Below are 72,089 nucleotides of genomic sequence, written 5' to 3'. Positions count from 1 at the left end.
TGTGTGCTTTGTGGGAGTTTTTAAAGGTTAAAAACTGCATGAGTCTGCAAAATATCTTCTGTCCACTCCCTTTTTTTACAATCCCAGTGCTTAGTGAAGGAGGTGAAGTCAAATCCCAGATAAGATCCCCCCTGGACTTGAAACTCAGAACAGAAAACAGGAAATGAAGGGTGGTCGTCGGCAGCAGTTTTGGACTTGGCCATGTGCCATCCAAGATCTGCTTAGCTTTGTCTTTGCGTTTTCTCCCAGAGTTGTTACTTCACATGCAAGTCCTAATGATAACATTTGGCTGGAATATCATTAGCGAGATGTCAGGGAGGGAAGACTAATGATCTGTTTCTGGTTGGTTAGCCAAGCTACTTTTCATGTTGGACCTAAGGCCTCCCTTCACCCTGCCTGTTGTGGAATTTTGGACATCTTCCTGTTTTTGGACTTTGGAACGTCTTGAAACCAGCTTCCTGTGCACTTAAAGGCCTACTGAAACCCACTACTACCGACCACGCAGTCTGATAGTTTATATATCAATGATGAAATCTTAACATTGCAACACATGCCAATACGGCCGGGTTAACTTATAAAGTGCAATTTTAAATTTCTCGCTAAACTTCCAGTTGAAAACGTCTATGTATGATGACGTATGCGCGTGACGTCAATCGTTGAACCGGAAGTATTGGTACACCATTGAATCCAATACAAAAAAGCTCTGTATTCATCTCAAAATTCCACAGTATTCTGGACATCTGTGTTGGTGAATCTTTTGCAATTTGTTTAATGAACAATGAAGACTGCAAAGAAGAAAGTTGTAGGTGGGATCGGTGTATTAGCGGCGGACTACAGCAACACAACCAGGAGGACCTTGAGAAGGATAGCAGACGCGCTAGCCGCCGACCTCACCTTGACTTCCTCCGTCTCTGGGCCGCCGACCGCATCTATGATCGTCGCTCCGTCAATCGCTGGAATGCAGGTGAGCACGGGTGTTGATGAGCAGATGAGGGCTGGCTGGCGTAGGTGGATAGCTAATGTTTTTATCATAGCTCTGTGAGGTCCCGTTGCTAAGTTAGCTTCAATGGCGTCGTTAGCAACAGCATTGTTAAGCTTCGCCAAGCTGGAAAGCATTAACCGTGTATTTACATGTCCATGGTTTAATAGTATTGTTGATTTTCTGTCTATCCTTCCAGTCAGGGGTTTATTTATTTTGTTTCTATCTGCATTTAAGCCTGATGTGCTATCACGTTAGCTCCGTAGCTAAAGAGCTTCGCCGATGTATTGTCGTGGAGATAAAAGTCACTGTGAATGTCCATTTCGCATTCTCGACTCTCATTTTCAAGAGGATATAGTATCCGAGGTGGTTTAAAATACAAATCCGTGATCCACAATAGAAAAAGGAGAAAGTGTGGAATCCAATGAACCCTTGTACCTAAGTTACGGTCAGAGCGAAAAAAGATACGTCCTGCACTACACTTTAGTCCTTCACTCTCACGTTACTCATCCACGAATCTTTCATCCTCGCTCAAATTAATGGGATAATCGTCGCTTTCTCGGTCCGAATCGCTCTCGCTGCTGGTGTAAACAATGGGGAAATGTGAGGAGCCTTTCAACCTGTGACGTCACGCTACTTCCGGTACAGGCAAGGCTTTTTTTATCAGCGACCAAAAGTTGCGAACTTTATCGTCGATGTTCTCTACTAAATCCTTTCAGCAAAAATATGGCAATATCGCGAAATGATCAAGTATGACACATAGAACAGATCTGCTATCCCCGTTTAAATAAAAAAAAATCATTTCAGTAGACCTTTAAGATGCAACTTTAAGGTTTTACTACTTAAATATAAAATACTAAACGGTCTAGCTCCATCCCATCTTGCTGATTGTATTGTACCATAGGTGAAATCTGAGTTCAAAGAACTCCGGCTTATTAGTGATTCCCAGAGCCCCAAAAAAGTCTGCGGGTTATAGAGCGGTACTCCAGTACTCTGGAATGCCCTCCTCCGTTTGGAACGTCTTGAAACCGTCCCTTGGGGGGCGGGTTCTGGCCCAATATGTTTCTGGTTGTCCTGTGTTTTTTTTCCCCAAGTGCTTGTTTGTGTCATGAGTTGCACCTGTGTTGTTTCCTATTGTGCCTAGTCCAGGTATATTCATTTGTCTATTTAGTCCGTGTTTGCTGTCTAGTCTTTGTACGGTTGTCAAATGTCGGTTGTGGTGAGTCCTGTGCCATGTTAGTCTTTGTGTATATGCTTTTAGCTTTTTCCTTTGTTTTGCTGTGTTGCTGATTGTATTGTACCATATGTCCCAGCAAGAAGTTTGTGTTCAAAGAACTCCGTCTTAATAGTGATTCCCAGAGCCCCAAAAAAGTCTGCGGGTTATAGAGCGGTACTCCAGTACTCTGGAATGCCCTCCTCCGTTTGGAACGTCTTGAAACCATCCCTTGGGGGACTGGTACTGGCCCAATATGTTTCAGGTTGTTCCTGTGTTTTTTCCCCCATGTGTTCGTTTGTGTTATGAGTTGCACCTGTGTCGTTTCCTAATGTGCCTAGTCCAGGTGTATTCAGTTGTCTAATTAGTCTGTGTTTGCTGGTTTGTTTACAGATGTATTTACAGACAGACATAGTTTTGTATTTCATTATCGTTTCTTTTGTTAATATCAGAGTCCGTTCTGCAAAAAGGTCATCCCTCGAAGCACACAGCTTATGGACAGGGACCCACAGTTAAGATATACATCATCATATAATATACAAAATACAGTATAATACAATACATTTCAAAATCTACCCACCAAATACCCATTTACAAATTGCATTTATTAATAAAAAAAAAGGAATCTTTAAATCCACCAAATCAGTCTCAATATCCTATTCAAATTTGATTAAAAGGTTGCATCTTGAAGATCTGCGATAATCTCATCATACATACAGAGGTCAAGACCAAAATGATGTGTTAAATGTACAAAGCATGACGTTGCAATAAATTTAGATTTAAACGCTTTTTTAAAATGTTAAAAGAATGTGATTCCCTTTTAGAGCTATCAATCTCATTCCGGGCCTCTACATGCTATACTAAAGCTTGTACACTTTAGATCAGGGGTCCCCAAACTACGGCCCGCGGGCCGGATACGGCCCCCCAGCGTCCAAAATCCGGAAGTCCCAAGTTAAAAAAAATAAATAAATAAATAAAAATATATATATATTTTTTTTTAAATTTGTCCTTACTAGTCCTTTTTCTACCGTCTCCTAGCCACTCAGGCAAATCATATTGTCTAAAAATGCATTTTACCATCGATAACGTGACATGCAGCAAGTGCGCTCTTTAGGTCAATTAGTGCGCGAGGAATATATATATATATATATATATATATATATATATATATATATATATATATATATATATATATATATATATATATATATATATATACACACACACATATAGACACATATACACTACCGTTCAAAAGTTTGGGGTCACCCAAACAATTTTGTGGAATAGCCTTCATTTCTAAGAACAAGAATAGACTGTCGAGTTTCAGATGAAAGTTCTCTTTTTCTGGCCATTTTGAGCGTTTAATTGACCCCACAAATGTGATGCTCCAGAAACTCAATCTGCTCAAAGAAAGGTCAGTTTTGTAGCTTCTGTAACGAGCTAAACTGTTTTCAGATGTGTGAACATGATTGCACAAGGGTTTTCTAATCATCCATTAGCCTTCTGAGCCAATGAGCAAACACATTGTACCATTAGAACACTGGAGTGATAGTTGCTGGAAATGGGCCTCTTTACACCTATGTAGATATTGCACCAAAAACCAGACATTTGCAGCTAGAATAGTCATTTACCACATTAGCAATGTATAGAGTGTATTTCTTTAAACTTAAGACTAGTTTAAAGTTATCTTCATTGAAAAGTACAGTGCTTTTCCTTCAAAAATAAGGACATTTCAATGTGACCCTAAACTTTTGAACGGTAGTGTATATATATATATATATATATATATATATATATATATATATATATATATATATATATATATATATATATATATATATATATATATATAGCGCAGCCCCCAGGCAAATTGTTTTACCCCAATGCGGCCCCGGAGTCAAAAAGTTTGGGGACCCCTGCTTTAGATAATGATTTTTCCCTCTTAATAAAGGTTTACTTCTAGTGTTGAGAAGGAGTGGTCACTGGAAGTGGTCTCATGGTTTGTATAATTTTGATCCTGAGTTTTAGAATAAAGCTTTTTAAGCAGCAATGCACTGTTGCTTCTACTTTGTTTAATGCGGCGACAATCCATCAAGCGGTGCGGCTTCATAGCTTACCGAAGTCGTACTAAAACATTTTGACAGATTTTTGAGCGCCGTGTATAATGTTGTATATTTTCAATGGAACATTTAAAGTTTTGGTGTTGTTTACTAGCGTCATCTTGCAGTCTACACGTATCTCTTATGTGTGACTGCCATCTACTGGTCACACTTATCATTACACCATGTACCAAATAAAATTGCTTCAAGGTCAGTAAGCACAACCAGAATTATGCCGTATATTAGGCGCACTGTCGATTTTTGAGAAAATGAAAGGATTTTAAGTGCGCCTTATAGTCTGAAAAATACAGCAGTCTTATTTTGTATATTCGAGGACGGTACAATATTATCACGGTATTAAGGCTGATATAATTGTGATATGATATAATTGTGGTATATGTCCAAAAAAACAGTGTGTACAATGAAGTGGCAGGAATGTTTAGGAAAACACACTTACTGTAATTAAACACAAAAATAATGCTAAAATGTTCTAATCATATTTATTACTACATATACAGTACAGGCCAAAAGTTTGGACACACCTTCTCATTCAATGGGTTTTCTTTATTTTCATGACTATTTACATTGTAGATTGTCACTGAAGGCATCAAAACTATGAATGAACACATGTGGAGTTATGTACTTAACAAAAAAAAGGTGAAATAACTGAAAACGTGTTTTATATTCTAGTTTTTCAAAATAGCCACCCTTTGCTCTGATTACTGTTTTGCACACTCTTGGCATTCTCTCGGTGAGCTTCAAGAGGTAGTCACCTGAAATGGTTTTCCCATCACAGGTGTGCCTTATCAGGGTTGATCAGTGGAATTTATTGCTTTATCAATAGGGTTGGGACCATCAGTTGGGTTGTGAATGAGAAGGTGTGTCCAAACCTTTGGCCTGTACTGTATGTATTTTTAAGTGAAAAGAATATTGCAGGAACATCCACTGTTACAAGCAAATATTAAAAAGGAATTACAGTTGAGTGTCTTTAAAGGGTAAGTGTAGACATCGTGTGCAACAAGTGTGAAACAATAATGTTCAACTTTAGTGTCTTTCAACTTTTACTTTCTGAGAAGCAGTGTCCTCCGCAGTGGACATATTTTTATGTCAGTTTGGAAAAGGCGGTTTCTCAGAAAAGTTAACTCACAATTGAACTTTTGATCATGTAAATAGTAATACCTCACAAATTGATGTTCAGCCTTGCTGGAAGGTTCTCATTCATACAACTCGCTGTCACCTAAGGGCGTTCAATCGTTTGCAACTGGACTGCTTGGTTTGTCTTAGAAGACCGCTCATCCAAATAGGCTTCATCAGTTCATGCTTATAGACTTACCGTATTTTTCGGACTATAAGGCGCACTTAAAATCCTTTCATTTTCTCAAAACTCGACAATGCGCCTTATAACCCGGTGCGCCTAATGTACGGAAATAATTCTGGTTGTGCTTACCGACCTCGAAGCAATTTTATTTGGCACACGGTGTAATGATAAGTGTGACCAGTAGATGGCAGTCACACATAAGAGATACGTGTAGGCTGCAATATGACGCCAGTAAACAACACCAAAACTTCAAATGTTCCATTGAAAATTAATAACATTACACAAGACACTCAAAAATCTGTCAAAATATTTTAGTATGACTTTTAAGCCGCACCGCTTGATGGATTGTCGGCCCATTACGGCTACCGTAGTCTGAGATACAAGTATTGCTATGGTGTGTGTATAAGGACCGCACAATGGCACCCATTAGCAGACATATTATCTGGCGTTTTGTTTCACAATATTATGAAAAAACAACTTTTCTTACCTTCTGGTACCTGTTGTTGTGTATTTGAGATCTGCATAAGTCCTGAAAATTGGCGCAGGTCCGCCATTGTAGTCCGTGATGATGCCGTAGTCGATAAGCTTCTTCTTTTTCACCATATTCTTGTTATGGAGCATTTACCCTCTGCTGTTGCCATTTCTAATATAAAGTAGCTTAAAGTTCTAACTTATATCTGGCTATGAAAGCGCTAAAACATACCGGTGTAGTGAGTTTACATTATTCACCCACTGAACTTTAGTTATTAGAGAGTTCGGTAGATCGGTCAGATCTAGTCCTATCTAAGTCAATGAGCACAAACTGATGAAGCCTACTCAGATGAGCGGCGAAACGTCTTCTAAGACAAACCAAGCCTTCCATTTGGGAACGATTGAACGCCCTGAGATTTATTTAAAAAAGGAATGTTGGTACAAATGATAGTGTTGCTAATACGGCCAGTCGTGGCAACGTATGCGCAGTAATGAGCTGGGCTGGCAATAAGAGAGACAATCTCACAAAAAAGGATTGTGGAAGATATAGTTTATTTTAAGCCCGGCCAACACAAAAGCGCCAGAAAAAAAACTACACTCACCAAGTTTTTGTTTGATACTGTCACACGTCACTGCATTATATTAAGATTTTGAAACCGCAGTAACTTGGTATGTACAATATAGTTTCTTCCCAAATATATTCCAGAGAACCAGCGTCCTCTACAATAGACATTTGAGTTACAGAAGCGCTCTGTTATTCTTAAGGACCTGAGTTTTTTTAACTGAACTTGTTGGCCACCAGTTGAATAGCTCAAATGATGAAAAAGAGAGGACCTAAAATGGAACCTTGAGATAAGCTAGTATAACTAAAGAAGTTGAACAGATGACTACTGACTGCATCTGAAGTAAACAAGCTACAGCAACACAGGGGTCAGCAACCCGCGGCTCTTGAGTGCCGCCCGAGTGGCTCTATGGAGCATTTTTTTAAAAGGATTGAAAAAGATGGGGGGAAAATAATTTTTGGGGTTTTAGTATGTTTTTTGTTTGAGGACAAACATGACACAAACATTCCCACATGTTACAAAGCCCACTGTTTAATATGTTTGTGTGTATGCTTCACTGATGAGACTATTTGGTGGACACCGTTTTGTCCAACTAATTTCGGCGGTTCTTGAACTCACCATAGTGTGGACTGTGACGCAACAGTTTATTTACATGTAAAATCTTCCACTCCTTCTTTGTCTCATTTTGTCCACCAAAAGTTTTATGCTGTGCGCGAATGCACAAAGGTGAGCTTTGTTGATGTTATTGACTTGTTGGAGTGCTAATCAGGCATATTTGGTCAGTGCATGACTGCAAGCTAATCAATGCTAACATGCTATTTAGGCTAGCTGTATGTACATATTGCATCATTATGCCTCATTTGTAGGTATATTTGAGCTCATTTAATATCCTTTACTTTTATCCTATTTGTATGTAATTTTGTTTTGCATGTCCCATGACACATTTCAGATAGTTGTTAGTGTGCCATGTTGTTCCAGACCACAGCAAACATTACCTAGCTTGCCAAAGATTGTAATAAATCTATTAAGAGAAGACAGTATGTCGTGTCCTTTAACTTGAACACACACATCTATAATTTTGGCCATTAAAAGCCAGTAATTTCCAGGAGTTATATCACCTTCCGAGTAGCGTCTGATATACTAATGGTTTCTAATGTGAAAATGTGGAGAATGAATATTAAATTTCAACATTTCTGTCAACAAAAATTTGCTTCAGCCTGCAAAACTTAGTCATTTTGATAGTAGGCTATTATTGCTAATATAGACATTTACATCATGTGTTGCATTCATTATAACACTTACAGTATATACGGCTTTTCATTTTTTGCGGCCCCAGACAGATATGTTTTTTTGTATTTTTGGTCCAATATTGCTCTTTCAACGTTTTGGGTTGCCGACCCCTGCTTTAGTTAAAAAAATAAATAAATAGAAAAATAAAAAAAATATTTGTAACTGCCAAAAAGGAGAGGACTTAAAGGGTGTATACAAAAACGCCTCAGTTATATCAATTACACATTTGGACCCCAATGTTCTATGTTTGCTTGCAAGGTTAAAATATCTATGCAAAGATCTACCAATGTGTTTACAGTGTTACAACACCAGCACTCTAGTGGTTTTAGGAATTTATTTCACAGATTTTTGTCTCTCAAGTTTTGATTTTAACTTGGTGGCCGGTATGGTTGGATTTGGCCAGTTGAATAACACTGTCAAAGAGTTTATTTATCTATTTAGCCATACAAGAAGGGACAATGCCAGGAATTCTAGGCCCCATGAAAAAAAATCAGACCGCCCTCCCCCGTCACCACAGTCCTGTTTTTTGGGGATCTTGGAATTGTCCAGACTTGTCCCCTCTATACAGCGCCCCTGCATACAATTTACTCAGTGCTTAACACGGGGCATTTTTTTACAGTGACTGAAAGGGCGAAAACGTGCAGCAACGTCCCAAGGCACCAAAAACAGAAGTTATCCAAAAGCAAAAACTCACCAACGTAAAAAAAGAGCAATTTATAAATGCTGTAGTCACATAAATCAAAACTAAATGCAAAAGAAAATTACTACGAATGCAAAAACATTCACAAATCCCCCCCAAAACAACGGCGTGACATACATGCTACAAATTTGCTGAATAAACGGGGAACTCGCTAAGCTACTTTGTACTGCGTTACATGAGTGATTACATATATAAACTAGAGATGTCCGATAGGATATTATCGGCCGATAAATGCTTTAAAATGTAATATCGGAAATTATCGGTATCGTTTTTTTAATTATCGGTATCGTTTTTTTAAATTTATTTATTTATTTATTTTTTATTAAATCAACATAAAAAACACAAGATACACTTACAATTAGTGCACCAACCCAAAAAACCTCCCTCCCCCATTTACACTCATTCACACAAAAGGGTTGTTTCTTTCTGTTATTAATATTCTGGTTCCTACATTATATATCAATATATAACAACTGTATTTTTTTTTAATGCTATTTAACAGCATTTTTAAAACCACGTTGAGGTTTTTGACCTGCTCAACGGCCTTGTGGTTAGAGTGTCCGCCCTGAGATCGGTAGGTCCTGAGTTCAAACCCCGGCCGAGTCATACCAAAGACTATGAAAATGGGATCCATTACCTCCCTGTTTGACACTCAGCATCAAGGGTTGGAATTGGGGGTTAAATTACCAAAAATGATTCCCGAGCGCGGCCACCGCTGCTGCTCACTGCTCCCCTCACCTCCCAGGAGGTGGAACAAGGGGATGGGTCAAATGCAGAGGGTCATTTCACCACACTTAATGTGTGCGTGACTATCAGTGGTATTTTAACTTTAACCCAGATTATTGTATACGTTGTGAGCTTTTACAGCCGTACGAGAGGGGAAAAACACAGAGAATTCTTCTCTGTCACATTCAAGTCGTCAAAATGCCAAAACAGTTTCTGCTATTTTTCGTATCCCAGCAACAAGGAGTGTGTCACTACTCATGCTTGAATCACACCTATTGTTTTGTTCTAGTTTCATTCACCTGCTGTCTACTGTGCATTGTTGTGTGTTTGTACTTAATGTGCAGGTACATCAATGAAGAGCTGATTGCAGAACATCCGACATTCACTCATTATTTGGTCCTTTTCACGCATTTTGACACCTAAACACGACGACTGCACCGTGTCACAAACAAAGAAACTAACTTTTGAGTGGCGTGCGGAACATTTCCTGCGCACGAATTCTAACTTCTTAGACTTAGACTTAGACTTAGACTTAGACTTCCTTTTTATTGTCATTCAAATTTGAACTTTACAGTACAAATAAGAACAAAATGTCGTTACATCAGCTCATGGTAGTGCAGAATAAAAAAGCAATAAGGTGCATATATAAATAAATAAATAGATTACTGTACAGATAAATATATTGCCCTTTTGCATATGCATCCATGTTTATGGATGTATGTTATATTGTCTTTTTTATTCCAGCGAGTTAATCCATTTTGGGGGGAGTTGAGGGGATAATTTAATTATGATGCGTTCAAGAGTCTTACGGCCTGAGGGAAGAAGCTGTTACAGAACCTGGAGGTTCTGCTTCGGAGGCTGCGGAACCTCTTTCTAGAGTCCAGCAGTGAAAACAGTCCTTGGTAGGGGTGGGAGGAGTCTTTGCAGATTTTCTGAGCCCTGGTCAGGCAGCGGCTTTTTACTAAATTTTAAAACTGCCATAAATTCATGGCTCAGCTCAACCTTCACCTGATCTGAACCAAAATTGATCCCCAGCAACTCTTCGAAGCATCAAACAGGTGTATATATATTTTGTCATTCTGTTTTGCACACTCTTGGAGTCAACATGTGTATAGTCATGTACATAGTGTCATGTACATAGTGCATATATATTTGTATATATTGTTTTTCAAATCACCTGATAATAATATAATTTATGAACATTTTTACGTAATTTTTTCATATACATGTTACAGGTTATATATATTTTATCATTGAATATATCAAATGTGATGAATATTTAATGGGCCACAGTGGAAACAAGCCTTTTGGCTTTTTGTGCCATCCATTTGCCTTTTTAAAGCATTGCATGGATTCAATTCTTTAAGATGTCAATAAACTTCTCAATCAATCAATCAATCAAACCTCTGTCATCTCCCACTTCGTATCATTTACAATGAAAATGAGTCGCTTAGTTCCAACTGCAATCACATTCCTCTCTTTAATCACCATTGTTTGCTCGCGAGCAAAGAAACAAAAAATCTAAATAATTTTGCCTGCAGCAGTAAAGCAAGTGACACCAGAAATGAATACTTATGAGAACATTCATGAAGTAGAATTCCTGTGATTTGTTGCATGCGCACACATCTTCAACACTTGTTTCCCATGTCGCCAAGTTAGCACATCTCTGTAGGAGAACAGTGAATAACTCCTTGTAGCCTCGTCCAAGTGCACCACACCCCGACATTATCACATCCTGCTCAACTATTCAGACGGCACTTCGCAATTATTTTCCAGTGTGCAATATCTTATGACAAAAGTCCATGACCCAGTGTGTGTGTGTGTGTGTGTGTGTGTGTGTGTGTGTGTGTGTGTGTGTGTGTGTGTGTGTGTGTGCGTGTTTAAACATTCACCAGAATGAGCATACAGACTCTCATAGCCACATACTCGCACAGTACATTTCAAAGAAAAAGTACAGTGCATCCAAATATTATATTTTCTTATGCTGTTATGTGTTATGTTATGCTATGCTAAATTATATCGAGATACACTATATTGCCAAAAGTATTTGGCCACCCATCCAAATGATCAGAATCAGGTGTCCTAATCACTTGGCCCGGCCACAGGTGTATAAAATGAAGCACTTAGGCATGGAGACTGTTTCTACAAACATTTGTGAAAGAATGGGCCGCTCTCAGGAGCTCAGTGGTTTCCAGCGTAGAACTGTCATAGGATGCCACCTGTGCAACAAATCCGGGCGTGAAATTTCCTCGCTCCTAAATATTCCAAAGTCAACTGTCGGCTTTATTATAAGTAAATGGAAGAGTTTGGGAACAACAGCAACTCAGCCACCAAGTGGTAGGCCACGTGAACTGACAGAGAGGTGACTGTGCAAAGACTTTCTGCACAGTCAGTTGCTACAGAGCTCCAAACTTCATGTGACCTTCCAATTAGCCCACGTACAGTACGCAGAGAGCTTCAGGGAATGGGTTTCCATGGCTGAGCAGCTGTATCTAAGCCATACATCACCAAGTCCAATGCAAAGCGTCGGATGCAGTGGTGTAAAGCACGTCGCCACTGGACTCTAGAGCATTGGAGGCGCGTTCTCTGGAGTGATGGATCAGGCTTTTTCACCTGGCAATCTGATGGACCAGTCTGGGTTTGGAGGTTGCCAGGAGAACGGTACATTTCGGACTGCATTGTGCCGAGTGTGAAATTTGGTGGAGAAGGAATTATGGTGTGGGGTTGTTTTTCAGGAGTTGGGCTTGGCCCCTTAGTTCTAGTGAAAGGAACTTTGAATGCGCCAGGAGACCAAAACATTTTGGACAATTCCATCCACCCAACCTTGCGGGAACAGTTTGGAGCGGGTCCCTTCCTCTTCCAACATGGCTGTGCACCAGTGTGCAAAGCAAGGTCCATAAAGACATGGATGACAGAGTCTGGTGTGGATGAACTTGACTGGCCCGCACAGAGTCCTGACCTGAACCTGATAGAACACCTTTGAATGAATTAGAACGGAGACTGAGAGCCAGGCCTTCTCGACCAATGCGCTTTTGGAAGAATGGTGGAAAATTCCTATAAACACACTCCACAACCTTGTGGACAGCCTTCCCAGAAGAGTTGAAGCTGTAATAGCTGCAAAAGGTGGACCGACATCATATTGAACCCTATGGGTTAGGAATGGGATGGCACTTCAAGTTCATATGTGAGTCAAGGCAGGGGGCCAAATACTATTGGCAATATAGTGTATATATATTTTTTTAGTTTATTAAGGATCCCCATTAGTCTACACCACAGTGGAAACTATTCTTCCTGGGGTCCAGAAAAAAAAACATCACACAATCACAAAACAAAATACTAAAATGCAGTACAACATGATCAAATAATAAAATGTTGTAATACAAAAATAGCAACAACAAAGAACCAAAAAAAGTAATAATAACTTCGAGTTTATATAATAATGTTCATACCAAAGATAAAAAGAGCAATATAAAAATATATATATATATTTTTGCAAAAATAAAACAAAGAACCAATGGCCTAAAATATACACATTAGTGTACCAAAGACAAACAATAAGTGACAAAAAAATACCATCCATCCATTTTCTACTGCTTGTCCCACAATCAATAAGATAGTCAGTAGTCAATAAAAACAGTCATGACATTAGGTACAATCTAGAATAATCTCTTTCCGCAATACTTCTCCTCTTAGTCTATTCTTATATCGAGATATATATTGAATATTGAGTTTAAGTAAAAATATATCGAGATATACTTATTCGTCCATATCGCCCGGCCCTAATATTGACCTGACACAGACAAATATGACAGACAGTTCTGCTGCCACACCCTCCTTGTGATCACATGCCTCAACAACCTGAGGAGTTTTACTGTCGCACAACGCCCTCTCGCGGTAGTAGACTGCAGCCAGAAGGACGTCAAACCTCCTGCTTGGAGGCCCTTAAGTAACTTTTACACGCATTAAAATTATAATTTTTTCTCTCTTCCTGCGATACACACAGACTCCGAAGGTATGCGCTTTTACACACGGCGTGCACAGCGAGAAGCTGCAAGAGTTAGGAGCTGAGAAGGGGGAAGAGGCCCTTTTTTGTCTTAGGTTCTTGTGAGAAGTCATTCTCTGTCTTTGTCCAAAGGAGGAAGAGTGGGCGTGGAAGGTGCTGAAGCGTGCTTCCTCTGGATTGGTCAGCGCACCTTCATTCTTTCAGCCAAGCATGACTTTTAGACGCTGGTGTGTGAATTAAAGCCAAGTTTGTGATCAATCTCACACTGAGTGAATGGAATCTTAACAGCCCATTATTTCTTCATAGAAGTTTATTACTGACACTGACTGAACAAGGGAGGCTTTGTGGATTCTAATTGTAAACTTGGGACTTGAAACTAAAGACTCCAATGGGCTGAACCTGAACCGGAGTCACAATTACATGGTAAAGTCACACCTGCTGCCAACATGTCCCCATCCTTAGTCATCAGTGTCATCCTACGTTTAAAACTATGTGGCAAAATGAGAAGCAGGGCGAGGCCTTTTTGTCATTTTGGGGTCAGGAAGGACAACAACCCAGCAGATGGTGCTGTGGTCGGCAATGAGGCGACTAAATCCTGAAAATTGGTGTGAATCAGTAACCTGATTCTCGTCAGGCCCTTGTAGTTCGCTGAGCTCCGCACAAGGATCTGGGCTCCAAGGCATGGCAAACTCCTTCCAGATAGCAAAAAATAATGAACCAATCAGGATCGCCGGGTGGGGTTTCATAGATGTGACGTAGCGGCGAAGGGACTGTTTGATTCAAACAACAATGGTGAATCTATCGAATATTAATTATTAATTATCATGAACAGAGAAATTTTCGGTCGTTATCGGTCTGTTTTGGATTTCGCAGCATCACGGGTTGATTTGGATGTGAGTGGTTGAAGTAGCATGTCATTCAAGATAACAGACAAGTTTATCCAATCAAATACAAATATTTTTTTACAAGGCCCCGCCTTCTGAAATACATCTCCTATTGAGAACTCCCAGATCCTTGTGTGGAGCTCAAGGATCTGGCGAGAGTCAGGTTAGTAAATCAGTGGTTCTCAAACTTTTTTTTTTTCACAAAGTACCACCTCAGAAAAAACATGGCTCTCCAAGGACCACCGTAATGTCCAGCACCAAAATACAGTAACATAGTAGGCCTAAGTATTCATTAGAACAGGCCTGGGCAATTACTTTGACTCGGGGGGGCCAAATTTAGAGAAGAAAAGAAGGCCGGTAAATCTATTTTTAGGAACACTAATACAAAACCTCACAATAATGTCTGATTGAAAGCTAAAAACGTTATGACAGACCGCCTTGAAAACGGAATGGAATTTTAATTTTTTTTACTAAGTGAGACACCCGGAATGTACGTGAAAATAAAGAATGTGGGATTTACAATATTAAAGGCCTACTGAATTTTTTTTTTTTTTTATTTAAACGGGGATAGCAGATCCATTCTATGTGTCATACTTGATCATTTCGCGATATTGCCATATTTTTGCTGAAAGGATTTAGTAGAGAACATCGACGATAAAGTTCGCAACTTTTGGTCGCTGATAAAAAAAAGCCTTGCCTGTACCGGAAGTAGCGTGACGTCACAAGTTGAAAGGCTCCTCACATTTCCCCATTGTTTACACCAGCAGCGAGAGCGATTCGGACCGAGAAAGCGACGATTACCCCATTAATTTGAGCGAGGATGAAAGATTTGTGGATGAGGAACGTGAGAGTGAAGGACTAGAGTGCAGAGCAGGATGTATCTTTTTTCGCTCTGACCGTAACTTAGGTACAGGGGTTCATTGTATTCCACACTTTCTCCTTTTTCTATTGTGGATCCCGGATTTGTATTTTAAACCACCTCGGATACTATATCCTCTTGAAAATGAGAGTCGAGAACGCGAAATGGACATTCAGTGACTTTTATCTCCACGACAATACATCGGCGAAGCACTTTAGCTACAGAACTAACGTGATAGCATCGGGCTTAACTGCAGATAGAAACAAAAGAAATAAACCCCTGACTGGAAGGATAGACAGAAAATCAACAATACTATTAAACCCTGGACCTGTAACTACACGGTTAATGCTTTCCAGCCTGGCGAAGCTTAACAATGCTGTTGCTAACGACGCCATTGAAGCTAACTTAGCTACGGGACCTCACAGAGCTATGCTAAAAACATTAGCTATCCACCTACGCCAGCCCTCATCTGCTCATCAACACCCGTGCTCACCTGCATTCCAGCGATCAACGGCGCGACGAAGGACTTCACCCGATCATCAATGCGGTCGGCGGCTAGCGTCGGATAGCGCGTCTGCTATCCAACTCAAAGTCCTCCTGGTTGTGTTGCTGCAGCCAGTCGCTAATACACCGATCCCACCTACAGCTTTCTTCTTTGCAGTCTCCATTGTTCATTAAACAAATTGCAAAAGATTCACCAACACAGATGTCCAGAATACTGTGGAATTTTGCGATGAAAACAGAGCTGTTTGTATTGTGATACAATGGTGTCCGAATACTTCCGTTTCAACGATTGACTTCACGCGCAAACGTCATCATACATAGACGTTTTCAACCGGAAGTTTCGCGGGAAATTTAAAATTGCACTTTATAAGTTAACCCGGCCGTATTGGCATGTGTTGCGATGTTAAGATTTCATCATTGATATATATAAACTATCAGACTGCGTGGTCGGTAGTAGTGGGTTTCAGTAGGCCTTTAACTATGAACGATAAAACACTGAATATTGACAACATATGAACGTCACTCACCCTCTTTGACATATTTTACAATCAAGCGAAATGCAAAAAAAATGCAACAAACAGCGAAATATAAAAGTGAAGGGTAAAAAAAGAAACCCACCTACAATCGGATATATCTGATATATCACTAAGCTTTAGCGTCTGTCCCTGACACCTGCATTTCAGGCTGGCTACTCTGGAAACACTCTGTGGAAACGCTCCCCACCCACAGTGCTTGGTGCCTCGTCTGAGCTGCTGTTACCATAGTAACTAGTATATCAAGCAAAAGCGCGGATTCCAACCATTGAAATACTTTGTAGAGTTCAGGACTTACGGTCATTTGAAAACATCACTGCACATCATAATAACAGCTACAGTTTCCATCTTAAAGATCTAAAAAAAATTATTTGGCAATGTCCGGCGGGCCAGATTGAAAAGCTTAAAGGGCCGCATGCAGCCCCCGGGCCTTAATTTGCACAGGTCTGCATTAGAACAAGACATAGGTTTTATTTAACAAGTATATTTCATATATTTTGCCACTTTAACATTACATACAGTTTCAACAGTAACACAATGTTTGAATACAGGAAAATACAACACTGTACTTTAATAAAGTGATTCTTACCACTAGATCAGGGGTGTCAAAGTCAAGGCCCGCAGGCCAGATGAATGATCTATGGCCCCCGGGATGATATTTGATTAGTATTAGAACCGGCCCGCAGGCCACAGCCGCCTGCTGCTGTTTTACACGCACCAATACTCCATCAGTGTTGGCGCTAGGAATTTTCAAAATGGGGTCCCAGGGACCCCATCAAGTCATAAAAATGGGGTCCAACAGTAAAATTCCCTCTTTTGTGTAAGCGTTTTGAAAACAAATGATGAATGCATGCATTATACTGTTATATCTCACATTCTATATTGTGTTTTGAAACAAGGTTGTCATAAACATTACTTAAATCATTAAAAAATAAAATAAAATACAAAATAAATCCTTTTTTTATGCATATGTAAATGTATTCAGTTATAAACATGCATTCACTTTCTTCTTTCCTTCATGGATCTAAACTTTACTGCTGCTGGTATTTTTTTCTATATTTTTATTGTAGTATTTTCAGAATGTGTTTGTCCTATTTTTGGCCATAGTAAGACAAAGAAACTAAACTGAAGTTGTCTTTATTTTTTAGTTTTAATGCCATGATTTTAATTGGCGTAAACAAACTTGAATATACCTGTTTGTGTTTGTTCAACCTGCTAGGGCAGGGCAGGGTTGTAAATGTTTTTTTAATTCAATGTTCGTGAAGAACAGAGGTTTTCAAAGTGTGAGGCGCACCTTTTCTATTTGGAAAATGTTAAAAACTTCACAAGATCAAGTGATCAAACATCCAAAAGGAGTGGGAAGAAGCAGAGCTTGCCTGGTCGCACCCCTGCGCCATAAGCAGCAGAAATACAAAATACAAAAATTAAGAAAAATAAAAATAAAGACAAAAGCAACTGAACCCAACACGAGCAAGCACTCGACACAATAGTTATGTCTTTAGACCATCAGATGGCGACAAAGACTGGTACCGTGTTAGACTTTGAAAACCCCTGAGCTCACCAGAGGGTAAACAGAGAAAATGTGTATTCTTCCAACACAAATAAGGCATGTTAGGACAGAGTTGGACCACATGAATATTTGAAAAGTTTCGGCCTCAATCCACACTCAATCAGATGTTTTTGTCCTTAAACACTTGGAAACTTTTGTGAAACTCTGCCCATAGTGGAGATGTTTAAACCCTCTAACGTGGATGGAAAGTAGGGATAGGTACCAAATTTGGTACTTTTCCAGGTACCCACCGCATTCTTTCAGTACTACCCATGCCATGTTTCAATAACTTTGTTGCACGTGATTCATTTAATATCTAATTGAAGCCCCTTGAGATATTTTAGCACACTCAAAAATGTACCATATCTTGCAAGATATGTGTCGTCATAACAGGATGCACAAAAATCATCAGTTTTCAGGTCCTATTTTGTGAGGGTTGAGGCTAGTTTGTCTTTGTTTTATTTGTGATGTTCTAACTTGTTTATTTTATCTGTGGAATATGTCGCGAGCCCAATAAAAAACTAGTTGCATGCTGCAAATAGCCCACAGGTCTAACTTTGGACACCCCTGGTCTAGACAACCGGTCTTTTTCAGACTGTTTTCCAAGGTAAAATACAATGTTTTTATTTATTAAAATGAGGCTTTTGCTTGTACTAAACGGGGCTTTCACCTCATAGACACTCGATCATTTACTGTACCTGTCACGCTTTGCTATGTTTTCAAACCACTTTTTATGGGCATTTTAGAAGCAGTCCTGAGTTGTATTTACATTGAAACCACTTGAAAACCAACATTAAATGCCCGTGACCTCCGATTCCTCAGGCGGTGCTGCATCAAAAAGCGACATCAGTGTGTAAAGGATATCACCTCATGGGCTCAGGAACACTTCAGAAAACCACTGTCAGTAACTACAGTTCATCGCTACATCTGTAAGTGCAAGTTAAAACTATACTTTTTCTCTACAGAATTTCGTCTCTGGTCAACAAAAGCACCTTGAGGATTCTGGCGGGAACTCTCGTTCAACCCTTTTTTGATTACGCATGCACCTCCTGGTACCCTAGCACCTCCAAAACCCTCAAATCTGAACTCCAAACATCTCAGAACAAGCTAGTCAGGTTACTTCTAGACCTCCACCCCAGATCCCACCTCACTCCTACCCACTTCTCTAAAGTGGGCTGGCTCAAGGTGGAGGACAGAGTTAAACAACTTGCACTGAGCCTAGTCTATAAAATCCGCTACACCTCCCTGATACCGAAGTGCATGTCAAACTACTTCCTTAACATAAATGACCGCCATAACCACAACACCAGGGGGTGCTCCACTAACCACGTTAAACCCAGATTCCAAACTAACAAAGTTCTTAACTCATTCTCTTTCTATGCCACATCAATGTGGAATGCGCTCCCAACAGGTATAAAAGAAAGGGCATCTCTATCCTCCTTCAAAACCGCAATAAAAGTTCACCTCCAGGCAGCTACAACCCTAAACTAACACCCTCCCCGGATTGCTAATAATCAAATGTAAACAATCAAATGCAGATACTTTTTCTTATGCCTTCTGATCTCTCTCTCGCTCTCTCTCTCTCTCTCTCTCTCTCTCTCTCTCTCTCTCTCTCTATGTCCACTACTTGATGTCCATATCCTCCCCCCCTCCACACCCCTGATTGTAAATAATGTAAATAATTCAATGTGATTATCTTGTGTGATGACTGTATTATGATGATAGTATATATGATAGTATATATCTGTATCATGAATCAATTTAAGTGGACCCCGACTTAAACAAGTTGAAAAACTTATTTGGGTGTTACCATTTAGTGGTCAATTGTACGGAATATGTACTTCACTGTGCAACCTACTAATAAAAGTCTCAATCAATCAATCAAACTATGCAAAGCCAAAGCCATTTATCAACAACACCCAGAAACGCCGCCATCTTCGCTGGGCCCGAGCTCATCTAAGATGGACTGATGCAAAGTGGAAAAGTGTTCTGTGGTCTGACGAGTCCACATTTCAAATTGTTTTTGGAAACTGTGGACGTCGTGTCCTCCGGAAAAAAGAGGAAAAGAACCATCCGGACTGTTATGGGCGCAAAGTTGAAAAGCCAGTATCTGTGATGGTATGGGGGTGTATTAGTGCCCAAGTAATGGGTAACTTACACATCTGTGAAGGCACCATTAATGCTAAAAGCTACATACAGGGTTTGGAGCAACATTGCCATCCCAGCAACGTTATCATGGACGCCCCTGCTTATTTCAGCAAGACAATGCCAAGCCACGTGTTACAACAGCGTGGTTTCGTAGTAAGAATGTAGGTACTAGACTGGCTTGCCTGTAGTCCAGACCTATCTCCCACTGACAATGTGTGGCGCATTATGAAGCCTAAAATACCAGAAGGGAGACCCCGGACTGTTGAACAACTTAAGCTGTACATCAAGCAAGAATGGGAAAGAATTCCACCTGAAAAGCTTCCAAAAATTGGTCTCCTCAGTTCCCAAATGTTTACTGAGAGTTTTGTTAAAAGGAAAGGCCATGTGACACAGTGGTAAAAAAAAAACTTTTTTGCAACGTGTTGCTGCCATTCAATTCTAAGTTAATGATTATTTGCCAAAAAAAACTTTGTCTTTGCAGTCTATTCAATTGAATATAAGTTGAAAAGGATTTGCAAATCATTGTATTCTGTTTTCATTTACGGATTACACAACGTGCCAACTTCACTGGTTTTAGGTTTTGTAGATTTTTTGAAAGCATGCTGTAATTTTAAAGTAAACTTTCAAGGCTCTATCACGTTTTGTTTTTCTGAAATACAATACCACTATTATACTAATCATACGGCATAACAAATGACAAATTGGATAACAACCCATGTCGATTCATTAACAGTCTTTTAGCCAACAGTCGTTGGTATGACTATACACTACTAACAGTGTAGTAATGTAATATGTGGTACAAAATGGAGCGAGTGGGAAGTGAGTCCATGTAGTAAAGTGTGTTATTTCCTAAAGTAGGCCAAGTGTCGATGTTTTACTAACGTAACCTGCAGCTGCCCTGAGGCTGTTTGCTTTCAGCTTTCCCAGCCTTTGCTGCTGCTATCAGCTGCACACAGGCTGTTGATATAATGTCTACTACTAAAACATCGCTTCCAAAGTCACTTACTTTTGGCGTCCGACACGAGAAAAGCTGCAAACACTTCTTTGTCTAAAGACATATTCAAAACTAAGGTATTTCTTGGTTGAATTCGTGCGGATGTGAAATTTCAGCAAATACATATTTTGTGTGTCTAGACTTACAAAACATGCACGTTTCCCAAATTGAGATTGTATGATTTGAAGTAACAATACGGCAATAATTTCACTGCTAAGACATGAACGATCGTTTCTGCCATTTCACAACTCTGTATATCCCTGCCCTGTGCAAACATTGCGTAAACGTGCTTTACTATGAGAAACAATGTCATTGTACACCAGAAGGTGTCCGTGTGGCATTTTTAGCACGGCAAGCAGGGCGACATTTTTGTCTAGAGCGTCTCACAGAACAAAATATTTGCCTCTATAGTGAGGTTGTTTTACGAGCTCGCCGTGCCTATCAAGTTTCCACGAGACGATGTTCTAGAACAGCGGTTCTTAACCTGGGTTCGATCGAACCCTAGGCAGGGACGTGCACATGATTATAGAGGGGCAGGGGCTCAAAGTCAGAAAAGGGCAGGACATTTTTTTTTGGTCCTTTACACAATATGGAAATTAATGTAAAATTAACTTTGCTAATAGGAAGCTAACTACTTAGCTGTGTGTCCTTTGTAGGTAAAAGTGATTGCCATTTCTTTTGTGCCAACAAATTATTGTCATAATGAGTTAATTCACATTATCATAGGCTTGGAAGACATGAAAAGCAACAAAACACTGGTTTATTATTAGGCTATTTATTGTTAAAGATAAGCACTTTAATATTGAACATTGAACAGTGCAACATGAACTTTGAAAAAAAATACAAAAATAAATACCCAAATGGAAAAAACTTCAATGTGAAAATCTGTCCTTCTTCCCTTAACTTGATGAAAACACCATCAAGTTGTAACTTATGGTCTTTCTCACTTAATGCTCAGACTAAACAACTGAAACGCAATACAGGGCCAAAAATATGGACCAGGGGCCAGTAGAGGGCTGTAGGATGGAGGCCACCCATACCCAAATATGCTCCTCAATGTAAATTCAGGGCTTCCATGAAATGCTGTGAAATCATCAATTTTAGCCATGCATTAAGAGGTCTGCTACCCTTAGCTGCTTCCTGGCGCTCCTTCTCCTTCCTTTTCTGTATCCTTTCTTTTTTTGGCATTTTTTGCAGGCATAATCAACATGAATCAAGTTTAAATACAGATGGTAATATTCCTAACAGATAACCTACATCTTATATCCCCAGAATGCTGAAATTATTATTATTATTAATAATAATAATATTTATTATTATTATTATCATTATTATTATTCTTATTGTTATTATTATCATTATTATAAGTATTATTATCATTTTGTTAACCCACACAGTAATAGCAAAGTCACAATAAACTTTATATCTAAACCTCTACTGTGAGAGAAATGTGATCCGCCGTAAACACAGTGCATTTTATTTTGAAAATTAACCCGGTGTTTTATTTTGTATTTTGTACACTACTTCCTGTCCCGCACGACCCGCTCTGCTCTGTGCGGAATTGATGTGCTGTGCTCAATTGATGCGCCGTGCTCCGACGTCCGGCAAAAACAGAAGCTGACACATTGAATAATAGAATAATACAGCGTTTTTCTGAAATATTACCCATATTAGATGCTGAATAAGTGGACGGCGACTAGACCTTAACATAACTCACAGGTTCAAGTTGCTCCACTGTCACGTCTCCGGCTCAGGGGCGCAGTTGGCTCTCTCTCCTCTCACTTACTCGCCCTCTCTCTCTCTCTCTCTGGCGGAAGCGGCAGGCTCAAACAACCCGGTATTACAAGAAAACGTGGAGTTTTTTTTTGTTTTGTTTTGTTTTTTTTACATCCCTGACAGGAATTTATTAATGTTGTTTAAAGAAAAAAAAAAAAACCCACACACACAGGCAGAGGGCACTTTTTAAGACGAGGCAAAAAAGGGCAGGGGCTCAAGCACCCATAGGGCCCTATGTGTGCACGTGCCTGACCCTAGGGGTTCGGTGAGTCGGCCTCAGGGGTTCGGCAGAGCCTCCGCCGCCGAGGTCAAGACACGCCCGACTCATCGTGTAAACAAAAACTTCTCCCTATCGGCGTATTATGGATACCCCCAAACAATGTTCCCTCTAATTTTCCATATGTGTGAGCAAACACAAAAACTCATTTTGTGGAGCACATGTGGTCACACCTGCGGCACAAACCTGACTAAATAACAAGTTAAAGGTTTTATTATTGTACTCAAATGACAACAGTCATTTCCATGAGATTATTTTCTAATATAAGTGTTTTGGCCCACTTACAATAACTATAACATATTGTTTTTCATGAGCTGCGTACTAGTATTATATATCTGGGTGGGGGGTCCTACTTTGGAAATAATGTGTACCCCTTTCAGATATCGCATTTAGTTTCCACTAAAACATTCACATGTTGCACAATGAGATGTAAACATGGGATTATGTGTACATTCCTGTATCTTTCTGTTTGTAAAATATATATTTATTAGTATTTCTTTAATATAATAACATAATTTTATGATTACGGTTCGGGTTCGGTGAATGCGCATATGAAACTGGTGAGTTCGGTACCTCCAACAAGGTTAAGAACCACTGTTCTAGAAAGAAACAACACACCACAAAACTAAATGTCAATGGGTTATACTTCTATAGCGCTTTTCTACCTTCAAGGCACTCTGACACTATTTCCACATTCACCCATTCACACACACATTCACACACTGATGGCGGTAGCTGCCATGCAAGACCCTAACCACGACACAACGGACGTGAATAGGTTGGGGATCGAACCAGGAACCCACAGGTTGCTGGCACGGCCACTCACCCAAATGCGCCACGCCGTCCCCCAGGTGTCAGAATTAGTAAATGTAACGCATGGACCGGGGGTCAAGAAAGGAGAAAAACACACTTTTAGTTAATAAATCTTGTATAAAAACAATACAATAGAATGTACTTCTAGTATTTTTATAAAGTAAGAAAGGTACAGTGTTTACCTTGTAGAGTGGACTTGTAGTGTATCTCCTTGCAGCTGCTTCTTCATCAAACACACCAACTGCAGCTTTTTCATATTTTCATGGATAAATGTCCACCGTTTAGATATTACTTTAACGTTTTTGGACTCATTCTGTTTCAGATGGTGCAGACTAGCAGTAATACGCTTGACTTGCTTCGCCGAGTCGACTACACACTCGGTCATGTTTTTGATGACTTACACTACCGTTCAAAAGTTTGGGGTCACATTAAAATGTCCTTATTTTTTAAGGAAAAGCACTGTACTTTTCAATGAAGATAACTTTAAACTTATCTTAACTTTAAAGAAATACACTCTATACATTGTTAATGTGGTAAATGACTATTCTAGCTGCAAATGTCTGGTTTTTGGTGCAATATCTACATAGGTGTATAGAGGCCCATTTCCAGCCACTATCACTCCAGTGTTCTAATGGTACAATGTGTTTGCTCATTGGCTCAGAAGGCTAATTGATGATTAGAAAACCCTTGTGCAATCATGTTCACACATCTGAAACCAGTTTAGCTTGTTACAGAAGCTACAAAACTGACCTTCCTTTGAGCAGATTGAGTTTATGGAGCATCACATTTGTGGGGTCAATTAAACGCTCAAATGGCCAGAAAAAGAGAACTTTCATCTGAAACTCGACAGTCTATTCTTGTTCTTAGAAATGAAGGCTATTCCACAAAATTGTTTGGGTGACCCCAAACTTTTGAACGGTAGTGTATTTCCTTAATTCGATGAACTAAGGAAATAATAATTAATAATAATAAAAAATTAATCATAAATAATTAACAATAAATAACAAATAATAAATAGTAATAATAATAATAATAATACATGTGAAACACATATAAATGATAAATGAAATGGATAAATGGACATTTATCACTCATATCTAGAGAAGGAGTAAAAGTTAAAACCACCTGAGTATTTTGCTACAAGTTCTTTCTCTAATTCAATAGTGTTTCTCACTTTCTTTATCAAAGTGTTGGCACATGCAACTTTCTTTAGCCTCATGGTGGCTTCCTTTTCAGCCAAACTCAAATCTCTGTTTGGGCACTAGATTCCGCAGAATGCTACGTGTACAATCGTAACTGTTTGTTTCGTGCTAAAATTTTGGTGAACATATTATGCTGAAGAACTCATGTCTTTCTAGTTTAAGTGCATGTTGTGAGATTAATCTCTTTTGACAATAAAGCCCTCCAAAAAAAACACCCCAAATTTGCCATCAAAACAACATTTACATGCCGTGACCTGCATATTAATCAGGCTATAGCCGCATTGTTAATGTAAAAGCTAACACAGAGGAACTACTTTTCTGGCGTCGTGATACATCGCCTTGCTCACACTGCTCCACCGACCACTCGCTGCTAATAATATTGGTTGTGACTCGCCATGAAATAAAGAAGAAAAAGAAGAAAAAGAAGGAGGAGCTTGAGCTGCATCTGCTGCTGCTTTGCTGCCTTTCAGCTGGTAAAAGTTCAAGCTAAATGGCAAATCATGCATCTCAAGTGCACTACAGTAGAAGGTTGTGGCGCCAAGCCAAGAAGTTGGTCAACTTTGAAAATCCACACGCCGAATCATTTTTCCACTGAATAAGTGAGGATTTTTCGGAATTTAGCATCTAAAAAAAATACAAACATCCTATGAGTCAGCATCCCAGTGAGAGTGGACATTGTAAGTCACTGTTTGATGTTGTTATTTGAAACGTTTACTCATTGTGCTACATGATCACGCTCCAAGGCTCTCACAAAGTCTGCCATTAGTGGTAGCAAACACATTGATCCCACATGGCACATAACAACTAACACTACCGTTGCTCTGTGAAATCAATGCTCCTAGGAAAACTGTTATGTCATGCTTCAAATGACCGCAATACTGTCAATATTACATGTTGTCATGAAAGTGCCTGTTACTACATTACAGATACACCATGTACAAAACCTAAAACCAGTGAAGTTGGCACGTTGTGTAAATGGTAAATAAAAACAGAATACAATGATTTGCAAATCCTTTTCAACCTATATTCAATTAAATAGACTGCAAAGACTTAAAGTTCTTTGTTATTTTTTGCAAATATTCGCTCATTTGGAACTTGACGCCTGTAACATGTTTCAAAAAAGCTGGCACAAGTGGCAAAAAAGACTGAGAAAGTTGAGGAATGCTCATCAAACACTTCTTTGAAATATCCCAGAGGTGAGCAGGCTAATTAGGAACAGGTGGGTGCCATGATTGGGTATAAAAGCAGCTTCCATGAAATGCTCAGTCATTCACAAACAAGGATGGGGCGAGGGTCACCACTTTGTGAACAAATTCGTGAGTAAATTGTCCAACGGTTTAAGAACAATAATTCTCAACAAGCTATTGCAAGGAATTTAGGGATTTCACCATCTACGGTCCGTAATATCATCAAAAGGTTAAGAGAATATGGAGAAATCACTGCACGTAAGCGATGATATTACCAACCTTCGATCCCTCAGGCGGTACTGCATCAAAAAGTGACATTACAACACTTCAGAAAACCACTGTCAGTAACTACAGTTTGTCGCTACATCTGAAGCGCGAGTTAAAACTCTACTATGCAAAGCCAAAGTCATTTATCAACAACACCCAGAAATGCCGCCGGCTTCGTTAAATATAAATCTTGAATCTAAATGTGAGCGCTAAATGTTAAATCTAAACCTAAATGTTAAATCTAAACCTAAATGTTAAATATAAATCTTAAATCTAAATGTGAGCGCTAAATGTTAAATGTGAGTGCTAAATGTTAAATCTAAACCTAAATGTTAAATATAAATCTTGAATCTAAATGTGAGCGCTAAATGATAAATCTAAACCTAAATCTAAATGTGAGCGCTAAATGTTGAATCTAAACCTAAATGTTAAATCTAAACTTAAATGTTAAATATAAACCTAAATGTTAAATATAAATCTTAAATCTAAATGTGAGCGCTAAATGCTAAATCTAAACCTAAATGTTGAATCTAAACCTAAATGTTAAATCTAAATCTTGAATCTAAATGTGAGCGCTAAATGTTAAATCTAAACCTAAATGTTAAATCTAAACCTAAAAGTTAAATATAAATCTTAAATCTAAATGTGAGAGCTAAATGTTAAATCTAAACTTGAATCTAAATGTGAGCGCTAAATGTTAAATCTAAACCTAAATGTTAAATCTAAACCTAAATGTTAAATCTAAATCTTAAATCTAAATGTGAGCGCTAAATGTTAAATCTAAACCTAAATGTTAAATCTAAATCTTAAATCTAAATGTGAGCGCTAAATGTTAAATGTGAGCGCTAAATGTTAAATCTAAACCTAAATGTTTTAATCTAAATCTTAAATCTAAATGTGAGCGCTAAATGTTAAATCTAAACCTAAATGTTAAATATAAATCTTGAATCTAAACCTAAATGTTAAATCTAAACGTAAATGTAAATCTAAACCTAAATGTTAAATATAAATCTTGAATCTATATGTGAGCGCTAAATGTTGAATCTAAACCTAAATGTTAAATCTAAACGTAAATGTAAATCTAAACCTAAATGTTAAATATAAATCTTGAATCTATATGTGAGCGCTAAATGTTGAATCTAAACCTAAATGTTAAATCCAAACCTAAATGTTAAATATAAATCTTAAATCTAAATGTGAGCGCTAAATGTTAAATCAAACCTAAATCTTAAATCTAAATCTAAATGCGAGTGCTAAATCTCTCCCCAAGTGTAAGTAAAGATGAATATTTATAGGATGTCAATATTCCACCAATCCGACGCTTTTCAACCGCAAAGCGTGAAAAGTGTTTGCCTCTCAGTGCAGACACTCCTACTCCTACACCTTTCTTACTGCTGAAGAAGGAAACATGACAGATGCTTCAATGCCAATTTTTTTTTTTTTTTTTAAATGTTAGCTTCAAACGTGTGAGTGTGCAAGGTGTGTTGAGACAATTAGACACTCAAACACGTCGGCGCAGCACTTCCACGTTTGACAATGAATGGAATTGCTTGTAATTCCACCAAGGCATGCTGTCTTTACACCTACTTCTACTTGTATGTGTCTTTCATTCATGTGTCATGAGCTGTGAGTGTGAAGCCATCATTCGGTCAGGGGTTCGGATCCAGAGCACGTCGATATGCGCCTTTTATTATGCTTCTTTTCCATCGTCCTGCTCCTCACAGTGTGACACAGCACCGCTGTCCGAGAAGTGTGATTTTAAAGGAAGTAAGATTAAGGAAAAATGACATTAATTCACACTTACTAGAATAAGTCTTTTACCATTTAGTTCACAATTAAATCTACCGATCCAAAGCGATTCTGTGAGCTGGCTGCTGCATCAAACTTATATGACAGTGACCGTGTTGTTTGCAGAAATGGTAGAGTTAAGTCTGAGAAAAGTGAGTTTAAATTTGAGAAATATATCTGCTAGAAAAGTGTGACATTCGGCACCCCATATGTGAACACATTGGCGGATCCTTGCATTGACATTTTAACCTTGCTAGCAAACAAAGAACACAAGCTTGTAATTTACATAACTGAGGCATTCCTCAAGACACCCATCGAGGTCCTTTCCTTTTTGGCAGTTACGATTTGTTTTGTACCGTATTTTCCGGACTATAAGGCGCACTTAAAATCCTTTCATTTTCTCAAAAATCGACAGTGCGCCTTATTAACTGGTGTGCCTAATATATGGAATAATTCTGGTTTTGCTTACCGACCTCGAAGCAATTCTATTTGGTACATGGTGTAATGATAAGTGTGACCAGTAGATGGCAGTCTAACATAAGAGATATGTGTAGACTGCAATATGATGGCAATATGACTCAAGTAAAAAACCCACATTTTGTATGTTTCATTGAAAATATTTTTCAATTATTATTCATATAAAAATTTGAGTACGACTTTGGTAAGCTATAAAGCCGCACCGCTTAATGGATTGGACTGTGCTTCAACACAAGAGTATTATTATGGTGTGTGTATAAGGTTAGACATATTATCTGGTGTTATGTTTTGCAATATTATGCAAAAGCAACTTTTCTTACCTTCTTGTACCTGCTGATCTGTATTTGGGATCTGCATAAATCCAGAAAAATTGCTCGCGTCCGCCTTTGTAGTCCGTGCTGTCGTCGATAAGCTTCTTCTTTATCGTCTTGTTATGGGACATTCATCCTCTGCTGTTGCCATTTCTAATATAAAGTAGTGTAAATTTCTTACTTATATCTGTCAGTAAACTCGCCATGAAAGCGCTAAAACATACCGGTGTAGTGAGTTTACATTATTCACCCAAGGAACTTTAGTTATTAGAGAGTTCCGGTCGGACGTTTTTTCACGGGACACATTTCCTGTGTTGTTATTTCCGGATGAGGAGATACTGCTCCGTTATTGATTGAAGTAAAGTCTGAATGTCATTAAAACAGTTAGCTCCATCTTTTGACACTTCTTCCACTCCCGTCCTTGCACGCTACACCGCTACAACAAAGATGACGGGGAGAAGACGCTGTCGAAGGTGAGCCACGTAAATAAAACCGCCCACAAAACGGCGCATCCGGAAGCGACTGTCAGGAAGCGGCTTGAAGATGATCTGTAAAACATCATCTATGCAACATTTTGACCAAAGAACCACTATTACATGTTATGTAGACCACAAGGAAGTGTTTTACATTTAGAAAAAAAAAATAACAATATGACTCCTTTAATGCGCCCTATAATCCGGTGCGCCTTAGATATGAAAAAATAATGAAAATAGACCATTCATCGGCAGTGCGCCTTATAATCCAGTGCGCCCTATGGTCCGGAAAATCCGGTAATGTGATTTATGTAACTAAGATGTTGCTGTTGCTTTGTTGTGTTCCTCAAGGTTCCAATTTAGGTTCTCTCTTTTTCATCATTTGTGCTACTCAATTTGTGGCCCGCCAGTTCAGTTAAAAAAACTTGTGAGAGACTCACATTTTTGCAGCAGATTCCTAAAAACACTAAAGTTCTGCCATAGAGATGATTTTTGACTTGATTTTTTTTGCAGAAGGTCCTTAAAAACAGCATAGTGCTATTGTAACTTTGACAAAATCAAATGTCTGCTGTAGAGGACCCTGCTTCTCCGGAATATACAAAATAAGAATAAAAGGGGGGGGGAATCTGCCCCCCATTATCCCAGTCAAGCATTCCATAGACCAGGGGTGTCCAAACTACGGCCCGCGAACCAAGTGCGGCCCACCGGCCTGTTGATTTTGGCCCATGAGCTGTCACGAGTTTAATAAGGATAGCTGGCCTACACGGTGCCTCCAACTTAATTTTTAATTCCTAACAAAGTAAATGCTGCAACTTTGTTACACCTTGGGGACATTGCAAGTAAATCAGGAAATGATTATGAGTTGCACTTTGAAGTGTAAACAGCACATCATTTTCTCTATACGACCCAATCCAAACATCCTTTCCCACTCATGGTGCAAATAAACTAACACAAAAATTCAACACACATTGTTACACATATCACAACCTGCTCACTGAAATTTGTGGATATCATAAAATAATGCCCAAACACAACACATAATTTAGAATTACATGTATTTAAATACCCTGCAATGCATGATTCGAAAAATGCAAAACCCTCTCCACACTTATCCATGTGTGGCGCATTTTAGGTGCTCGATATTTCTGTTTGATTACAAAACTTGAAAGTGGTTGTCGCGGAAATAAACAAGGTTGGAGTCAAACTTTCACATACTGTTAATATCCAATTATATTAATTATATATACATATATATAAATGTGTGTGTGTGTGTGTGTGTGTGTGTATATGTATTAGGGCTGCAACAACTAATCGATTAAATCAATTAAAATCGATTATTAAAATAGTTGCCGATTAATTTAGTCATCGATTCGTTCGATCTATACTATGTGCATGAGCAGAGGTTTTTTTTTTGTTTGTTTGTTTTTTTAATAAACCTTTATTTATAAACTGCAACATTTACAAACAGCTGAGAAACAATAATCAAAATAAGTATGGTGCCAGTATGCTGTTTTTTTTTCAATAAAATACTGGATAGGATAGAAATGTAGTTTGTCTCTTTTATCCGATTATTAATCAATTAATCAAAGTAATAATCGACAGATTAATCGATTATCAAATTAATCGTTTGTTGCAGCCCTTATATATATACACATATATATATATATATGTATATATATATATATATATATATATTTATATATATATATATATATATATATATATATATATATATATATATATATATATATATATATATATATATATATATATATATATATATATATATATATATATATATATATATATACCCAAAACCAGTGAAGTTGGCACGTTGTGTAAATGGTAAATAAAAAATGATTTGCAAATCCTTTTCAACCTACATTCAATTGAATAGACTGCAAAAACAAGATACTTAACGTTCGAACTGGTAAACTTTGTACATTTTTGCAAATATTAGCTCATTTGGAATTTGATGCCTGCAACATGTTTCAAAAAAGCTGGCACAAGTGGCAAAAAAGACTGGGAAAGTTGAGGAAAGCTCATCAAACACTTATTTGGAACATCCCACAGGTGAACAGGCTAATTGGGAACAGGTGGGTGCCATGATTGGGTATAAAAGCAGCTTCCATGAAATGCTCAGTCATTCACAAACAAGGATGGGGAGAGAGTCACCACTTTGTGAACAAATGCGTGATCAAATTGTCGAACGGTTTAAGATAAACATTTCTCAACCAGCTATTGCAAGGAATTTAGGGATTTCACCATCTACGGTCCGTAATATCATCAAAAGGTGCAGAGAATCTGGAGAAATCACTGTACGTAAGCGGCAAGGCTGAAAACCAACATTGAATGGCCGTGACCTTCGATCCTTCAGGCGTTGATGCATCAAAAACCGACATCAGTGTGTAAAGGATATCAGCACATGGGCTCAGGAACACTTCAGAAAACCATTGTCAGTAAATACAGTTTGTTGTTACATCTGTAAGTGCAAGTTAAAACTCTACTATGCAAAGCAAAAGCCATTTATCAACAACGCCTGAGCTCATCTAAGATGGACTGATGCAAAGTGAAAAAGTTTTCTGTGGTCTGACGAGTCCATATTTCAAATTGTTTTTGGAAACTGTGGACGTCATGTCCTCTGGACCAAAGAGGAAAAGAACCATCCGGACTGTTATAGGCGCAAAGTTCAAAAGCCAGCATCTGTGATGGTATGGGGGTGTATTAGTGCCCAAGGCATCTGTGAAAGCACCAATAAGGCTGAAAGGTACATACAGGTTTTGGAGCAACTTATGTTGCCATCCAAGCGACGTCTTTTTCATGGACGCCCCTGCTTATTTCAGCAAGACAATGCCAAGCCACATTCTGCACGTGTTACAACAGCGTGGCTTCGTAGTAAAAGAGTGCGGGTACTAGACTGGCCTGCCCGTAGTCCAGACCTGTCTCCCATTGAAAATGTGTGGCGCAATATGAAGCCTATAATACCACAACGGAGACCCCGGACTGTTGAACAACTTAAGCTGTACATCAAGCAAGAATGGGAAAGAATTCCACCTGAAAAGCTTCAAAGATTGGTTTCCTCAGTTCCTCAGTGTTGTTAAAAGGAAAGGCCATGTAACACAGTGGTAAAAATTCCCCTATGCCAACCTTTTTGCAATGTGTTGCTGCCATTAAATTCTAAGTTAATAATGATTTGCAAACAAGAATTAAGTTTCTCACTTCCAACATTAAGTATCTTGTCTTTGCAGTCTATTCAATTGCATATAAGTTGAAAAGGATTTGCAAATCATTGTATTCTGTTTTTATTTACGATTTACACAATGTGCCAACCTCACTGGTTTGGGGTTTTGTATACATATATATATTTTTATTTTTTTTTATTTTTTAAATTTTTTTATTTATTTATTTATTTATTTTAATTTTTAAATTTCTTTTAATTATTATTATTATTTATTATTATTTTTTTATTATTATTATTTTTTTATTATTATTTTATTTTACATGCAGTCGGTTTTCGGCCCCCGGCCAATCTTTTTTTTTTTTAGCCCAGTGCGGGCCCCAAGTCAAAAAGTCTGGACACCCCTGCCATAAACTTTCTGCAAGTTGTTGTTCTTTACAATGGAATTGACATACCATTTTGTAGAGCACATTGCTTCATACATATTATCTGACACCTCAGAGGCCTTGTTGTTGTGGCGGTCGAGCTGGTATGACGGCTCGATGAAAGAAAATCACATGTCGCCTCAGATCCTGTCAGTATGTACAACTTAGGCATGAAACCATGTCAGCGTCAAAATGGCTCGGAGGGCGGATGTGGGCTGGTTTATTCCCCAATTATAGTCACTTATCTTTAGGGTGTCAGGCAATACAAAATAAAGATTTGCAGTTTTGCTATAAATAGGCGCATTGTACTTTCACGAGCCTCAACATTGCACTAAAAAGTTCCCGTATGAATCCGATAATTTGTGACTGAGGTCCAGTTCTACACCAAACTAGCAAAATAAAAAATATATTATTGAATAAGTGACACATAGTATGGCGTGTGTCCGACTGACGGATGACAATGATGATGACAGCAGACAACAGTCAAGCAGCTTAGCTATGCTGTTCAACAACATTGAAAAAAATATACGCAGGTGCTCACTTTTCACTTAGACTCGGATGTTGTTTAGGTGCGTGAATATTTTACAAGCTGTTTCGACATTATTGGCCGAGGCATTGATAAGTCATGCATTTTGTTCTTGGGCCTAAACGACTTATGCTTAGTATGTCGCATTTATACAAACAATAATATTCTGTAGCAACCTGTCAGTTATGCACTGCAAAAACTGAAATCTAAGTAAGGTTAAATATCTCAAATAAGGGTGATACTTGCTTATTTTCTGTCTGATAAGATAATTCTTCTCACTGAGCAGATTTTATGTTAGTGTTTTACTTGTTTTAAGGGTTTTGGTCCTAAATGATCTCAGTAAGGTCACTGCAAAAAGTCAGTGTTCAAAAACAAGAAAAAAAAATACAAAAATGAGGGGTATTTTATTTGAACTAAGCAAAATTATCTGCCAATAGAACAAGAAAATTCGGCTTATCAAGATTTCCGAAACAAGTAAAATTAGCTAACCTCAATGAACCCAAAAATACCTTAAAATAAGTATATTCTCACTAATAACAAGTGCACTTTTCTTGGTAGACAAAAAAAATTAGACCCTTTTGCTCAATATGTTGAAAAATATTCTTAAATTAAGTACATGCTAGTGCCATTATCTTGACATAATGATATGCGCTCGGCATCACGATTTTTTTTTCATGCTTGAAGTAAGAAATGATTACTTTAAAAAAGTAGTTTTATACTTTTGAGATAAAGATTATTTATGTATTTAATATTTGTTAATTTACTATGGTAGATTTTTCATTTATTTATTTACTCACTGTTCTGTTACAGAGAACAAGGAAATGGGATCAAATTGATATGGAATGAAAAGCGGTAGGATTAAATAAGCTCTGCTTCGTCTTACTCCTTTTCGGACGTGCTGTAATGAAACAACTGGAAATGTGTGATGCATCACATTGCATCGTATGCATGTTCGAAATAAACTAAAACTGAACTGAACTGAACTGAACTTGTGAGTGTTGATGACACAGCTTTGCAACAGTTGATATTCTAGTTTCAAGCATGTTTTACTCAATATAGGTCATAAAATGTCAGCAACAAGCTGTAATATCTTACTGAGATCATTTAGGACCAAAACCCTTAAAACAAGTAAAACACTCTAACATAAAATCTTCTTAGTGAGAAGAATGATCTTATCAGACACTTTATATGTCCATAAAACATATAAAGTAAAATACACCATTCTCATCAAAGATGCTGATTATGTATCCGTTTATTATTCCCAATGGCATAGTATGTAAGACAGACAGGAACAAAAAAGAGTGGGCGGGGTTTGTTTTCAGAGCAGCCAGCCCGAACAGATGCGGAAGCAGATTTTTACGTGATAATATATCATACTGAAGGTGTTTATTACCCTTTGCATTCATATTTTGCTGTTTTTTTGCATTTGTTTTATGTTTTGCTTGATTGTAAAAGATACAGAACTATCGAGGAGCTGGTCTGAGAAGTAAAAGAGGAGCAATGTTCATCATATGTTGTAAATATTCAGTGTTTTATTGTTCATAGTTAATGTTGTAAATCCCACTTTCTTTATTTTCATGTGCATTTTGGGTATTCCATTCAGTAAAAAAACTGTAAAATTCCATTCCGTTTTTTTAAGGTGGTCTGTTTTTAGAACTCTATCGTACATTGTGACCTTTGGTATTAGTGTTCCTGGAAAAAAAGGGACCCGAACACACATATTGTACAGCCGAGTTTGGACATCTAAATGAGTACATATAGTTTATACACACATACACGTTGGCCCCCAGACACATTTTTCTGCAATGGACGCCGAGTGGATTTAGTTAATAATGTGAGAGTCCAGTCCATAGTGGATCTAGTTAATAGTGTGAGAGTCCAGTCCATAGTGGATCTAGTTAATAGTGTGACAGTCCAGTCCATAGTGGATCTAGTTAATAGTGTGAGAGTTCAGTCCATAGTGGATCTAGTTAACAGTGTGAGAGTCAATCAATCAATCAATCAATCCAGTCCATAGTGTATCTAGTTAACAGTGTGAGAGTCCAGTCCATAGTGGATCTAGTTAAAAGTGTGAGAGTCCAGTCCATAGTGGATCTAGTTAATAGCGAGAGAGTCCAGTCCATAGTGGATCTAGTTAATAGTGTGAGAGTCCAGTCCATAATGGATCTAGTTAATAGTGTGAGAGTCCATTCCATAGTGGATCTAGTTAATAGTGTGAGAATCCAGTCCATAGTGGATCTAGTTAACAGTGTGAGAGTCCAGTCCATAGTGGATCTAGTTAACAGTGTGAGAGTCAATCAATCAATCAATCAATCCAGTCCATAGTGTATCTAGTTAACAGTGTGAGAGTCCAGTCCATAGTGGATCTAGTTAATAGTGTGAGAGTCCAGTCCATAGTGGATCTAGTTAATAGTGTGAGAGTCCAGTCCATAGTGGATCTAGTTAATAGCGAGAGAGTCCAGTCCATAGTGGATCTAGTTAATAGTGTGAGAGTCCAGTCCATAGTGGATCTAGTTAATAGTGTGAGAGTCCAGTCCATAGTGGATCTAGTTAACAGTATGAGAGTCCAGTCCATTGTCGATCTAACATAATAGTGAGGGTCCAGTCCATAGTGGATCTAACATAATAGTGAGAGTCCAGTCCATAGTGGATCTAGTTAATAGTGTGAGAGTCCAGTCCATAGTGGATCTAGTTAATAGTGTGGGAGTCCAGTCCATAGTGGATCTAGTTAATAGTGTGACAGTCCAGTCCATAGTGGATCTAGTTAATAGTGTGAGAGTTCAGTCCATAGTGGATGTAGTTAATAGTGTGAGAGTCCAGTCCATAGTGGATCTAGTTAACAGTGTGAGAGTCCAGTCCATAGTGGATCTAGTTAACAGTGTGAGAGTCCAGTCCATAGTGGATCTAGTTAACAGTGTGAGAGTCCAGTCCATAGTGGATCTAGTTAACAGTGTGAGAGTTCAGTCCATAGTGGATCTAGTTAAGAGTGTGAGAGTCCAGTCCATAGTGGATCTAGTTCACAGTGTGAGAGTGCAGTCCATAGTGGATCTAGTTAATAGTGTGAGAGTCCAGTCCATAGTGGATCTAGTTAATAGTATGAGAGTCCAGTCCATTGTGGATCTAACATAATAGTGAGAGTCCAGTCCATAGTGGATCTAACATAATAGTGAGAGTCCAGTCCATAGTGGATCTAGTTAATAGTGTGAGAGTCCAGTCCATAGTGGATCTAGTTAATAGTGTGAGAGTCCAATCCATAGTGGATGTAGTTAACAGTGTGAGAGTCCAGTCCATAGTGGATCTAGTTAATAGTGTGAGAGTCCAGTCCATAATGGATCTAGTTAATAGTGTGAGAGTCCAGTCCATAGTGGATCTAGTTAACAGTGTGAGAGTCCAGTCCATAGTGGATCTAGTTAACGGTGTGAGAGTCCAGTCCATAGTGGATCTAGTTAATAGTGTGAGAGTCCAGTCCATAATGGATCTAGTTAACAGTGTGAGAGTCCAATCCATGGTGGATCTAGTTAACAGTATGAGAGTCCAGTCCATAGTGGATCTAGTTAACAGTGTGAGAGTCCAGTCCTTAGTGGATCTAGTTAATAGTGTGACAGTCCAGTCCATAGTGGATCTAGTTAATAGTGTGAGAGTTCAGTCCATAGTGGATCTAGTTAACAGTGTGAGAGTCAATCAATCAATCAATCAATCCAGTCCATAGTGTATCTAGTTAACAGTGTGAGAGTCCAGTCCATAGTGGATCTAGTTAAAAGTGTGAGAGTCCAGTCCATAGTGGATCTAGTTAATAGCGAGAGAGTCCAGTCCATAGTGGATCTAGTTAATAGTGTGAGAGTCCAGTCCATAATGGATCTAGTTAATAGTGTGAGAGTCCATTCCATAGTGGATCTAGTTAATAGTGTGAGAATCCAGTCCATAGTGGATCTAGTTAACAGTGTGAGAGTCCAGTCCATAGTGGATCTAGTTAACAGTGTGAGAGTCAATCAATCAATCAATCAATCCAGTCCATAGTGTATCTAGTTAACAGTGTGAGAGTCCAGTCCATAGTGGATCTAGTTAATAGTGTGAGAGTCCAGTCCATAGTGGATCTAGTTAATAGCGAGAGAGTCCAGTCCATAGTGGATCTAGTTAATAGTGTGAGAGTCCAGTCCATAGTGGATCTAGTTAATAGTGTGAGAGTCCAGTCCATAGTGGATCTAGTTAACAGTATGAGAGTCCAGTCCATTGTCGATCTAACATAATAGTGAGGGTCCAGTCCATAGTGGATCTAACATAATAGTGAGAGTCCAGTCCATAGTGGATCTAGTTAATAGTGTGAGAGTCCAGTCCATAGTGGATCTAGTTAATAGTGTGGGAGTCCAGTCCATAGTGGATCTAGTTAATAGTGTGACAGTCCAGTCCATAGTGGATCTAGTTAATAGTGTGAGAGTTCAGTCCATAGTGGATGTAGTTAATAGTGTGAGAGTCCAGTCCATAGTGGATCTAGTTAACAGTGTGAGAGTCCAGTCCATAGTGGATCTAGTTAACAGTGTGAGAGTCCAGTCCATAGTGGATCTAGTTAACAGTGTGAGAGTCCAGTCCATAGTGGATCTAGTTAACAGTGTGAGAGTTCAGTCCATAGTGGATCTAGTTAAGAGTGTGAGAGTCCAGTCCATAGTGGATCTAGTTCACAGTGTGAGAGTGCAGTCCATAGTGGATCTAGTTAATAGTGTGAGAGTCCAGTCCATAGTGGATCTAGTTAATAGTATGAGAGTCCAGTCCATTGTGGATCTAACATAATAGTGAGAGTCCAGTCCATAGTGGATCTAACATAATAGTGAGAGTCCAGTCCATAGTGGATCTAGTTAATAGTGTGAGAGTCCAGTCCATAGTGGATCTAGTTAATAGTGTGAGAGTCCAATCCATAGTGGATGTAGTTAACAGTGTGAGAGTCCAGTCCATAGTGGATCTAGTTAATAGTGTGAGAGTCCAGTCCATAATGGATCTAGTTAATAGTGTGAGAGTCCAGTCCATAGTGGATCTAGTTAACAGTGTGAGAGTCCAGTCCATAGTGGATCTAGTTAACGGTGTGAGAGTCCAGTCCATAGTGGATCTAGTTAATAGTGTGAGAGTCCAGTCCATAATGGATCTAGTTAACAGTGTGAGAGTCCAATCCATAGTGGATCTAGTTAACAGTATGAGAGTCCAGTCCATAGTGGATCTAGTTAACAGTGTGAGATTCCAGTCCTTAGTGGATCTAGTTAATAGTGTGAGAGTCCAGTCCATAGTGGATCTAACATAATAGTGAGAGTCCAGTCCATAGTGGATCTAGTTAATAGTGTGAGAGTCCAGTCCATAGTGGATCTAGTTAACAGTGTGAGAGTCCAGTCCATAGTGGATCTAGTTAATAGTGTGAGAGTCCAGTCCATAGTGGATCTAGTTAACAGTGTGAGAGTCCAGTCCTTAGTGGATCTTGTTAATAGTGTGAGAGTCCAGTCCTTAGTGGATCTAGTTAATAGTGTGAGAGTCCAGTCCATAGTGGATCTAGTTAATAGTGTGAGAGTCCAGTCCATAATGGATCTGGTTAATAGTGTGAGAGTCCAGTCCATAGTGGATCTAGTTTAAAGTGTGAGAGTCCAGTCCATAGTGGATCTAGTTAATAGTGTGGGAGTCCAGTCCATAGTGGATCTAGTTAATAGTGTGAGAGTCCAGTCCATAGTGGATCTAGTTAACAGTGTGAGAGTCCAGTCCATAGTGGATCTAGTTAAGAGTGTGAGAGTCCAGTCCATAGTGGATCTAGTTCACAGTGTGAGAGTGCAGTCCATAGTGGATCTAGTTAATAGTGTGAGAGTCCAGTCCATAGTGGATCTAGTTAATAGTATGAGAGTCCAGTCCATTGTGGATCTAACATAATAGTGAGAGTCCAGTCCATAGTGGATCTAACATAATAGTGAGAGTCCAGTCCATAGTGGATCTAGTTAATAGTGTGAGAGTCCAGTCCATAGTGGATTTAGTTAATAGTGTGAGAGTCCAATCCATAGTGGATGTAGTTAACAGTGTGAGAGTCCAGTCCATAGTGGATCTAGTTAATAGTGTGAGAGTCCAGTCCATAATGGATCTAGTTAATAGTGTGAGAGTCCAGTCCATAGTGGATCTAGTTAACAGTGTGAGAGTCCAGTCCATAGTGGATCTAGTTAACGGTGTGAGAGTCCAGTCCATAGTGGATCTAGTTAATAGTGTGAGAGTCCAGTCCATAGTGGATCTAGTTAACAGTGTGAGAGTCCAATCCATAGTGGATCTAGTTAACAGTATGAGAGTCCAGTCCATAGTGGATCTAGTTAACAGTGTGAGAGTCCAGTCCTTAGTGGATCTAGTTAATAGTGTGAGAGTCCAGTCCATAGTGGATCTAACATAATAGTGAGAGTCCAGTCCATATTGGATCTAGTTAATAGTGTGAGCGTCCAGTCCTTAGTGGATCTAGTTAATAGTGTGAGAGTCCAGTCCTTAGTGGATCTAGTTAATAGTGTGAGAGTCCAGTCCTTAGTGGATCTAGTTAATAGTGTGAGAGTCCAGTCCATAGTGGATCTAGTTAATAGTGTGAGAGTCCAGTCCATAGTGGATCTAGTTAACAGTGTGAGAGTCCAGTCCTTAGTGGATCTAGTTAATAGTGTGAGAGTCCAGTCCTTAGTGGATCTAGTTAATAGTGTGAGAGTCCAGTCCATAGTGGATCTAACATAATAGTGAGAGTCCAGTCCATAGTGGATCTAGTTAACAGTGTGAGAGTCCAGTCCTTAGTGGATCTAGTTAATAGTGTGAGTGTCCAGTCCTTAGTGGATCTAGTTAATAGTGTGAGAGTCCAGTCCATAGTGGATCTAACATAATAGTGAGAGTCCAGTCCATAGTGGATCTAGTTAATAGTGTGAGAGTCCAGTCCATAGTGGATCTAGTTAACAGTGTGAGAGTCCAGTCCATAGTGGGGCCAGCAGGGGATCATCTTGAGTGGAGACAAGTCAGCAGCTGATGCACAGATGAGTGGTCCACCCCGGGTCCCGACTTTGAACAGCTAGCGCATCATCTGTGGTCACCTGATAACCTAAAGGAGAGGGGGGCAGAGCAAAAAAAAAATGGCAGATCAACTGGTCTAAAAGGGGGGTCTATTTAAAGGCTAGAGTATACAAATGAGTTTTAAGATGGGACTTAAATGCTTCTACTGAGGTAGCATCTCTAACTGTTACCGGGAGGGCATTCCAGAGTACTGGAGTTTATCTTGGCATGTACATAATAACACTGACATGTGACATGCAGTGACATAAATGCTGCTAAAAGCAGCTTTTTTTATGCGGCTCTCTGCGAGTGTGCAGGTGCACCTAATGGTGTACCTAATGTTGTGACCGAGTGAATCTGTATAACATTCATTACGTTTATTTTCGACTGTGTCTAGGAAAAAAACAGTGTTGACGACATAAAAATACAGTAGAGGCCAAAAGTTTGGACACACCTCCTAATTCAATGTGTTTTCTTTATTTTGTAGATTGTCACTGAAGGCATCAAAACTATGAATGAACACATGTGGAGTTATGCGCTTAACAAAAAAAGGTGAAATAACTGAAAACATGTTTTATATTCTAGTTTCTTCAAAATAGCCACCCTTTGCTCTGATTACTGCTTTGCACACTCTTGGCATTCTCTCGATGAGCTTCAAGCACACCTGTGAAGTGAAAACTATTTCAGGTGACTACCTCTTGAAGCTCATCGAGAGAATGCCAAGAGTGTGCGAAAAAGTAATCAGAGCAAAGGGTGGCTATTTTGAAGTTTTCAGTTATTTCACCTTTCTTTGTTAAGTTCATAGTTGCGATGCCTTCAGTGACAATCTACAATGTAAATAGTCATGAAAATAAAGAAAACGCATTGAATGAGAAGGTGTGTCCAAAACTTTGGCCTGTACTTTATGTATTTAAAAAGTGTACATTTTCAAAAGCTGAATTTGGATACTTTTGGAGAGAGTGTGTTTCATTTCCAATCTGGGAACGACTCCACATTCGAACAATCTTGCAGGCAGACTCAAAAAATGGATAATAAAAATCTGCGCATAATTTACACCATAGCATATCCAATACATAATATGTAGTGTTTTAAATGTCGATTAAAATCACCATAGGTCCCCTTTAAAGTTTATTTAAAAGAGTTACTACAAGCTAATGACACACATTTGGTGAAATTGTAAAAGTCACATTTCAAAATGGAATTGAAAACATTTGTACGCACGTACAACACTTAAGACCTTCAGTATATCAGTATGTGGAATTAAATTATGGAATGGATTAAGCAAAGCAATCCAACAATGTACTAATATGATCCACTTCAAGAAACTCTTCAAACTTAAAGTGTTTACAAAGTACAAAGAAGAAGAACCATGATAAACATTCTGAATTTATCTCATCCATCCATTCATTTTCTAGATAATCTTACTCATCTCACTATATGAAATATAACTTACTTCACCAATTATTATTTATTTATTTATTTGTAATGTTATTAGATATGGAGTATATTGTGAATAAATTGAGAACAGGAAGTGAACAAAAGTTTTAGCAACTGCTATGTAAAAAAAAAGGGGTAATATTAAATAAGCTCTGCTTCTTCCTACTCCTTTTCGAACATGTTGAATAGAGGAACTGGAAATTGTGATGTATCATGTTCCAAATTAGGGTTGTACGGAATACCGTTATTAGTATCGTACCGCGATACTAATGAATCATATTCGGTACTATATCGCCTCTGAAAAGTACCGGGCCACCACACCGCGCCCCCCCTTGTCGTCACGTCGTGCCATTGCTGGTTTCTGAGCAGAGGAGCATGTTCGGCAGTGCAAAATCACAAAGTACTTACAAGCAGACACAGTGTGTGGAGAGAAAAGGGAGAACGGACGCATTTTGGCTTAAAAACTAACGATAAAGGTGAAGTTATAACACTGAAACGCCCTCAGGAAGAGGTGCTTTAAGACATGGCTAGCTCGCTAGCGGCTAACGTCCAGCCCCAGTCTGCAGTGTTTTAGCTACTTCTAAATCATTAATCCTCGCCTCCATGGCGACAAATAAAGTAAGTTTCTTACAAGTATCATCCCTGCAGGACGAGGAATAGCTAAACATGCTTCACTACACACCGTAGCTCACCGGCATCACAATATAAACAAACGCCATGGGTGGATCTATACCTAACGTCCACTGTAATGATACCAAGTACAGGAGCGTATCTAGTCGATGCTACTATGATTACGTCGATATTTTTTGGAATCACAGCATCTTCTTTTGGTTTTTTAACATTTTTTGTATGCTTATAAAGTCAGGAAATATGTCCCTGGACACATGAGGACTTTGAATATGACCAATGTATGATCCTGTAACTACTTGGTATCGGATTGATACCCAAATTTGTGGTATCATCCAAAACTAATGTAAAGTATCAAACAACAGAAGAATAAGTGATTATTACATTTTAACAGAAGTGTAGATAGAACATGTTGAAAGAGAAAGTAAGCAGATATTAACAGTAAGTGAACAAGTAGATTATTAATTCATTTTCTACCACTTGTCCTTAATAATTTTGACAAAATAATAGAATGGAAAATGACACAATATGTTACTGCAGTGTTTTTCAACCTTTTCTGAGCCAAGGCACATGTTTTTCATTGAAAAAACCCAGAGGTACACCATCAGCAGAAAACATTAAAAAATTTAACTCAGCAGCCGATATTGACAGTAAAAAGTCGTTCTTGCAATTGTTGTACACTACCGTTCAAAAGTTTGTGGTCACCCAAACAATTTTGTGGAATAGCCTTCATTTCTAAGAACAAGAATAGACTGTCGAGTTTCAGATGAAAGTTCTCTTTTTCTGGCCATTTTGAGCGTTTAATTCACCCCACAAATGTGATGCTCCAGAAACTCAATCTGCTCAAAGGAAGGTCAGTTTTGTAGCTTCTGTAACGAACTAAACTGTTTTCAGATGTGTGAACATGATTGCACAAGGGTTTTCTAATCATCAATTAACCTTCTGAGCCAATGAGCAAACACATTGTACCATTAGAACATTGGAGTGATAGTTGCTGGAAATGGGCCTCTATACACCTATGTAGATATTGCACCAAAAACCAGACATTTGCAGCTAGAATAGTCATTTACCACATTAGCAATGTATAGAGTGTATTTCATTAAAGTTAAGACTAGTTTAAAGTTATCTTTATTGAAACGTACAGTGCGTTTCCTTAAAAAATACGGACATTTCAATGTGACCCCAAACTTTTGAACGGTAGTGTATATGAATTGAAACCATAACCAACCATGCATCACTATAGCTCTAGTCTCAAAGTAGGTGCACTTTGTGGACGCCGTCTGCTCCACCCGCTGTAAGTCTTTGCTGTTGTCCAGCATTCTGTTTTTGTTTACTTTGCAGCCAGTTCAGTTTTAGCTTCGTTTTGCATAGCCATCCCTAAGCATCAATGCCTTTTCTTAGCGGCACTCGCCTTTTGTTTATTTTTGGTTTAACCGTTAAGATACCTTTTTACCTGCAAACCATTGTCGCCGTTCCCGACATCTACAGAGCAATTAGCTACCTGCTGCCACCTACTGATATGGAAGAGTATTACACGGTTACTCTGCTGAGCTCTCAACAGCACCGACACTCACCAACGGCACATTTGCGTATTATAATTACTGGTTTGCAAAAAATATTTTTAACCCAATTAGGTGCACAGTGGTTGAAAAATATTGCACTAGTGTGCCGTGAGATATTGTCTGGTGTGCCGTGGGAAATTATGCAACTTCACCTAATTGGTCCCAAAAAATATTTTTTGCAAATCAATAATTATACATGGGGCGCAGTGGTTGAAAAACACTGTGTTACTGCATATGTCAGCAGATTTAATTAGGAGCCTTTGTTTGTTTACTTACTACTAAAAGACAAATTGTCTTGTATGTTCACTATTTTATTTAAGGACAAACTTGCAATAAGAAACATATGTTTAGTGTACCCTAAGATTTTTCGTTAAAATAAAGCCAATAATGCCATTTTTTGTGGTCCCCTTTATTTAGAAAAGTATCGAACAGTATCGAAATAATTTTGGTACCGGGACAACACTATTCGAAATAAACACAAACTCAACTCAACTCAACTTTGTGTTTTGATGTCACATAAACCCTTTTGTCTCGCGGATTAACTTCCATTTTAAGCTATCGTCTTCGTTATTCTCAGAAAAGGTGTGTGAGATTATTTCTCAGATAGTACGTGAACAATCACCCAAAAGCTTGTCCAAGTATGACAAGAATGCATGTCTATCTTCAGGTTATGCATGCTTTGACTTACACAATTATGCCATTTGCGTGTAGTCGTAGTCGTCTGTGGAGTCGGCCTGGGGGTTTGCGTCCTGGTCTACCGGAGGTGTGTGACACTTGAACGTGAAGGCACTGAAACCCTCATTAGAAAGGACCCTGCAAGCATCTCCGAGTGCCATCTTGCACTTTTCGGCTGTGATATATGTGACTTAAATAACTCTTTAAAACAACCTTTGGCCCCATGTCTTGCTGATGTGAAATTGTCACTGCTCTGTGTCAATTTTGCCACTGCTCTGAGTAAAACCTAAAGATTTTACACCTTTGCATTTCTCCTATAGGTACTTGTTATGTGTGACTGTTTGATGTTGTCCATAAATGAAAAGGTGGCAATTAAACAGTGCATTCCTAAAGGCGCGTAGGAAAAAGGTCGACGAGTATTTCAAGAATGGGCATTCATAGAGAAATGATGAAATGTGGAATCACGGGTTTGACCTGTAAAGCGGGCGGGAGAACCCCTCACCCTCTTGCCGCCACCCCTGTGCTGAAAGATGGAGTAATGAGATGGACACGTTCTTTCTTTTCAACTAACCCCCCTGGCCCATCCCACTTTGCCGTGTATAAAACCCAGAGTCCAAGGTGATGCTCACAACTGCAGATCATCCCCAGTGATCCTACCTGGTCCAGATCCAGAACCACCAGCATGTCACTGAGCAGCAGATCCTACGGCCAGAAGACCATGAGCGTCTACGGCGGAGCGGGCGGACGCGGCACCCGCATCTCCTCCGGCCAGGGGTACTCTTCTTCTTCCGGCTTCAACCTGGCCGACGGCCTGGACCTCCACGTGGGCGCCAACGAGAAGGCCACCATGCAGAACCTCAACGACCGTCTGGCTTCTTACCTGGACAAGGTGCGCACCCTGGAGAAGGAGAACAATCGCCTGGACAAGCAGATCAGAGAGTGGTACGAGAGCAAAACCATCATCAGCCACGACTACACCAACTACTTTGCAATCATTGCGGACCTACAAGAAAAGGTATGCGTGCGTGCGTATGTGTGTTGATGTGTAGCTGAGATAAAATGGCATGTAGTTTACTGGAGGAGCCGGTTTAGAAAATAACATGGTGTCATTTTATAACTGTCTTTCCAAAGTGTGCTTCCCATCCTCCAAACAGTATCATACTGATACATGACAGCTAATGAGGTGTACTGTACATGCTAGGGTTGTACGGTACACCGGTATTAGTATAGTACCGCGATACTAATGAATCATATTCGGTACTATACCCCCTCTGAAAAGTACCGGTACTATACCGCCTCTGTCTGATCCTGTAACTACTTGGTATCGGATTGATACCTAAATCTGTGGTATCATCCAAAACTAATATAAAGTATCCAAACAACAAAAGAATAAGTGATTATTACATTTTAACAGAAGTGTTGATAGAACATGTTAAAAGAGAAAGTAAGCAAATATTAACAGTAAATGAACAAATAGATGAATCATTCATTTTCTACCACTTGTCCGTAATAATATTGACAAAATAATAGAATGGAAAATCACACAATATGTTACTGCATATGTCAGCAGCTAAATTAGGAGCCTTTGTTTGCTTACTTACTACTAACAGACAAGTTGTCTTGTATGTTCACTATTTTATTTAAGGACAAACTTGCAATAAGAAACATATGTTTAAAGGCCTACTGAAAGCCACTACTACCGACCACGCAGTCTGATAGTTTATATATCAATGATGAAATCTTAACATTGCAACACACGCCAATACGGCCGGGTTAACTTATAAAGTGCAATTTTAAATTTCCCGCAAAACTTCCGGTTGAAAACGTCTATGTATGATGACGTATGCGCGTGACGTCAATGGTTGAACCGGAAGTATTTGGACATCATTGTATCCAATACAAAAAGCTCTGTTTTCATCGCAAAATTCCGCAGTATTCTGGACATCTGTGTTGGTGAATCTTTTGCAATTTGTTTAATGAACAATGAAGACTGCAAAGAAGAAAGCTGTAGGTGGGATCGGTGTATTAGCGGCTGGCTGCAGCAACACAACCAGGAGGACTTTGACTTGGATAGCAGACGCGCTATCAGACGCTAGCCGCCGACCGCATCGATGATCGGGTGAAGTCATTCGTCGCTCCGTCGATCGCTGGAATGCAGGTGAGCACGGGTGTTGATGAGCAGATGAGGGCTGGCTGGCGTAGGTGGAGCGCTAATGTTTTTAGCATAGCTCTGTGAGGTCCCGTAGCTAAGTTAGCTTCAATGGCGTCATTAGCAACAGCATTGTTAAGCTTCGCCAGGCTGGAAAGCATTAACCGTGTAGTTACAGGTCCATGGTTTAATAGTATTGTTGATCTTCTGTCTATCCTTCCAGTCAGGGGTTTATTTATTTTGTTTCTCTCTGCAGTTAAGCCCGATGCTATCACGTTAGCTCCGTAGCTAAAGTGCTTCGCCGATGTATTGACGTGGAGATAAAAGTCACTGTGAATGTCCATTCCGCGTTCTCGACTCTCATTTTCAAGAGGATATAGTATCCGAGGTGGTTTAAAATACAAATCCGTGATCCACAATAGAAAAAGGAGAAAGTGTGAAATCCAATGAGCCCTTGTACCTAAGTTACGGTCAGAGCGAAAAAAGATACGTCCTGCACTGCACTGTAGTCCTTCACTCTCACTTTCCTCATCCACGAATCTTTCATCCTCGCTCAAATTAATGGGGTAATCGTCGCTTTCTCGATCCGAATCGCTCTCGCTGCTGGTGTAAACAATGGGGAAATGTGAGGAGCTTTTCAACCTGTGACGTCACGCTACTTCCGGTACAGGCAAGGCTTTTTTTATCAGCGACCAAAAGTTGCGAAATTTATCGTCGATGTTCTCTACTAAATCCTTTCAGCAAAAATATGGCAATATCGCGAAATGATCAAGTATGACACATAGAATGGATCTGCTATCCCCGTTTAAATAAAAAAAAATTCATTTCAGTAGGCCTTTAATGTACCCTAAGATTTTTTGTTAAAATAAAGCCAAAAATGCAATTTTTTGTGGTACTCTTTATTTAGAAATGTACCGAAAAGTACCGATAAGTATCGAAAATAGTGTTGGTACCGGTACCAAAATATTGGTATGGGGACATAACTAGTACATGCAAATATATATTTTTATAAAGAGGCTGTTTGAAATGCAATACAAGATACAAGATGCTTTATTCTTCATTGCACTTAAAAAGTACGACACGATTTGTTTACAGTCCAAGAAACAGAAACATAATGTGCCTTCGCCAATGGGAGTGAAGCAACAAATCACAAAGGCCACTTTGAATGGCAATTAAAGGTGGGCGGGGTTATCCAGATATCGATGTAATCGATACCAGGGTAGTATTGGTATTGGATCGCTACTAGTGTGATACAATTGTTATCTTTAGTTCTCTTCCATGTTTAGTTTCACAAATATCTGTTGTGTTGTTCAAATATAGTCCATATGCTAAAGTCATCCCTCCCTACATCACACTTCAAATATCGCAGATTTTTTTATTAGGTTTTTAATTTTTAATTTTTTGAAAGCATATTCTTCAACATTGTTGCCCTAAATTAAGCATTTTCAAGCATACAATGAACTAAAAAAATCTAAACTACAGTAGTTTTGGCAACTAGAGGGTACCAAACTTATTAGCTCACGCTGTTCAGTATCATGGCCTCTGATTGGCTCAGCCTCAGGCAGCATTACAATATTGAATTAAGAGAGTAAAGGTGACTAAAGGGTGTTATTTTATGTCGAGAGGGCTCTCATAAGGTTCAACTTTTTTTCTATGTTTTAGTTATGAACATTTTTGATTTACAGTTGATGTAATCATGTCCGGAACCAATTAATGGCAATAAACAAGAGATTACTCTAAATATATTGTTACATTATTTACCGAGTCAGGGAATCAATTTTTGGACACAGGAGAGATTTGGGGGCAAAAAGCCAAATGATCTGAATGTGAGCCAATAGAAGTTTTTTTTAACTTGTCTCATATATTCTTAACAATAATATATTGTTTGGTATAAAAATGATATTCAAATCTCTTCAAAACAGGTTACAGGTGATAAAAGCTCCTCTTGGCTGCAACATATAATGTATGCGCACGACTATGACCTAAAAACAGCTTTTTAAAACTTGATTCTTAAAATAATATATACAAATTCTGAATCGATTTTGAATGGAAATGAATGAGAATTGTGATTCAGATTCAGATGTTTTGTTTGTTTGCATAAAATATGTGTCCTGTGTTTTATTCCGATTACAATCACCATCAACCAATAACAGGCACACAAAATCAGTCAACGATCTGGAGAAATGTATAAGTAAAAAGTCATGGTATCAGTGTAGTGGCACTGGATTTACTTGGTATCAGATAGATATCACAATCTATGTATCCACCTCAAATAGCAGGGAACAAGAAGTCAGACGTACTGTACACACACTATTACTTTGTATCGTTAGTCGTTATAGTCTGGCAGTGATTGTTGTTGGTCTGGACCACAGGATGCAGAGACGTCGGACAAAGTGCAGGTAAAAAGTAATTAATAACAAAATATAGTGCAGCAGGAAAGTGCACAATAAGGCAAAACCCTTGATGCTGAGTGCCAAGCAGGGAGGAAACAGGTCCCATTTTTATAGTCTTTGGTATGACTCGGCTGGGATTTGAACTCCAACCTACCGATCTCAGGGCGGACACTCTAACCACTAGGCACAGGAACATGAATAAGCAAAGTCCAGACCTGTCATGAAAAGTCGTGACAATAGTTCCGCATTAAGTATAAAATATAAGTCACGTCATTGTTTATTTAGCACAAGTTCACAACAGAAGTTGAGTAGTTATGGAGTTAAGTACAACTTTTCGGTAGGTAAGTACACAAACTAGTATTGTCCCGATACCAATATTTTGGTACCGGTCCCGGTACCAAAATTATTTCGATACTTGTCGGTACTTTTCGAAATAAACGGGACCACAAAAAATGGCATTATTGGCTTTATTTTAACAAAAAATCTCAGGGTACATTAAATATATGTTTCTTATTGCAAGTTTGTCCTTAAATAAAATAGTGAATTTACAAGACAACTTGTCTTTTAGTAGTAAGTAAGCAAACACAGGCTCCTAATTTAGCTGCTGACGTATGCAGTAACATTTTGTGTCATTTTCAAAATTATGGACAATTAAGGACAAGTGGTAGAAAATGGATTATTAATGTACTTGTTCATTTACTGTTACTTTCTTACTTGCTTACTTTCTCTTTTAACATATTCTGGCTACACTTCTGTTAAAATGCAATGATCACTTATTCTTCTGTTTGATACTTTACATTAGTTTTGGATGATACCACAAATTTGGGTATCAATCCGATAACAAGTCGTTACAGGATCATACAAAAAAGATTTTGTGATGCTAAAAAATATCAATGTAATCATAGTAGTATCGACTAGATATACGCCTGTACTTGGTATCATTCCAGTGAATGTCAGGTGTAGATCCACCCATGGCGTTTGTTTACATTTTGGTACTTCCAGTACTTTTTAGAGGCGGTATAGTACCAAATATGATTAATTACTATCGCGGTACTATACCAATACCGGTATACCGTACGACCCTAGTCCTGTTACTCAAATAAATCTGTTAAAATGTAATAATCACTTGTTCTTCTGTTGTTTGGATACTTTACATTAGTTTTGGATGATACCACGAATTTGGGTATCAATCCGATACCAAGTAGTTAAAGGATCAGACAGAGGCGGTGTAGTACTGTAAAGGATTCATTAGTATCGCGGTACTATACTAATACCGGTATACCGTACAACCCTAACACAAACAGATCAAGACAAGAAAATAATCCAATTACTTTGAGATTATACACTATATTGCCAAAAGTATTTGGCTACTTGCCTTGACTCACATAGTGCCATCCCATTCCTAACCCATAGGGTTCAATATGATGTCGGTCCACCTTTTGAAGCTATTACAGCTTCAACTCTTCTGGGAAGGCTGTCCACAAGGTTGCGGAGTGTGTTTATAGGAATTTTCGACCATTCTTCCAAAAGCGCATTGGTGAGGTCACACACTGATGTTGGTCGAGAAGGCCTGGCTCTCAGTCTCCGTTCTAATTCATCCCAAAGGTGTTCAATCGGGTTCAGGTCAGGACTCTGTGCAGGCCAGTCAAGTTCATCCACACCAGACTCTGTCATCCATGTCTTTATGGACCTTGCATTGTGCACTGGTGCACAGTCATGTTGGAAGAGGAAGGGGCCCGCTCCAAACTGTTCCCACAAGGTTGGGAGCATGGAATTGTCCAAAATGTTTTGGTATCCTGGAGCATTCAAAGTTCCTTTCACTGGAACTTCACACTCCGAAATGTACCGTTCTCCCGATTCTGATCATTTGGATGGGTGGCCAAATACTTTTGGCAATATAGCGTACTTTGAGAAATGGCCAACTGGAACTGTTTTCAACTCTCAGATCCGTGTGGCTGCCAGGCTCAACGCCAAGACCATTCTGGATATTGACAACGCCAAACTGGCCGCCGACGACTTCAAAATGAAGTAAGTATCTGCAACCCACGACCTGCGTGAAACCTGCCCGTCTGAACCCCTGCATCCCCCCCCCCCCCCCACCCCACCCAGGTATGAGAACGAGCTGGCCATGAAGATGATGGTGGAGGCGGACATCGCTGGGCTGAAGAAGGTGCTGGAGGAGATGAACATGGTCAAAGTGGATCTGGACTGTCAAATCGACGGCCTGAAGGACGAGCTCATCATGCTGAAGAGGAACTACGAGGAGGTGAGAAGTTCAGAGTGAATCAGTGCATTCCAACACACCTGCATGTGTTACTACACTACTGATGGATGAGTCCGAGGCCCCACTTTGTGTGGAAAGTGTCACATTTGTCACGCGCCATTGTGACTTCACACAAGGGACTTCCTTGTTCACTGGACTCTCCTGGATTGTATCTTTGCTCCGTCTCACACCAAACCTTCGGGGCCCTTTGACCCCCCCACAGGAGCTGGCTCTGCTGAGGAGTCAAATGGGAGGCCAGGTCAACGTGGCCGTGGACGCGTCTCCTTCTCCCGACCTGAACCAGGCCATGACGGAAATCCGAGACCACTACGAGGCTATGATCGCCAAGAACCGCAAGGATCTCGAGACCTGGTACCAGAACAAGGTAAGAACTGAGGTGATTTTGAAATAGTGGACTTGTTACTAAAATAAAAATGGTGTCGCGTTGTGCCAAGATGGCAGCGCTGGAACACGAAGTGATGACGCACACGGAGTCTCTGGTAACGTCTCGCACGGAAATCAAAGAGCTGAAGAGCACCCTCCAGAGGCTTCAGATTGAACTGCAGTCCCACCTGAGTATGGTAGGTCACATTCAGTTCTGACTATATTCTATCAGAAATAACTTTATTGATCCCTTAGACGGCTCTTTTAAGTGAAAAGTGAGAACCGACTCACATTAGCGATTCACAGATATGCGTGTCACCCGACTGGCGACTGGACTAGAACATGAGTCAAAGGAAATGTACCATCATTGTGGTTCATTTTGTTTCTCTTTTTTATAATAAAAAAAAATTATATATATATATATATATATATATATATATATATATATTTATACGTATAGGGAGAGAGAGAGAGAGAGAGAGAGAGAGAGAGAGAGAGAGAGAGAGAGAGAGAGAGAGAGAGAGAGAGAGAGAGAGAGAGAGAGAGAGAGATACACATATATCCATTCCATCCATTTTCTACCGCTTGTCCCTTTTTTGGGGTCGCGGGATATACACATATATTAAAAAATAAATTGTAGGGATATATATATATATATATATATATATATATATATATATATATATATATATATATATATATTGTATATACATACATACACCTATTAAAAAATACAAATATATACACATACATACATAGAGAGATAGATATAAATATATATTATATATATATATATATATATAGAGAGAGAGAGAGAGAGAGAGAGAGAGAGAGAGAGAGAGAGAGAGAGAGAGAGAGAGAGAGAGAGAGAGAGAAATAAACATATATTAAAAAATAAAGTGTAGGGACATAGGGATATATATATATATACATATATATATGTATATATATATTTGTATATATATATACATACATATATATACTGTATATATACATATATATAAACATACATATATATATATATATATATATACATATATATACATACATACATACATACATATATATATATATATATATATATATATATATATATATATATATATATATATATATATATATATATATATATATATATATATATATATATATATATATATATATATATATATATATAGGCTTGTTATATTTAGGCCTATTAAAAAATAAAATGTAGGGATTTATCTTTTTATTTGATATATTTCACTTTTGTGGTTCATTATTCTGATATGTAAAGTAGTTCACACCCAGGTATGGAAGTACAATTTTTATTCTAGTGTTATTTATACTTTATTTATTTTATAATTTGTGTCTTTTTTTTTTGCACTACAAAGTTATTGAGTAGAGGGAAAATTCTGAATCATGATGTCACTGTCAAAGCAGAGGAATAATACACCACAAAACATTATAACAATAAAAATTTTTAAAAAAAGTTAATATTTTAGAACAATTCTCAACAGTAGAGTGAGATTGGTGTAAATTGAAATCATTCTGATCTACTTTGTACTTTTTTCTGCTTCTAGCGATTGTTTTCTTGATATAAGAAATACTTTTTTAAAAAAAAATTAAAAAGCAAACCAGTCTTTTAAATTACTATTTAAAAGGAACGGACCCTAAAGGTCCGGCTCCCTTCAAAGAGCCATAAATCCTCATAAACAGATCAAATGGAATAATCACAAAAGAAAATACAACTGGGAAGAGATGAACGATATTAGCAGTGAAATGTCTCTGTGACCATAGAAAGCATCATTGGAGGGCACCCTGGCAGAGACACAAGCCCGCTACGCTGCACAGCTCACAGGCCTGCAGAACATGGTCATCAACTTAGAGGCCCAGCTGTCTCAGATCCACGCCAACATCACCACCAACAAACACGAGTACGACATGCTGCTGGACCTCAAGACCCGACTGGAGCTGGAGATTGCGGAATACAGACGGCTGCTGGACGGGGAGGACGAAAGGTGAGGAAATGGACACTAGAAAAATATTTGGCGCGACCAAAAAAGGACAACCAAAATTAATATTCTCTATTTTTCCTCCCCGTTCTTCACCAGCTCAAGGCAAGGTAAGCATCAATGGCAATTTAACAAGATTTCTACATGCAAGGTGTGTTTGCTCATGGTGATCATGTTCTCACAGTGGTCACCAAAACCATCACAGTGGTGGAGACCGTGGTGGACGGGAGAGTGATCGACAGCAGCAAGACCGTGGACGTGGACGTGGACCAGATTGAGTGACATCTTGGAAGATTGCCCTCCAATCAATAAAAGATCCTGCGGTTGACTTTTGGTGTTCTATCATTACTACGGCAGAAAATCTAAATAGATGAATAAAAATACAAATGAATGAGGTTTTTCGATGGCAACCAATGTCTAATCAGGGGTCACTAACTGGTGGATTGCGGACCCACACCTGAACTTATAGCCAAGAAATAATTGAAGTGTTTTAAAAGAGATCTATGATGATTTTGAGGTACATGTAACACACTTCCTTGTGGTCTAGATTGGTGACTCTCAAACCCGCGGTACGCGGGCTCCATCTAGTGCAGGGATCGGCAACCCAAAAATGTTGAAAGAGCCATATTGGACCAAAAATACAAAAAAATAAGTCTGTCTGGAGCTGCAAAAAATTAAAAGCCTTATATAAGTGTTATAATGACGGCAGCACATGATGATATATTAGCCACATTAGCCTACTATCAAAGGCTGACGCAAAACTTTGATAGAAATGTTGTATTTTAATTTTTGTTCTACACATTTTTGCAACATCGGAAAACATTAGTAAAATGGAGGCTTCTCACAGGATGAGATACATTCTGGAAATTACTGGCTTAGAATGGTCAAAGGTGACGGCAGACGATCTAGCTCTCCTGGCTCACACTTACCAACAGATGCAGGACAAATCACAAAAACTACAAAGAACTGCTGCATTTCTTGGGTTTAAGATCAATTCACAAAAAACAAAGGTCATGCGTATCAATAACAAGAACAATACACCAATAACAATGGACCATAATCAATTAGAGGAGGTAGTCAGTTTTACATACTTGGGGAGCATAATCAGTGTAGATGGAGGAGCAGATGAAGATGTCAAATCCAGAATAGGGAAAGCAAGAACATCATTCAACTTACTAAACAAAATATGGAGAGCAAAAAACATTTCTCTCAATACCAAATTTAAAATATGTAACTCAAATGTCAAATCCATCCTGCTGTACGGATCAGAAACATGGAAAACCACCAATAGCATACTCAATAAACTACAGACATTCGTAAACCGTTGCCTCCGTCGGGTCCTAGGAGTTTACTGGCCAGACACCATCACCAATGCCAACCTGTGGGAACTCACCAAACAAGAACCAGTGGAACTGCAAATCAGGAGAAGGAAGTGGAGCTGGATAGGCCACACACTCAGAAAACCAAATAAACCAATCACCAAACAGGCACTAACATGGAACCCACAGGGAAAACGAAACAGAGGGAGACCAAGAACAACCTGGAGAAGAAGCACGGAACAGGAGATGAGGGCTGAGGGGCTGTCATGGCAACAACTCGACCGAAGGGCACAAGACCGGAATGGATGGAAGGCTTTCGTCGGCGGCCTATGTTCCTCAGGGAATACTAAGGCCTAAGTAAGTATGATGATTTTGAGCTACATTTAACACACTTCCTTGTGGTCTAGATTGGTGACTCTCAAACCCGCGGTACGCGGGCTCCATCTAGTGCAGGGATCGGCAACCCAAAAATGTTGAAAGAGCCATATTGGACCAAAAATACAAAAAAATAAGTCTGTCTGGAGCTGCAAAAAATTAAAAGCCTTATATAAGTGTTATAGTGACGGCAGCACATGATGATATATTAGCCACATTAGCCTACTATCAAAGGCTGACGCAAAACTTTGACAGAAATGTTGTATTTTAATTTTTATTCTACACATTTTTGCAACATCGGAAAACATTAGTAAAATGGAGGCTTCTCACAGGATGAGATAAATTCTGGAAATTACTGGCTTAGAATGGTCAAAGGTATAGATGTGCGTGTCCAAGTTAAAGGAAACGGCAGGCTGTCTTCTTCTAATGGATTTATTACAAGCTGGGTAACGTTTGCTGTGGTCTGGAACAACATGGCACACAAACAACACAGAAATGCAGCCAATATTACATACAGATAATGTGTCATGAGACATGAACATATAAATTAAATACACAGAGGGAAATAAATGAGGTCAAATATACCTACAAACGAGGCATAATGACATACATACAGTTAGCCTATTTAGCATGTTAGCACTGATGAGCTTGCAATCATAGATTGACCGAATATGCCTGATTAGCACTCCAGCAAATCAATAAAATCAACAAATCTCACCTTTGTGTATTTTACGCACAGCATTAAACGTTTGGTGGACAAAATGAGACAAAGAAGGAGTGGCATAAAACACGTCTTTCTGTGGCAGCATCAGAGAAAGTTGTACATGTAAACAAACTACGATGAGTTCAAGGATCGCTGAAATTAGTAGGACAAAACGGTGCTTGCCAAATACTCTCATCTGTGAAGCATGTATAACATAAACAGTGGGATTTCTAACAATTAGGAAGGTTTGTCATCCTATACAAAATATATTAAAACAAAAAATAAAAAATGTTCTTCTTTTTTTTTTTCATTTTCACACGTCTCTGAAAGAGGTCCAGGGAGCCACTAGGGCGGCACTAAACAGGTGGAATTATTTCCCATTCTTGCTTGATGTACAGCTTAAGTTGTTCAACAGTCCGGGGTCTCCGTTGTGGTATTTTAGGCTTCATAATGCGCCACACATTTTCAATGGGAGACAGTTCTGGACTACAGGCAGGCCAGTCTAGTACCCGCACTCTTTTACTATGAAGCCACGCTGTTGTAACACGTGCAGAATGTGGCTTGGCATTGTCTTGCGGAAATAAGCAGGGGCGTGCATTAAAAAGACGCTGCTTGGATGGCAACATATGTTGCTCCAAAACCTGTATGTACCTTTCAGCATTAATGGAGCCTTCACAGATGTGTAAGTTACCCATGCCTTGGGCACTAATACACCCCCATACCATCACAGATGCTGGCTTTTCAACTATAACAGTCCGGATGGTTATTTTCCTCTTTGGTCTGGAGGACACGACGTCTACAATTTCCAAAAACAATTTGAAATGAGGACCACAGAACATTTTCCACTTTGCTTCTGTCCATCTTAGATGAGCTCGGGCCCAGCGAAGACGGCAGCGTTTGTGGGTGTTGTTGATAAATGGTTTTCGCTTTGCATAGTAGAGTTTTAACTTGCACTTACAAATGTAGCGGCAAAATTTAGTTACTGACAGTGGTTTTCTGAAGTGTTCCTGAGCCCATGTGGTGATATCCTTTACACACTTATGTCATTTTATGATGCAATACCGCCTGAGGGATCGAAGGTCACGGGCATTGCTGCTTACGTGCAGTGATTTCTCCAGATTCTCTGAACCTTTTGATGATATTACGAACCGTAGATGGTGAAATCCCTAAATTCCTTGCAATAGCTGGTTGAGAAATGTTGTTCTTAAACTGTTGGACAATTTGCTCACGCATATGTTCACAAAGTGGTGACCCTCGCCCCATCCTTGTTTGTGAATGACTGAGCATTTCATGGAAGCTGCTTTTATACCCAATCATGGCACCCACCTGTTCCCAATTAGCCTGTTCACCTGTGGGATGTTCCAAATAAGTGTTTGATGAGCATTCCCCAACTTTCTCAGTCTTTTTTGCCACTTGTGCCAGCTTTTTTGAAACATGTGGCAAGCATCATATTCCAAATGAGCTAATATTTGCAAAAAATAACAAAGTTTTCCAATTGTTGTTCATAATTCCATCATTTTGTGAGTCCTCTTCAATGAAAGTTAAAAGTCTACACATGTTAGTTGTTTACTTTCAAATCCAAAGGTAAGTCATAAAAGCTTTACAAGGCCTCACAAAAGAATGAAGGAAGAGTTGGCCCTCCAGTCCATTCCAAAGGTCATGTTTGCTCCCATAACAAGGCTGCACATGAGCAAATGTTTATCACTAACGTAAAAATGGACCTTCTGTGGAAATTGGAAGTATAATTATGAACAATCCCACTCAATTGTGTCTTCAAATTCAGCCATCCTCATCACGACTTAAACTGTCTACTGCTGTACCGTATCTATTCTTTGCAGATTAATAAGACATGTAAACATCCAAACACAATAAGTAAACATAACAAAAAATACAAAATATAAGTACATTAAATGTGAATTAATTATTTGTAATCAACACGGAGAAGGGGTAAGATCAAATTAGCTTTGCTTCTTCCAACTCCTTTTCGGACATGTTGAATTGTGAAAATTTAACTTTTTTGGATTTACGTAACAAATAAAATTTTGGCCGCACACATGTGCAATTTGCATATGAAAACAAGTTACAAATAAAGGATTTTTATTTATTTTTTTCCATGCTAACCACACACTTTGCCTACACATATACTTGATAAGATGAACATGTTGATTTCTAATCATATTTCTGCATGCTAATCATTGTATGATTATTATAGTGTATCATAGGATGCACCCATTCTGAGGACAGTACCCCTGATCTTGGAAAGTCATGGGCTTTTAAAAAAAAATCACACTTAATAAATCTATGCGGTGGAATCTGAAACTGACAGCTGCTTGATTAGAGAAAGTGTGATTGTCACACGGACCACATGTTGTAATTCAAATGCAATAATATTGACCCGGGTGTTGTTGTATTTAGCTGCCTCCTAATATCTACTTAGCATAAAAGCCACAATGGCAAACACAACAAATCATTTCCAAGGAGATTTAACAGCACAGTATGGAAGGGATTCATACGGTCCCATTCTTGGGTGGATCTTGCGTGAGATGAATCATTTAGCAATGCAGTCTGCTGAAAATGATGGAAAGCGCCACTATACATAGCAAATGGTCAATGTAAGAATCCCCACAAACCACATTCTGAGATAGTCAACACTCTACTACCATCTGGCGCCTAAAGTGTACAGTGCATACCCCCAATTTGTCACGTTTCATCTGTCAGGTAGACCGCGACGAATGGGGCCATATGAATCCCCTTACTACTGTAGGTGTTATCTTCACGTTTATGGTGCCTGCTGGGGACAAAAATCCATGTGTGTCCATGGGAATCCATGTGTGTCAGCATGGACACACATGTTTTTACACAGCTAGTTTCGATACCAATATTTTGGTAGCGGTACCAAAATTATTTCGATACTTTTTGGTACTTTTTTGAAAAAAAAGGGGACCACAAAAAATTGCATTATTGGCTTTATTTTAACAAAAAATCTTAGGGTACATTAAACATAAGTTTCTTATTGCAAGTTTGTCCTTAAATAAAATAGTGAAAAAATACAAGACAACTTGTCTTTTAGTAGTAAGTAAGCAAACAAAGGCTCCTAATTTAGTTGCTGACATATGCAGTAACATATTGTGTCATTTATCATTCTATTATTTTGTCAAAATTATTAAGGTGCAAGTGACTAGGATGGCGGAAGCTGGGATCAAACCTGGAAACCTCAAGTTGCTGGCATGGCCACTCTACCAACCGAGCTATACCGCCCGGTGTAGCTCGGACTGTGGCGCCGGGGAACCACACAGTGATGGAGGAGGTGAGGATGGACTCAATGATGGCTGAGTAGAACTGCACCAGCATCTCGGTCGGCACCTTAAGTTTCCTCAGTGGTGTTTTGTCTAAAGCCGGCAGTATTTAAGGTCATAAACTTAGTTTTCTTCGCGTTAACATGGAGGCCAATAAAGCTGTCAGCAGTTTCAAGCATGTGTAACAATTTTTCAGCATCCTCTGAGTTGTTTGTGAAGTGTATTTCTGGTCTTGTCATCCTCGTCCGGACAGAAGGATGACACGGCAGTGCGGCTGGATCAAAAGAGACGTCGGAGACCGTTTACTGACCCAAAAGTTGCTTTATTAGAAGCAAGATTCATTATTCAGGTCTGCAAAGGAAGGACTCCTCACCTGGAGAAGCCAAACCATCAGTTATATATTCCTTCTTTCTCTGTCTGGGTGTGTGCTAAGTCAGGACAGCACAACCTGACCATGTAAGGAGATGTCCGTGTGTAGTGACTGGAAAACAACTGCTTTAAATCATAGACAGGTAGTCTTTTATCACTTTTGCATTACGAAGTCCCAATTAGAGCCTCTTTTCCGACGAGAATCAGAATCAGAATCAGAATAGTTTTTATTGCCATTGTTTGGGAACGGGTTCACAAACTAGGAATTTTTCTTGGTGCAATCGTGCAACATAAAACACATATAAGACAGAATAGGTAATAAAATGAGCTGTAACTGAGCTATCAGATCTTGTTATTGTTCATGTGCCTGATGGCCGAGGGGAAAAACTGTTCAGGTGGCGGGAGGTGTGGGTCTGGATGGACCGTAGTCTCCTGCCTGAGGGGAGAGGGGAGAATAGTTTGTGTCCAGGGTGAGAAGAGTCAGCTGTGATCCGACCCACACGCCTCCTGGTCCTGGAGGAGAACAGGTCCTGGAGGGATGGGAGCTTGCAGCCAATAACCTTCTCAGCAGCACGTACGATGCGCTGCAGTCGATGCTTGTCCCGGACTGTGGCGCCAGGGAACCACACGGTGATGGAGGAGGTGAGGATGGACTCAATGATGGCTGAACTGCACCAGCATCTCGGTCGGCACCTTAATTTTCCTCAGCTGCCGCAGGAAGTACATCCTCTGCTGGGCCTTCTTGATGAGGGAGCTGATGGTCGGCTCCCACTTGAGGTCCTGGGTGATGGTGGTCCACAATGGGGACGGGGGTGGGAGAGCCAATCGGGGTGAGGGGGGATGGTGGGGCCGTGACATTCCTGAAGTCCATGATCATCTCCACTGTTTTCTGGGCGTTCAGCTCCAGGTTGTTGAGGCTGCGCCAGGACGACCAGCCGGTCCACCTCTCTCCTGTAGGCGGACTCGTCGCCATCCGAGAAGTGATCCAATCCACCTGCGAATATCAAACTAAGGGGCCTTATCTATTTATGTGCTCAAACTGAAATACCACTATTTAATTAAACTTGGTGGTTTGGTTTCTCCCGGGTGAATATAAACATTTATCATATGCAAAACATAATACGAGTAAATGAATTCACTTCATTTGCAAATACAGCTATATCATCTGCGTAGTCTGCATCGATTATATGGATGGCTGGGTATCGCCTGCTTCTGGATTTGGCAAAAGTAAACCCCAGTTCACTGTACATATCAAGTGAAGTGAGTAGCACATAGTCAAGACAACTGATCAACAGAAAGGGTGCCAGGGAGTGTCTCTGTTGCACACCATCACAGATGTCAAAACAATCATAGTCACCATCTGGTGAGGAGGATACTACTATAAATCCATCTAAAAATTGGCGGGACCATTGACTTTTGACTTTTAAGCAAAAAGCTAGTGCAAGCTTTTAAATAATGGTGGGCCCAAAGATGCAGCTGCAGCTGTTACCGTAGCAACTTTTTTTTTTTTTTCAGAATCAATTAAACTAATTCATTGTAAACTTCATTGGATTTGACACACTAAACATTTGTCTAATTTCCTTAAAAAAAAAATCCCTAAACTTCTCGCAACAGAAAGATAGGGGGCGGCAGATTAACACAATTTGTTTACTAATGCCAAAATGCTGTAACCAAGGACGATATTTGCTGAGCTAGCAAAACAAAACATCCACAAAGCAACTTAGTGTAAAATCTAATAATATATCTAATTAATGATACATTTATTTAGTTTTTACATTACAATGAGTCAAGGGACAACCATGCTGCACCTTTATAGTTTCATCAAATTCAGTCTATATGAATTACTGCAGTAAAATATTGCAGACTCAGCTAAAGTTGAGTATTGACAACACAGACAGCACATGTTAGTTAGCAGGCGAGGAGGTTTTTATTTGATCTTGTTTTGAGATGAATGGTTGGTCTTTAAGCATCCCCTCTTGTGCTGCTGTTTGCTGTGTGAGACAGCTTATGCAGTGGTGGTCTTGGAGGACACCACAACGCCATCCTTCAACTCCTCTGTGACCATTATCACTCTGGCACTGCTGGACTTGGTGGTTGCAATGCTGGGGAGAGAAGAATGACAATATTTGCCATAAAACATTCCAAATGCACAACTGATGATTGTGTATGTATCTCTTACCTGCCCTCTCCATCCATGAGTCTTCTGTATTCTGCAATTTCCCTCTCAAGTCTGGTCTTAATGTCGAGGAGCATGCAGTATTCTTGGTTCTGGTTTTCAATCTCGGCGCGTAGTTGCATCAGTTGACTTTCGAGGGAGGTGACCTGAGACTGGAGTCCTTGGAGAATCATTGAGTACCGTCCTTCCGTTTCAGCCAATGTGTTTTCCAAAGATGCTTTCTAGAAGAGAACAGAGAAGATGGGAGTCAGGATTTGCTCACTTAGCTTATTCGTAGCCTAAAGGCAATACAAAGGTTTTTACCATGCTAAGTTGTGACTGTAGTTCGATTTCCAAGCTCTGCAGGGTGCGACGGATCTCAGAGATCTCCGACTTGGAGGTCTGGAGAATTTCTGTGCTTACACTCATGTCCTTGTTCAGTTCGGCTGACTGCAATCAACATAAGAGTCATTGTGACGTTCATCTCCATGCCTTGGCGCAATCAACCGCGTTTTCACTTGAACCTACCTTTGCCTGGAACCAACTTTCCAGGTCCCTCTGGTTCTTTGCAGCAACACTCTCGTACTGTTCGCGGATCTCAGCAATGACAGCAGACAGGTCGGCCTGCGGTCTGGCGTCCACCTCCACGTTGATCTGTCCAGTCATCTGTAACCTCATGGCTTGCATTTCCTGTCAAGTACAACGTTTGGTTAGGCATTGGACATGCTTGTGGTGACTGTAGTGATGTCGCTACTCACGTCTTCGTGGTTCTTCTTGAGGTAGACGAGCTCATCCCTGAGGCCTTCGATCTGCATCTCCAGGTCTGAACGGACCAGCGTCAGCTCATCCAACATTCTCTTCAGACCGGCGATATCTGACTCCACTGATTGACGCATGGCCAGCTCATTTTCATACCTGTGAAATGGCAAGAGATGAGAAAACTGTGCCACAAGTTTGCAGAGTAGGATTCTCTCTTTTAGCATCTTTCGCTTACTTAGTTTTGAAGTCGTCTGCTGCCAGTTTAGCGTTGTCAATAGCCAGATAGATGCCTCCGTTGGTGTGTGTGGCATCAAGGATCTGCGTTAACAAGAAGTTTAGACTAAGTACTGTGTCTCTGTACAGCCCACGCACACAATAAGACATCCGTGCTTACCTTGGCCTGCAGGTCATTAATGGTGGCATAGTAAGCGGAGTAGTCACGGGCAGAGGGAGAGGTCTTGCTGTCCAAGAACTGACGGATCTTCAACTCCAGCTCGGCATTGGCCTTCTCAAGGCTGCGCACCTTGTCCAGGTAGGAGGACAGGCGGTCGTTCAGATTTTGCATGGTTGCCTTCTCGTTGGCCCCAACGTGGAGGTCCAGGCCCTCACCGAAGCCCATGCCTGAGCCTGAGCCTGAGCCGAAACCGAAACCGCCGCCGCCGCCGCCGCCGCCACCACCTCCCATGCTAAAGCTGCTGCCGGTGGAGATTCTCGCTCCACTTGCACCTCCGTGCAAACTTTGCGAGTAGCCTCTGCGCACCAATCCTCCTGCCAGGTTTCCACCTGCGTAGGAGCGGCCACTGAAGAACTTGGTAGTTTGTGCCATTGTGCGGTTTGGTCAGTGGTGTCGGCCTGCCTCAGAACGGGATGATGGACTGAGATGCACGTCTCCTCCTGGCTCCCTTTTTTATGCAGCACGAGGCGGCCTCTTTTGCAAGTGGAGGCGTGCAAAACTGGTGGGAGGAGCTTAACCAATGCTGCTCTGCCCTACCTGTCACCCCCTTAGGTTACTGATCCCAGCATTGCTCGGTAAGAGAACATTGTGCATGCAAAACTCCTTTTCAATAGAGCAAAACATAACACTTCCTTTTATTCTTTTTAACGTCACATCCCTATGCATGTAAGCTTGGATAGCATTTCAAGCTCTCCGAATGACCTTGTCAATGTTTGAATAGTAAAAGGGCCGCACCCTCCCCCATTAGCCTGAGGCTGCTCAGTCAGATCCAACCAGTTTGAAGTGTTGTGTCAGCGCGCTGACAGGTGATCCATCTTCAATGCATTACTGCCGTTCTTCAACAAGGCCGTACCCTGTGGGATCGTTGCCAAACCTGTTATATAAAGAACTAGTATTGCAAACCCACTATTAAAGTTTCACTCCAACTGTTATCTTGCACAAATATCAGCAAATTAAGCTTCGCTGAGCACAGGTGTCTCATCCCATAGAGAAGCCTTTCTTAGTCTCTGGCGGTGGACGTTTGTGTTTGGCATACTTTTTCCCTCGAAATGTGCAAGTCTGACAAAAGGAAAAGCCCAAAAACAAATGTCCACTGCAGAGGACGCTGGGTCTCAGGGGGGTAAACCAGGCACACATTTCTAATGTGCACCGAGAGCACAAGAACAAGTTCTGACCTGTTCGCTTCTTGTCGTAGGTAGACACTAAAAGGGATTGGGGGCTTGGGTCAGTGAAGTCAGGGTAACCACTGTTTGAGATGATATGCACAATAGTACCAACTGTAATAAATGTTTTGGGTATTTTGAGTAACGTTCTTCCTTTCAATTCAAAGTGCATTTGTGAATTCAAGCACAAAACACGGTTTACCATGAACGCACAATGCAACATATATGCATATGCCAGTTTAGCTCTTAACTTGTATCTCAAATCATTGAAAATAATTCATATCAATCTAATTGATGTTTGACACCACCAAAACTGTTAAATTCAAGCATATCTTCTAAAAAGATTGTATAAAAACAATACAATAGAATGTACTACTAACATCTACACTAGTTTTATGAAGTAATGTAATAACCATTTCCAGCATGTATCTTCTAAGGTATCTCCTTCTCAGCTTTTCCATATTTTCATGGATAAATGTCCGCCATTTGGATATTATTGCAACATTCTTGGCTAACGTTAGACTCATTCTGCGTCAGTATGGTGGAGACTAGATCCAATTGCTCCACCAAGTTTGTAACACGCTCGGTCATGTTTTTTCTTTAATTCAATGAATATCATCCACTTCTTCTTGTCAGCACTGTCCGTCACACCCATTTTCTTCCTTCCCATGGTTGGAAAACAAAATTATGTCGATCTCAATCTAGAAGCTAATGCTAGCGAGTAAGACCGGATGTTTTGGTCGGATCTTTCAGGGTTCACTGTGACATTTGCTACAGCAACTAAAGGCGAAAATGCGGGGACTTGGACATTTTTGCTTGCGAGACAGCTCTTGTCTCAAAACACGCTCAAGTTAGAGCACTCTTCTTCGTACTTCTTCTTAGTACCTCGGTTTTTGTACACCCCACTTTCTGTAGTTCCGATTCTTGACAGAAATCTTTGTCTAAATGTTCAAATACTGTGTCGGTTATTGTACGGGTAAACAGTGTGCATGACAAATACATGGACGGAATCAATCAATTAATCAACTTGGAACAGCTAGCAGGTCCTCCCTGAAAACTGATAACCTCTCCACGCAGGAGAGGGGAGAAGAGGCGGCAGATCAACTGGTGTAAAAAATTAGTTTTGAGATGAGACTAAAATGCCTCTACTGAGGTAGCATCTTTAACTGTTACCGGTAGAGTACTAGATCCCAAATAGAAAATGCTCTATAGCCTGCAGACTCGTTTTGGGCTCTGGGAGTCACTAATAAGCCAGAGGTTTTAGAACGCAGATTTCTGGCCAGGGCACATGGTACAATACAATCAGCAAGATAGGATGGAGCTAGACCGTTTAGTATTTGATACTTAGGTAATAAAACCTTATGTCCTTGTCAAAAGTCTAGCAGCCGCATTTTGTACCGACTGTAATCTTTTAAAGCTAGACATAGGGAGACCCTAGTAGAGGGCTTTGCCCTTAAACCGGACTGAAAAGGTTCACAGAGATTGTTAGACGCTAAAAGTTTATTTAGCTGCTGTGTAACAATTTTTTTTTTGAGGATTTTAGAGCTAAAGGGGAGGTGCGACACCGGCAAATAGTTTACCAGGAGATCAGAATCAAGGTTAGGAATAACCGCTGTTTTGAATGCTAGGGAAACAATACTGGAGAAAAATGATGAGTTAATATTATCATTCAGAAGTATCATTTGGCAAAATTGAGTACACAAGCCAGGGCTGCCCTAGCAAAATTGGGGCCGAAAGCAGAATTTTATTTCGACCCCCCGGCCCATTACAATTTTTTCCGCCCGCTTTCTTATTTTCTGTTAAACAATTGTTATACTTTTTATATCAGGGGTGTCCGAACGTTTTCCACTGAGGGCCACTTACGGAAAAATTAAAGCATGTGGGGGCCATTTTGATATTTTTCATTTTCAAACCATAACAAAATATATGGATTTTTTATTTATTTTACCTTTAGGGGTCCCAGGGACCATAAAGGGTCTCAGTCATTAAAATGTTAAAAATAAATCAGATTATTATTATTTTTTAATTATTTAACGCTTACAGTAGATCTCCATATCAACTTCAAGTTGATATAAAGTAATACAAACTTAAAAAAATGTTTTATGGCTTTTCTGTCAAAAAAAACTTAGTTTTTTTTAGAGTAAAACTGAAATATGCAGTATTTTGTTATTAGAGCCCTAAAAGATCAATAATGCAGGACACCATTGATTTTAATTCTTTCATATTTTTGAGTAATCACAGTGAAAAGATAAATAAAAAATCACTAAATATATTTGGGATCCAAAAGGTGCCCCACTCATAAAGTGATACATTTTTATTAGGTTTTTCTTTGACTTTCAACTTCAGATATATCTGTCGATTTTATGCTGGAACAATTATTTAGTTTGTTTTATGCGCTTTTGTCAAAGAAAACTTTGATGTTTTTTATATGGCTACTACACAATATATGCAATATTTACCACATAAAACATTTTAAAGTGAAATATTTGAAGTAATTGGAGCCCTGAAAATAATTCATTATAACATGGATTTTTTGGTCTTTTTTTTTTTTTTTTTGAGCAATGGCAAAAAAAGAAAAAGAAAGAAAGACAAAAGAAAGAAAAAAACAGCCTGCATGGCAGCTTTTGTGTCAACATTTTTACAATAGTATTTCCAGAATGTGTGGCGGGCCGGTCGAATTAGCTGCGGGCCGCAAATGGCCCCCGGGCCGCACTTTGGACACCCCTGTTTTAAATCAAACTTCAATTTTATTGTATGCATGTATTGTACTTAAACAGATGAATGGAAATAAATTGTTGAATGATTTATGGTTTAGTGCAAAATAACACATTTAAAATATTGTTGCAGACCGGGTTTTAATTCTATTCATCAAATGCCCAGCAAAGAACCAACCCTGTGCGCCGTGGGGGACATTAACACTCATTGGATGAATTTGCCATTGTAGTCTTATCAATACCAAAGCAGGAATGAGCTAGGATTTCGTTTGGGGTAAAATGTTATATAAAGCACCCAGTCATTGATTAATTGACATTTCACATGCCCTGCTTCACATCAGCGTGTGTTTAGCTTGCAGGGAGAAGCAGCCCTGAACCAAGCAAACAATCCAATGCATTGGTCACACCCAGCACTCAGTAGTTGTGCTTTTTTCATTGACAACTCCTGCAAAATAATCCACCATGGAGCCAAAGACATTTTCGAGCGCTAGCATTTTAATAAAGAAGATGACAAACCAAAAACTCACAGCAAAGTACAAATCTATAGCACACCCCATGCAATGTGCAAACACATTTTGTTCTTTCATTGAGTTTTGTATTGTTAAGTACGCCACTCCTCGTGGGCCATTATAGAGCCAACTTAAACCCAGCACTCCCTACTGTAAGGTATGTGATCCGCCTGAGCCAATCAGAAAGCAAGGCTGCGATAATAGTGAAAAGGTATTTTTATAGTATATCAGTATTGTTATGCTTGATTTGCATGAGTATTTTTAATGCACAATTTCCTTAGCGTGGTTGCTTACGTCTCAGGTTTCAAACAAGTGTACAGTTAGGTATTCCAAAAATGTCATTATAAGTGCATATTTCATTTGAAAAACTTTCTTCGTGCAAAGTTTTTCAATACATGTCTTTTTTGCAGCTGCTTATTTTTGAGGTAGCAACACTGCTCCCATGCTTGTGCTTATTTGTTGATTTAAGTCACACATAACTGCTGCAAACTTTAGCTCTCTGCAGAATTTACTGCGTGTGTGTGTGTGTGTGTGTGTGTGCAAGTGTGTGTGTGTGTGTGTGTGTGCTTGCATAATCCATGCTGCATAGCAGTGTTACTGTGAGTGGTAGGTGCGGCACAGGGGAGAGAAGAGGCTGATACTGAACATGTTGCTGCTCCACATTCCGGTCGAGTTGGTTTAGGGAACATGAGAAATCAGCTCAAATGACAACTTGATATCCGAAGGATTTAACTCATGGCCGTTGTCAGTCGATTTTTGTATGAAACAATGAAGAAAACTACCCTCTTTGTTAAGATAATGTGGGGGGGGGGAACATTATTAATATTACATTTTGCATTCATGGCTAAAAGTTCTTCGTTGTGGGCAGCTGAGGTGTTTTGCAAGGATTTATTACATCATAATTGGGTCATTAGGCAATAACAATAAATCAAATCAATAGATTGTTAATTGTTCAATTTGCAGTGACACCATAACTACATGGCGTGCACAGCAAAACAAAAGTGTTTATGCTAAGATTGAAGTATACCATGGCAGTCATTGCCACCACATATACTGTTACACTACAAATCATTTGCCACTTGCCAAGATTTTACATTTTATTTTTAAAAAAATGTTGCCTTTTTTATAAGCTAATTGCTTATTTTTACTCATTGACTAATGTTGATTTTAGTATGAATAATTATAATTGTTCTATTCTACAAACACCAAAACCAGTGAAGTTGGCATGTTGTGGAAATGGTAAATAAAAACAAAATACAATGATTTGCAAATCCTTTTCAACTTATATTCAATTGAATAGACTGCAAAGACAAGATACTTAACGTTCGAAATGGAAAACGTTGTTATTTTTTGCAAATATTAGCTCATTTGGAATTCGATGCCTGCAACATGTTTCCAAAAAGCTGGCACAAGTGGCAAAAAATACCTGTGAAATTTGAGGAATGTTCATCAAACACTTATTTGGAACATCCCACAGGTGAACAGGCTAATTGGGAACAGGTGGGTGCCATGATTGGGTATAAAAGCAGCTTCCATGAAATGCTCAGTCATTCACAAACAAGGATGGGGCGAGGGTCACCACTTTGTGAACAAATGTGTGAGCAAATTGTCCAACAGTTTAAGAACAACATTTCTCAACGAGCTATTGCAAGGAATTTAGAGATGTCACCATCTACGGTCCGTAATATCATCAAAAGGTTCAGAGAATCTGGAGAAATCAAAGCACGTAAGCGATGATATTACGGACCTCCAATCCCTCAGGTGGCACTGCATCAAAAAGCGACATCAGTGTGTAAAGGATATCACCACATGGCCTAAGGAACACTTCAGAAAACCACTGTCAGTAACTACAGTTTGTCGCTACATCTGTAAGTTTAAGTTAAAACTCTACTGTGCAAAGCGAAAGCCATTTATCAACAACACCCAGAAACGCCGGCGGCTTCGCTAGGCCCGAGCTCATCTAAGATGGACTGATGGAAAGTGGAAAAGTGTTCTGTGGTCTGATGAGTCCACTTTTCAAATTGTTTTTGGAAACTGTGGGCGTTGTGTCCTCCGGACCAAAGAGGAAAAGAACCATCCGGATTGTTATAGGCGCAAAGTTCAAAAGCCAGCATCTGTGATGGTATGGGGGTGTATTAGTGCCCAAGGCATGGGTAACTTACACATCTGTGAAGGCACCATTAATAATGAAAGGTACATACAGGTTTTGGAGCAACATATGTTGCCATCCAAGCAACGTTATAATAGACACCCCTGCTTATTTCAGAAAGACAATGCCAAGCCACGTGTTACAACAGCGTGGCTTCGTAGTAAAAGAGTGCGGGTACTAGACTGGCCTGCCTGTAGTCCAGACCTGTCTCCCATTGAAAATGTGTGGCGCATAATGAAGCCTAAAATACCACAACAGAGACCCTGGACTGTTGAACAACTTAAGCTGTACATCAAGCAAGAATGGGAAAAAATTCCACCTAAAAAGCTTCAAAAATTGGTCTCCTCAGTCCCCAAACATTTACTGAGTGTTGTTAAAAGGAAAGGCCATGTAACACAGTGGTAAAAATGCCCCTGTGCCAACTTTTTTCCCAATAAATTCTAAGTTAATGATTATTTGTTGTATATAACTTTCTCAGTTCGAACATTAAATATGTTGTCTTTGCAATCTATTCAATTGAATATAAGTTGGAAAGGATTTGCAAATCATTGTATTATGTTTTCATTTTACGAATTACACAACGTGCCAACTTGACTGGTTTGGGGTTTTGTAGTATTGTTTTCCTAAAATCTCGTCTTTTTATCTTAGCTGTTTTTTGCATTGTACATTTACAACTGTGAACGCCTGTAAACCAACAACGTTTTTGTTTGACGAAAATACACACATTAGCGTCAAAATGTGCAGCTCTGATATTGTGACCATTCCACAGACCAGCACTGAAAATACCTTTTTTATATTGGAATAGAAAATGATATCATCTCTCGTCAATAATCGCTGACTGTGCCACACATTTCTGCAACGTGTTGCATACACACTTTGACACACAACGTTGTGTGAAAGTGCACAGGGGTGTTGGTATGTTTGATATTAAGGTGTGGCTGCACTCTTCCAGAGTTAAGCAAACTATGAATACGTTTTGTGGTTTTTAACATGCATTTTTAAATCTTTTGTTACCATTGCTAATTTCTCTGTGCATGGCATGGAGGTCATTTGCACAACAACTTGCAGGTATTTTGCCTCAAACTCAGAGAATTGTAAGAGTACCGTTACTTTAGAGCATGGAGGGGCAAACTTTTTGGCTCAGGGGCCACGTTGGCTTTGGAAAATTGACAGACGGTCCGGCCGAGCATTTCAAAGCATATCATATCTGTTGCAACTAATAGTAGGCTTCTCAAACATGGGCTATTTTATTCATAATATATCAATTTTCAGCAATATCATATCAGAACATCAACAAAACATAAAAATGGTATTGCAGGGTTAACACCAACGTTCTATTTTAGTGGGAGCAGGGTTGTTGATCACCCTTTTTTGCCACAGCGTCTAAGTATACTTGGTTTTGGCAATTCTCAAAACTTTGCTCAATTCTGTTTTAATATTTGGCAGGTTGCATTAAAGTGTTAATTGTGTGTGTGTGGAATACATAAAAAAAACATAGACAATTTACTGCAACATGTTTTCTCTTGTTAGAAGTGAAATTGATTTATCAAATTGTATAACAGTGCAAGATATTGCTCATTTGTTGTGGTCTTTCTTGAACTGTTTGGAAAAAAAGATATAAAAATAACTAAAAACTTGTTGAAAAATAAACAAGTAATTCAATTATAAATAAAGATTTCTACACGTAGAAGTAATCATCAACTTAAAGTGCCCTCTTTGGGGATTGTAATAGAGATCCATTTGGATTCATGAACTTAATTCTAAACATTTCTTCACAAAAAAAGAAATCTTTAACATCAATATTTATGGAACATGTCCACAAAGAAATCTAGCCGTCAACACTGAATATTGCATTGTTGCATTTCTTTTCACAGTTCTTTTTGACAGACATTTTAAAACAAATCTCACGTACCCCTTGGCATACCTTCAAGTACCCCCAGGGGTACGCATACCCCCATTTGAGAACCACTGCTCTAGCCCAGTGGTTCTTAACCTGGGTTCGATCGAACCCTAGGGGTTCGGTGAGTCGGCCTCAGGGGTTCGGGGGAGCACACCCGACTCATCGTGTAAATAAC

The 72,089-nt window shown here is 39.3% G+C and overlaps 2 protein-coding genes across 2 annotated transcripts; one reads left to right on the top strand and one right to left on the bottom strand.

The window, feature by feature from the left end:
- Positions 1-45,485: 45,485 nt before the first annotated feature.
- On the top strand, positions 45,486-54,377 carry krt98 (keratin 98). The gene is made up of 8 exons (XM_062033482.1): positions 45,486-45,881; positions 51,354-51,436; positions 51,518-51,674; positions 51,895-52,056; positions 52,127-52,252; positions 53,835-54,055; positions 54,149-54,159; positions 54,234-54,377. Exons 1-8 carry the CDS (start codon positions 45,549-45,551, stop codon positions 54,329-54,331), a joined length of 1,191 nt encoding a protein of 396 aa, XP_061889466.1. The 5' UTR covers positions 45,486-45,548; the 3' UTR covers positions 54,332-54,377.
- Positions 54,378-62,015: 7,638 nt separating this feature from the next.
- LOC133639818 (keratin, type I cytoskeletal 13-like) lies at positions 62,016-63,926 on the bottom strand. Its single transcript, XM_062033440.1, has 7 exons — positions 63,420-63,926; positions 63,261-63,343; positions 63,025-63,181; positions 62,795-62,956; positions 62,591-62,716; positions 62,291-62,508; positions 62,016-62,213 (listed from the first exon to the last, which is right to left on the bottom strand). The coding sequence occupies exons 1-7, from the start codon at positions 63,849-63,851 to the stop codon at positions 62,117-62,119; spliced, it is 1,275 nt and encodes a 424-aa protein (XP_061889424.1). The 5' UTR covers positions 63,852-63,926; the 3' UTR covers positions 62,016-62,116.
- Between the last annotated feature and the right edge of the window lie 8,163 nt (positions 63,927-72,089).

The sequence above is a fragment of the Entelurus aequoreus genome, linkage group LG22, assembly GCF_033978785.1.
Source record: "Entelurus aequoreus isolate RoL-2023_Sb linkage group LG22, RoL_Eaeq_v1.1, whole genome shotgun sequence".
Lineage (NCBI taxonomy): Eukaryota > Metazoa > Chordata > Actinopteri > Syngnathiformes > Syngnathidae > Entelurus > Entelurus aequoreus.
The sequence above is the reverse complement of the archived record's forward strand: the minus strand, read 5'-3'. Positions and strand labels throughout refer to the sequence as shown.

Bases quoted from the DNA above. Each gene is read 5' to 3' on its own strand.
- LOC133639818 (XM_062033440.1), bottom strand. From the start codon at position 63,851: ATGGCACAAACTACCAAGTTCTTCAGTGGCCGCTCCTACGCAGGTGGA. The intron at 63,182-63,260 runs GTAAGCGAAAGA...GCCATTTCACAG, and splicing joins GCAGACGACTTCAAAACTAA to GTATGAAAATGAGCTGGCCA. The intron at 62,717-62,794 runs GTAGGTTCAAGT...TGTTGATTGCAG, and splicing joins AAAGTTGGTTCCAGGCAAAG to TCAGCCGAACTGAACAAGGA.
- krt98 (XM_062033482.1), top strand. From the start codon at position 45,549: ATGTCACTGAGCAGCAGATCCTACGGCCAGAAGACCATGAGCGTCTAC. The intron at 45,882-51,353 runs GTATGCGTGCGT...TTCAACTCTCAG, and splicing joins TTGCGGACCTACAAGAAAAG to ATCCGTGTGGCTGCCAGGCT. The intron at 52,253-53,834 runs GTAGGTCACATT...CTGTGACCATAG, and splicing joins TGCAGTCCCACCTGAGTATG to AAAGCATCATTGGAGGGCAC.